The sequence below is a fragment of the Pipra filicauda genome, unplaced genomic scaffold (assembly GCF_003945595.2).
Source record: "Pipra filicauda isolate LSUMZ 115617 unplaced genomic scaffold, ASM394559v2 scaffold8_size5757611_pilon, whole genome shotgun sequence".
Lineage (NCBI taxonomy): Eukaryota > Metazoa > Chordata > Aves > Passeriformes > Pipridae > Pipra > Pipra filicauda.
In genome coordinates, this window is record NW_024105087.1 from 491,376 (window position 1) to 563,464 (window position 72,089).

The window sequence follows — 72,089 nt, forward strand, 5'->3', positions numbered from 1 at the left end:
AGGAAGGAACCTTCCCCCAGGAAACTTGCTGAAGTATCATTGCTAAGACCTGGAGGAAAAAAAGATGGTGACAATTTTTGACACTTTCAAGAGCCATCGGGAGACAGAAGTCACTAAAAGGCTCAGCTGAAGGATATGCTATGCACCTCTAAGGTACTTTTGTGCTAGAAGACTTATGTGGAGGCCACTTTCAGAGTCTTTTCCTTCTCCTGATATAAAAGACCAGAGAAAGCTGCTTTTCTCACCCATACCTCAGACCCTTGCAGAGTAAGGCCTTGAGTTTTTTCCTAAGTATGGAGCTGTGCAAGGGCTGAATGGACTGGTTCGTGCAGTCCTCCGTCCCCAGACAGGTTGCATGCCAAATACCTGCAAAACATTGCCAATTGTGTGCTCTCTTTGCACACAAATACAACAATATAACTGTGTTATTCTGCAATTTTGAGAGAGACACTCTCAGGGCTCTGTTAGTTTTCAGGTTCGTTTCCTTTCATTTGGCAGATGAAGAACATTTTCCAAAACCAAGGGGTTTTGTAACAGAAGTAGGATTTAGTTGAACAGTTTTGATTGGTGGTGCCTTGTGCCTTGTTCTGTTTCTCAGTAACTTTATGTTTGTACAAAAATATTTCATCTGGCAAGCGTTTTAAATGCAAAACTTTGAGGCTCTGCTTCAAAACTGCAACAGCTTCTGTCCCCATCTTAGCAGTTCATGACACTTGCTGGTTGAAATGCTGTGATGACATGGTAGCTGCTTGGCTTTCTGAGACAAGTCACTTTGCCTTTGAAAATTTACCCTTTGAGCACTTGACATGGAGGCCATCTCCTTTCAAAATGAAAATGATTGTGTTAATACTTGAAAAGGAGCACACTACTTCTGTATATTTCCTACTGGCAGAAATGAAAGGAAACATTTCTTCACACCCTAAATGCTAGAGCATTTTTCCTCCTGTGAAGCATGAAGTCATCTCTACTGTTACTGTGCAGTGAGATACTCTGAAGAGAAGAAAGCAGGATGTTATAGCGTGATTGAAAAATTAAAAAGATGTTGTATTCATAAGATGCAAAACAGCATTGTGGATGAAATTTATTTCATTAAAAACTTTGGCTCCTAGAGAGAAGATTTGTACTTTGTCCTATACCCTTGCTTTTACCAAGGCAAATATCCAGTTAAGGGCAAGGAGATATTTTGTGTTTTCTAGCTTGCTGAACAAGACATATTTATTTAGGGTCAGCAGGAACAGCCCTCTTTCTTAGTCACCTCAGATATCCCGAAGAAAGCTCCCTCCAGGACTGATGTCACATTTGTTTCTATGGAGCTTGACTAGATTTGGCATTTCAGAATTAAATGTTTATTTTCCCCTTCATCCCACCTTATAAACAGTCAATTCTCTTAAAACATGGGAATTTGAAAAGCTCAATTGCTAACTATTAGATATAAGGATATATTATATGAAAAAGTAGAAAACTTTTCTTAGCCACTTACGTGTTCTCCAATTTTCTTCTCCAGAATGTCTGAATAATTAATAGACTTCAGTAATAAATTGGAAAATCGTATCATATATATTTGGAGAGAGCACGGTGGGGGGGACATGACTGAGAAGTTTTTGCAATAAAAGCAGAAAGAAGCAGAGCAAAGGAGAAGGAGCTGCAGTCAGAAAGCTCAGAAGCCAAACAAAAATTTATGTTGGAAATCAGCTGTGCCTCGTCTTGATTTGCCACTCTTTGAAATTGAACACAGTGTTCAAAAGTTTCAGTTTATTCTATTTAGAGCAGGGCAGGAGAAAGGAGAAAGGAAAAGGAAATTGGGTTTGGATTCACCTTGGCAAATGCAAAACAGCAGACTTTTCTGTGAATAGGTTCCTCTCAGTGTCCAGTCTGAACCTCCTCTGGTATAGCTTGAGGCTATGACCTCTTATCCTGTCACTAGTTGCCTAGTAGAAGAGGCTGACCCCTACCTTGCTGCAACCTCCTTTCAGGTAGTTGTAGAGAGCAGTAGGGTCCCCCCTGAGTATCCTTTTTTCCAGGCTAAACAACCCCAGCTCTTTCAACTGTTCCTCATAGGACTTTCCCTCCAAACCCTTCACCAGCTTTGCTGTCCTTCTCTGGACTCACTCCAGCATCTTAATGTCCTTCCTGAATTGAGGGGCCCAGAACTGGACATAGTATTTGAGGTATGGCCTCACCACTACAGGGGTACAATCACTTCCCCAGTCCTGCTGGCCACACTATTCCTGATAAAAGCCATTGGCCTCCAGAAAAGTAAAAGTTGTTGGGGGAGAGTTATTCATTGCCTGTGGAAGCTGTTTATTTATAGTATTTTCACAAACCTGACCTCAGCATCCATTCTTTAGGAGACCAAGTAGCTTCAGCTGTTGACAGAGTAGACAGAATACACAATAAAGTTTTAAAGCCGAACAATTTCTTCGGGAAACTGTGGAGTCATATGACCTTGTCTCTTGCCCCTGGGGTGGGAGTAACAGACAGTGGGTTCTGCTGTATGTAGGCAATGCTTTCTATTTCAGTCTTTCTCCTGGCAGAGATTAGTTAAAATATTCAGATTAACTACAGCTACCAAAATGGAATAATGGTTAAATATAGTCTTTTTTTTCTAGAGTTTCCAAACGAGAGCAGAAGAGGTCAGGTTCAGGCTGATGATCTTTAATGTTTTCACAGTCCTTTCTTTGTTGATAAAGGGCTGTTATGGAGTGTTGGGGTTTTTCAGTTTTATGTGCACTGTAGTGAGGAGAGAAACATGGAAAAGCAAAATAAGCTTCTTAATCTAGGCTAGAATCATTTTATCAAGGAATCATAGAGTGATTTCGGTTCAAAGGGACCTTAAAGATCATGGGCCACTGGAGTGGTCCATTAATAGAGGTTGGAACTTTAGATATACTCAGGTCCCTACAAATTCAAGTAAAAATCCAATAATATTTTCCAGAAATTCGGTTTTTTAATGGCATTTTGGCTCAGAGCCATTTGTGGCATGAACAGCACACTGCACACTGCCTTCACACCTACTTGGAGGAAATGGTATGATACATTTCTAGAGTATGTTGCTGGCTACATGAAAATGTCAGGAAGTCAGCTGACATTCCTTACATGGTGATCCTGTTCATGAATGGATGAGGGAGAGACAGTGTGACATTCCTTATCTGAAAGTCTTGAACAAAGCGGAATGTTGCAGAAAGAGGACGAGAAAGTCATTCTTATGCACCCTACCAACACATGGCTTTAACTTTGAGTAGCACTGTAATTCAGTGCCTCTGGAAGCCTCCTCTAAGGGTGCATAGTGACATGTGGATGTTCCAGGACGAGTGGTGGGAACAGAAGTGGTGTTGAAAGTGAAATTGCAGGCTGAAATATGGCCTTGTGATGATTTGCTTGCTTACCTGTTCTTTGAAGTTTGGGGTTTTTTCTTATCAGTGTCCTCAACTCTGGACACAGATATATATCTTTGCTAAAAAGTGCACTTTTTCCTTCAGAGAGGATGATCCTTTTAATTAATGCTGAGAGTATTTTTTAGAAGAATGTTCTTTTCCTTAATTTCTTCTTGCTCCTATGGCTTCAAAAAAAAAAAAAAAAAAAAAAGTACATTCCAAGTCTTATCCATACTCAAGTAATTCTACAAAGGCCTTATTATTTACCAAAACAAAAATCTACAATATTTTCATCTCCTGCTGCTTTAGAGAAAGTGGGTCAGCTATTATCTCCAGGCATATCTCAGTCTACCTCATTAATAGCAGTTTTGCTTCAGTTTATATCTGATCATCTAGACTCTCCCTAATGTCAATGATAATATTTCTTGCTTAATAAAACTGAAGACTTTTATCCAAGTCTAAAACCTACAGTACATTTTATGAATCTCTAACAGGATCTATTCTACTGCCTGTCTCTAGAAGTGATCTTGACCCAAATCTCTTGTTTTATTCCCATTGTTTTCCTTCTCACCTCCCTTTGCCATTTCTTTATTCACTGTTGTCCTTCAGCTACTTACATTTTCTCTAGATGTATTTTAATATCAGACATGGAGAGTCTCTACTTAAAATCTCCTGAATATATGTTTAAAGATTTTCTTGCTCCTTTCAGCCTTTGTATTAAGAGACTGGCATCTGAGGTCAAGATAATCTGTTGAGAAGAGTGCATGCAAGATGACTTCTATATGTAAAAGAAATTAGTAGTTATGTGCTAGTCCTCCTGATTAGCTTGTGAGATGTATTATAGAAGAAAGAGGGTCAGAAATTTCTTTCCTATATATCCACAAGTCCCATGAGCTTCCACAAGTAAAAAATTTAGGTGGAAGTGTTTCATTGTATGTTAGGAATATTATTGTGCTTTAATTCCTCTTTATTACATTAGTACTCATAAACTATTTGGGAAACTAGACCCCTACAGTTCTCCCCTTGGAGAACTTATACTCTGTCAAAGATGCCATCCAGACTGACAGACTCTTTTGTAAAAAGAAATCGTAACAATCTGTAGACATCTTTGTTTCCAGTGGAACAACATTTGTCACTTAACTGGCTGGCAGAAATGAGGTGGTAAATCCATTTGTAGCAAACTTTTTCCTTCCTAAAACTGACAGAGAAAATTTGAATCTATGTGGTATGTAAGGAGTGCAAAGGCTGGCTAATACTGTGGCACATGGCATTGTCTCTGCACTGCCAGTTTGTGTGAGAATAGGACATGTACAAAGGAAGGCAAAGCAAGGATACTGTCTCTGCTGAAGCTGCCCTGCCTGTCAAGATCAGCAGCTGAAATTTCCACCTAAGCTGTATGAACCCAACAGAATCCATCTGCTGAACCATCTGTGTGATGAATCACTAAAACTACAGTCCATCTGTTATTTCACTGCCACAAAGTTTGCCAGCCTCACCCTCACTCCATTATTTGAATATTTTCTTTCCCTGTGGGCCTCCTTCAGTGCTCTTGTCTCTCTCCTTGTCTGTATCTTTTGGGTTGTTTTGTTTTGTTTTGTTAATACATTGCCTTTACAATCTCTGAACTGTAAAGAAGAAGGAGGTTATATTCCTACTACCCTTCAGTTAGCCAGGAACAGCTTTGCTCAAGGCAAAATATAGATCTGTTATGTGTATATCATCATTGCCTGTCTCCAGCTGCTCTGTATCAGCACAGCTCATTTCAGGCAAGAGATCAGGGATGTTTCACACTTCTGAAGATTCTTCCCCACATTTGGGCTGTCACATTGAACTATTAGAAGTTTAGATTGTGGCTTGACTTTTCTTCACTCTTGAGGGAAGTATTTTACACATATTATTTACCTCTCAGCTTGAAAATTCAAATGCCCAGTTGTATTTTTCCTCACATCTATCTTATATTTGGGGAAGGCTTAGCTGAAGATTTTTCACCAGAGCTTTGGTTGGCATCAGCCATGGCACAGTGCTGAGAGAGCAGGGATGGGCAGGAAAGGTGGCTGTATGCAGAATAGCAGGCTGATTTCTGTACAGCAGAAAAAAGGAAGACATACTCTCTCTTATAGTCCTCACAGTCCAACTGAGCAGATTTTCACTATTTTCCCTCAGCTTAGATGTTTAACAAGGAACAAGAGTAAAATTTGGTCCTGTGTGGAACCATAGAAAAAAGAGGAGAAGGAAACCTCCATCATGTGTCAGAGATTCAGAAAGCAAATCTGGTGTTCAAGCAGACATAAGGACAACAGCATTAAAGAGCTTGGCTGTAGTCAGCAGGTTTCTGTGGTGTCAGCATTGACATTGACTCAGCCCGGGTTGGGAACACAGTGTTGGATGCCCTGGATACCACTCAAGGAAAACATGGTTTGCAGCAGGCACACATTTGTCCCATCTTTCTGCAGTACCTGCTCCATCTATCTCCCTGCACTCTAAACTGTGCATAGTAGTCTCACAGAGCCATTCTGATCAGCGTGGTGTGGGGGTGGTATGCACGCATTACTGAACCTCCTCTGCAGTGCATGTAGGATGATTAAAGGGTGGGGGGAGCACATTTTTACAAAGACCTGATCAAATTGGAATACCTCATCATAGTATCTGTCCCAATTAAGTGTGGACAAGCTGCCTAATGCTAATCCACAAAAGAGCAAGCCTGCCTCGAGAGGTGGTCGATGCTCCAAATCTATTAGTGTCTGAGAGACATTTGGACAATACCCTTAACACTATGATTTAGTTTTTGGTCAGCCCTACAGTGGTCAAAAACACTGGATTAGATGGTCATTTTAGATGTTCTGTTCTGTTCTGTTCTATTCCTCTCTTTATAGCCTGCATTCACTGAGCAGAGATGTTTAGAGCAGAGATGTTAGGCTTCGGTTCTGCATCCCCCTTGTCCTGAATTTCCCTTTTTCTCCAGACTTTAGAGGGCCTAGATACACTGATCTCTTAATTTAGGCATGACTTTAAAAAAAGTTGGCTGAATCACTCCCCCATACATATCCTTGCTTTGCCTTGCTCTGGTTTTGAAGTGATGAGAAATTCACTATCCACCACCTGCTGGAGATGTCCAAATGATTAGCTGTTCTGTTAAAATAAAGAAAAAGGCAACAACCTGTGCCTTTAATTTCAGATTTGCTACTATTTAGCTTCAAACTCCAGCCAGTGGATCTTGTTACACTTTTATCTGCTAGATTAAAGAACTTCCTCCTGACACTTATCCTTTTGTATAGGAATTTATGTTCCTACACTTGGGAACATCAGAGATTAAAATCAGAACATAAAGAGCACTGAACACCACTGTACTTTGTTTAGGAGAGGATGGACTTATAAAATACCCAGGCTAATGTGACCACCTTTCACAAAGAAAGAGCCAATAAGAGTGATCTCCTCTCTTAGCAAACAAATTGGAGAAATAGCAGCAGCAGAGTGAGCCTGGGAAATAGTGATTTCTTGGCATTTTTTAAAGAACTGTGTCCCTACCCTATCACACACCATTCACTTTCAGACAGTACTTGCGCAGTAGTTTATCCAAGATAAGAACAAGTGCCTTCAAGAGAGTAGTTAATGGAATTATATAGTACAAAAGGGATGTTAAATGTAAACAATGACTAGAGAAGCCCAGAAATAGGATCTACTTACTGCATGGATGAAGAAAGTGAATAAAAAAGCAGAAAGATTGTGATATGTTTGGGCCCATAGATCTAGTCCAATTTGCAAAGGTATTGTTCTGGAAGGGTTAAAGGGATTCTTGTTGGGCATATATAGAACAGACTTCAGGTTCAAGGGATATCTATTTTCCTTAGAATGCATATATCTGCTTAAAAATTTAAGGCAGAATAAGCAAATTTCCTGTGTTTTATGTTTTTCTCATTGTCCAGCTGACTGGCACCCAGGTATTCAGTTGTATTGAAAATTCTTGAGTTCAAATGGTTGAACATCTCTGTGTAGCAAGACTAGGTTATAATATTTTCAGCTGGAAGGGACCTACATGGTTGATCTAGTCCAACTGTCTGCTCAGCTCAGGGTTGGCAAAAAATTAAAGTAGGTTATTCGAGGCATTGTCCAAATATCTTGTAAACACCAACAGGCTTGGGGCATCAAACAAAGCCCCAGGAATACTCTTTCAGTATTGCCCACCCTCTCAGTAAAGATATGTTTCCTAATGTCAAGACTAAACCTTTCCTGGTGCAGCTTTGAACCATTCCAGTGTGTCTTGTCACTGGATCCCAGAAAGAAGAGCTCAACATCTCCCTCTCCACTTCCCCTCCTTGGGAATCTGTAAAGAGAGATGAGGTCACCCCTCAGCCTCCTTTACTCCAAACTAAGCAAACCAAACATCCTCAGACACTCCTCACAGGACGTTTCTTCCAGCCCTTTCGACTGCTGTGTTATCCTGCTCTGAGCGCATTTGGGTACTTTACATTCTTTGTTTTAATTGTGGGACCCAAATTTGCACAGTACTCAATGTGGAGGTTGCACTAATGCTTAGTACAGTGGGATAATCACCTTTTTTTGGTGGGCTGGTTTGGTGCACCCCAGGATGTGGCTTGTCCTCTGGGCTGCCAGGACACACACACTGCTGATTCATATTGAGTTTGCTGTTAACCAACACTCCAAAATTACTTTTTGCAGGACACCTCTCCAAACTCTCCTCTTCCAGTTTATTCTTGTGCCTGATGCTACTCCACCCCATGTGGAGAATCCAGCATTTGGTCCTATTAAATTTCATCTCATTGATGATTGTCCAATGCTCCCTCTGCAAGGTCTCTTATTCACTCCTCATGAAAACCAAGACCACTTCCAGTTTAATATTGTCATCAAACTTGCTAATGGTGTATTTGACTTCTGCATCCAGACCATTGACAAAAATATGGAAAAGAAATAGCCCTAAAATTGAGCCCTGAGGAACAACACTGGTGACCCATCCCTTTGAACCTGCTTATCCCATAGTTGGACAGCTTGTCCAGGAGGATACTGTGAGAGACAGTATTAAAAGCCTTACTAAAATCCAGAAAAAGTGCCCTTTGTGAATTCGCTTTGACTGCATCTGACAAGTACATTATTCTTTAAAAGACTTTCAAGGGAGTGAAGTGCTCACTCATTGGGCAGTGAAGCATCCCTGGCTGTGCCAGGTGCTCTTGCATGATATAGGTGGGAATAACATTATCGATAATGGGAACTTAAACTGCCCAACCAATGTGGGGCACCAAGGATAATCCATCATCCCCTGACAGCCTTGGAATGTTCCCTACCTGACTCCTAGCCCAATGGAACAGCACCATTTTTGCTGGAGTTTTGGAAACAATCTACCAATGTTAATACCAGGATGGAAACTTACTGATGACTAAAGCCAATTATCCTGCAATCCTATAAACAGCAGTCCTAAATGAGGCCCTCTGATCTCCCCTGGACTGAAATGGGCTGCACTGGACTCTCCATGTGAGTGGGACGCCTCTCAGAGCTTGTGAACACTCAAGTTTGTGACATTCAGAGGACCACAAAGAGGCCTAGATTGATACTACACATGCACATGCACACACATGGTTCAAGGGGTACTTGAGTGCAACCCCAGGTTGCACTCCTCAAGGTGCAACCCATGCCTGTAGAGGAGTGCTAAGGGACTTGACATGAATATCTCATTGAATCCTAGGTAATTTCTGATAGGCACCTTTACACAGATATAGATGTATGCATCCCTTCTCCTGTGTGCATGCATGTGAATGACCTTCTATATACATTTTTAGAGCCAGAGAGGGTTCTTTTGCTCATCCATTCTGAGCTGTCTGTAATTGTTGTATAGGAAAGAAGAATCAGGTAAAAGAGGTTATGTGAATGGAGTCAGCACTACAGGGGTTGAGCTGATTCAAAATACACCTTAAGGACATGGAAGAGCACTTGTCTATGTTATGTAAAATATAATTTTTAAAAATATATAAAAGAGGTATTTGGGCAACTTTGGTTGTGGCTGCTGCAAGAGAAATGGGAGATAGAGATGTCCCTAGCCAGAGGACTGTTGACTTGGCGAGCAGAAGAGTAGAGCAAAGAGCAGGGGGGTTGTTGCTCATGCAACAAGAATAATTCAGTGAGGGATGAGGGAGAAGCAAGCATTGACCTGTTGAAAGGTGGGACACCAATCAAGAAATGTTAGAAGATGCAGCTAATGGCTCTTACTCTCTCAGATACAAAGGGATGGTAGATAAGCAATGGTGTCATGCAAAATGATGTGGTGCAATGATTGTGGAGCAAGTGCTGAAATCATCAGCTCTGGAAGCAGAAGCAGTGGTGACAGACCTTGCTGAGATCTGGCTTGCTGGTCACACATGCCTATTATGCTACCTCCTGGAACTGGCATTTCTGCATGGCACTGCACTGCATAGAAACACTATTGTGCTTAGAGCTAGCTCAGGTATCTCTGACATAACACTGTACAGACAAGCTGTATATTTAACACCCCTTCGCTTTTTTGGTTGGGTAATTTATAGCTGAGGATGCAGAACTGTCTCAGCAAATGAATCCATGTACTAACTGCAACAATCCAGGAAGATCTTCTGGTAGCTGTTTGTTCTTGGTTTCTAGGTTTGCTCCAGGCAATTCCTTTGACATGCCTGCAATGTGTCAGACCTGTCTGCATCTGTGTAGTTTTTGATATTTCTGATTTGGGAAACATAGATTGGAATGCAAATGATACCTGTAATGAAATAATCTTTCTCTCCTAACAGTAAAACCAACCAACCAATCAAAACAAAACAAAAGAAATCAACCAATCAAACAAACCCCAAACCCCCATTCAATTAAAATTTGTGACTTTATAGCCCATGGACTCACCTGGGACGATAGATACCCGTACACTGGTCTGGTTTTTTTTTCAATTTCTGCCTGTGATAGGTATCAGATGAAAATTTCATCAACATGTCTGAATTCCTGAGAGAATAACATTGATTTGGAAAGCATAAACATTGCAGGGAATTTCTGAGAAGCTCTGCTTTGAACTGATGATTTTTTAAAAGTTACTTAAAGAACAGAAGTGAATAGCCTCATACAATATGCCAGTTAATTTTTTTGACAAAGGAGGAAGGACAAATAGGGAGAGAGAATGTGGAAAAAAAATTATTCCTCAAAGAATATTTGATTTCTGTAGAAGCAGTCAAATAATGATAGATCCCAGTCAGAAATAATGTAGTCATAAAAAAGATGAATTGAATAATTTACTTGAAACAAATAATGTGACTAACTCTATTCCACAACCACAGAAAACAAACTTATCTAATAGCATTTGACATCACTTTCTTGGGAAAAAATATAGCTATACAGTCAGTATGTACATTTTCTAAGGAATTGGCATTGAGCACACTTCGAGTACTTAATAAGGGCGATTTTTCTTTATGACTTTAATTTAAAATACATTATGAAAATCACTTGATTCTACTTGGCTGCTGCCAGATTTTGAATAACTGACTTCCAAAGCCACCACAGAGCTGGAACTAATTTAATAAATTAAGAGGAAACATTGTCGGAGCAGCATTTGGCATCAGTCACACTGGTCTGGAAGTTTACCACCACGTAAAAACTGTATCATAGGACACAGTTTAGGGTCATGGCATGAGACATGGAGACTGACAGGGGCTCATTGCCACAAAAAGGGAAGTCTTTGCCATTCTTACCAAATCTGCAACAAAAAGGTTCAGAGAAAGGCCCTTGTTTTATGACTACCATTTGTGAGAAGCACTTACCACAGAGCTCCCCAAAATTTAGGTCACCATTTGGATCCAGCTGAGTTCTGACCTGAAGTAGAGACTGCCCTTCCAAATGGTCCATCATGTTTGTCAGTGGAAATCTGCCCTTCTCTTTAGTGGAGTCATTTTCTTACAAATTCTGGTTAGTTATCTGTATCATGTCTGGAGGGGATCCTCACAGCAAAATATTGAACTTGTCTGAAGCTTCTCGAAGAGAGGAAAAAAATACCGCCTATGAACTGTGTCTGAGGATTCTGTAATATTTAGACACTACTTACTGCCATCCAAATGTTCCTAGTAAGAACTGGAGCTGGTCAAAAGAAAAACACGTAAATTCTCACAAACCAGGCCAGAGTAAATTTGTCCTAACTTTTCATCTAAATATTTCAGGTCACAAAATTCCTTCATCATCGGTGATGCCATTAACAAAGTAAACAGACTGCCAGAAGAAATGTTAACAGGGAGACATGCCCTCTTACACTTTGGAAATAAACTAGAAGAGGAAGTTTCTAAAGTTTTAGGGAAAATGTTTTGCAAATGGCAAAGCAGATTTAACTGGAGGGTCTTCTGACTTCCTGATGTCTTCATGTACCGTCTCAGGAGAACAGTCGAAGGTGACAGCTTGCACAAGCTGCCTGAGAGTGTGAGCCGGTTTGGGAGGACTGGAACCTGCAAGGCACATTTCAATTATTTATATATACAGGGGTTCAGGTGTTGATTTGCAGGTCTACATAAAGGACACTGGGAAATGTTGTCAGTTCCAAGGGACTGTTTGCCATCTATTATGCTTGCTGTAAAGCACACAAGCACCCCAGGTTGCATGAAGACAATTCCTTGATATAATTTTGCTCTCTTACCTGCTTCTCCAGTCTTACATTAATCTAACATTAAAAAAAAAAAAAAGGCATTTTTTTATCAGGTTGTACTAGGTAACAGGAAAATTTTCTGTCTTTGAACTCCATGGGCTGATGGGTTCACCTACCCTGAGCCAATTTCCATTGGTGATATAGTATCCCACTAGTCATTGGCAAGTGGATTGGTACTTCACACAGTGATATCCAATCTTCAGATTTCTATCAAAAAATGCAGCATGCAATGTTATGCCTGCAAAGTAATGATCAAGGTGGTTTTTCCATTGTAAACAAAGTAAGATTTATACAAGACACTAACTGCCAGGCAGCTGGAGCTGAGTAAAACCCATCTCTTTCAGGGTTTGTTCCTGGTTCTGCTTCCAAACAGCACAAACGTGCTGCTTCAGCCATTGCCCCAATAATTGTGTTTCTACATCAATGGATACAATCTCTGGTTTATCTGCACAGTGGTCTCTCTAAGGAAATTAAAATGAAGTACAGTTTCTGATTCACCCCACCCCACAAAGTTAGAAATATTTTTATCTTCTAACACATTCTACTATAAAGCTATAAAGGCAGAAGTGTCATGATTAAATGGAAAGGTTTCTAGGCAAAGGTATTTACTCCCTGAAAAACGTATCCTGAGGCTTTGTAAAATTAAATGACATGAAGGAAACATACATGGCACACAGACTCTGTTAAGTATCATAGTTTATTCCAAAATCACTGATCACTTTGCCCACTGAGGATGCTACTCTGCTGCCCTCTCCTGTGGTTCTTAGTGCCAGAGTGAGAGCAGGGCCAATGACGTTGGCTGATGATTGGGTGGTGGCCGTTCTGCTGAGACCATAAGTCTGGTCAATAAGCTTTAGTGCAGGAAAGCTGGAGCTAGCATTTTCCAAGACCAGAGTTTGAAGTGAAGATTCACAGTGTGTGTTTAACCTGAAGTATAAGAGCTATTGAGTGCTCAGGCCTTCACAATCACGGCACTTATTTATTGTATTCATTTATTTATTAAATCATGTGGGAGATATTCAGAAACAGTTCCTAGAAGTCATCCCATTTCATCCTTGAAAGTATGGCTGTAGTGTTTCTTCACAAAAATCTTGTTGTGGTACATGGCACAAAGAATATACTAATACTGCCCTACATTCTTTACAATTTGGAACAATTGCAGTTAGGAGCAAAACAATCCATTTGTTTCCAGATGCAATATTTCTCACAATTCTATGAAAAGTTTTTATCAAATTTAACAGGAAAAGCAAAATAAATGGAGCTGTAGGATGTTAATAGAGATCTATCACCATTGTTACCAAATAAAGTAAGAGCCTCAAAGATTGAAATAGACTATGTAATATTTTTTGTGAAGTTGCCAGGGTTTTTTTTTCCAGTGATGATGTATAATTATGCTCTTGGGTTAGAGATAAAATCCTACAGGATGGTGAGAAGAAAAAAAAATACTTCGAAACAGTCGCTTGCTAACATAGTAAAAATTATTTTTTTCTCTCACTGAGTAGAAAGAAACATTTACCTCAGAGCTCAATGCTATTACTCAAGGTAACACCACGTCTCTGAGTCCCCCTCTGAGTGCCCATGCACTGCTTCAGTTTCAGCTGAAATGCCCAGACTACCTTCTTTTGTCTCTGTGTCACCAGAGGGTTTATGAAGTGATGTTGGTGACTAGTTGGGAGCTGTAAGCCAACCTTATCAGCTCTGCTCTGCTCATCTCAACCATGACTGCAACCCTCAGTTCCTGCAGAAGTGTATTATCGAAACTTGCCAGGAAAACAAAGTAAAAAATCACACTGAAAAATTTTCTCTACCTCTGTGATTTTCTGAATTTGTTTGTCATTTTATCCTTCAGCGCATTCCTTAGTAACTCTGTTTCTATGGCAAATGTCAGCTTGATAGCTTAATCCCTCTTCTCTCCAAGGTTGTTTGGGAGAAAAAAAAAATAAAAGAAAGTAAAAAGGGAAAAAAATAAATGTTTAAGTGTGGGTGGAGGGGAGGGGCAGGTGGAATGCAGTTTTCCTTCCTTTCTGAATTAAAATGTTCCTTCTCATTCTCTGTTCTCTGAATCACTTGAGAAAAGGTAAGTTACTTATGAAACTTTATCCATTTCATGAGAACCATATTAAATTTCTGTAGGGTATGTAATGCAAAATATAGTTTAATATGAAAGAAAGCCAAAGTGTTGTTTAATAAGAAATAGACAAAATTGTTTAAAACAAAACCAAAGAATGAAAAAGGTAAGGAATTAGCCAGAATGGTTTCTGAGGAGGCATTTGCTCTTCTCTGGTTATTAGAGAAAGGAGGATAGCAGACAGAGTAAGGAAGTGTGACTGAGGGCACTTAAAAGCCTGCTGGTACCCCCAGTCTTGAATTCCTGTGTGATGTATCCAACCAGTTTACCTGCTGTGTGTTATTTTTCCTCCAATTTATTTGGACTTCTATCCTACTTAAACTGTAAGCTCTTTAGGCCAGGAACTATGTTTTGCTGTATATATTGTCTGGACAGATTTTATGGTTGGTTTGTAGGGTTTTTTTCATTTGTTTGTTTCTTTGTAAAACAATGGTGTATTCTTCTTTTCTGATTTGGTTTGGTGGGGGTTTTTTGTATGGAAGAATTAAAAATAAATGTGTTTACTGTCACTTATCAAAATAGGAAACTGGTGACACCAAGCTAATATGGAGGGGAGAAATCTGCATAGAAAAGTTATAAGAAAGTATTTTGAGTCAAAATACATAGTCTTAGCTAATTCGAGCTGCTAGTATATGCATGGTCTGTAATTACTTGGCACTGCTGCAAGCATAGGTCAAATTCTTTCTACCATAATCATTTTGACCTTTTGAATTTCATTCACACTGAAGTGGTTACAATTACATCTAACTCTTCTTCTTAAGACTTTTTTGAGTACTGAGGCAAATGGTAGGAATCAAACAACACTTTTTTCTCTCTTTTTTTTATTACTAAATTATGTATCTGAGTCACAAGAGAAGAATTCAAATTTGTTTTCACATTTCATAACAAATAACAAAAGTACAATGAGATGTTAAGCCCCAAACTAGCTAAAAATAATTCTTCAGCTTTAGGAGATTTCAAAATGTCATGCTGGTCTTGTTCTGATAAGAGATACCTTAAATTCTCTTTTTGCTTATGACGTGCACTCTTTGCAGAAAGCTCTTCACTGATGCCTCTTGTAGGTCAATAGTAAAAAAACAAATACTTTGTCTTCTTTGTTAATCCTGTCAGATACCCATTTATCCCTTTCTTTCCTGAAAACATCTTTTTTCATCTGATCTTTTCCTCCTAATTTTCTTCAAAAGTTTTAAGGGTGAATATCCTTTTTCCATGATCTCCTATGGGAGATATATTATGGGACATTACATTTCCCTCATTATACTCTGTTTCCCACAGGCAGGAGAGAATATGAGAGTGAATGGTAACAACATTGTTACTCTTGGGAAGCTGATTTTAAAATTCTTACTGGACTGTATGAAATTGTAAATATTATAGGAAAAACTATCCAATAAGCAAGGCTCAGAGACCATGTGCTATAAATCAATACATAGATTCTCACAGCTTCAGCCATGAACCATTCCTAGAATAATTCAGCAGATGAATCAGCCTAGGAAAATTGCCATAGACTCTGACCTGCAGTCTCACCTGGGTATTCAACTCCTGAATAAGAGTGTAGTTTGAATCCATGCCAACATTTACTCAGCCACTTTTGACCCTCACAGCACAGCTTTAGTTTGTAGCTGAATTACTTATAGCAAGGCCTTCTTACCTTCCTCTGCATTGGAGTTACAGAAAATTTTCTAAATCACTGAAAGGTCAATATTTCATGCTGTATATGGAGATTCTTAGCTTTGTCAATAGAAGGAGGGAAATAATTTGTCTTAGCAGCACATTGCTCCCTTTCAGCACTTTAGAGCAAATCGCTGAACAGGATGCCAGACACCACCACTGAAATTCTGACCGCCCCCTAAAATTTTAGAGACAGCACAGCTATTGGCTGCAAGAGAGATGGGACCGTCAGGGGAGCTCTGCGTCCCATGAGTAACATCCCCCTTGTGTCCACGCTGAGCCGAAGAAGAATCAGGGGGACAGAGAGAGTTTTCTCTCTCAAGACCATGGCCATTTAGCTCTTGCCCAGCTGAGCCAGGCAGAACCGAGCCGGACGGAGCCAAGGGAGCTGGGGCCGGGGACTCTGGATCTGCCACTCAGGGCATCCCTCCTGCATCCCTCCTCCATTGTCATCTTTCTCTCACCTCTGGTGGGTTTTCAGGATCTTGCGGGAAGATTTTGGGTCTGGTTCGGTGGAGGGATTGAGGGGAATCCTGAGAAGCTCAAAACCAATGTAATTTTAAGAGATTTAAAGAGCAAACTAAATTTTTCTCACCTCTCCTTCTGCGGCGTCTCTTAAATCCTCTTGAAAAAGTTTTGAAATTAAATGCATCACGTTAAAAAAAAATAATCCCAAGTGTAAGTGGAGTCTGTCCTGGTTTTAGTAGCTTGAAAATACTCAGCAAACTCTTCAAGGTATGACAAATTCTCTCTAAAACTGTGAGATTTAGGCTTGAGTGTTTAGCAAACTCGGGTAACTAAATGTGGGATTTTATTTTGGTCTCTGTGGAAGTTTAGGTTGAATGTTAGGAAAAGGTTCTTCATCTAGAGGATAGTAGGGCACTGGAACACTCTCTCCAGTGGCCATGGCCCCAAGCCTGACAGAGCTTAAGGCACATTTTGACAATGCTCTCAGACACATGGTGTGACTCTTGGGGATGATCCTGTCCATGGTCGGGAGTTAGACTCAATACTTGTGGGTCCCTTCCTACTCAGAATATTCTATTATTCTATGATTTAAAAGGGACATATTGTTCCACCACACAGGAGAAATGCAAATTTAAAGCCAAGACTGCCAGAACTGAAGAATTTTATTTCGTACACATCAGCATAGGTTTCTAAGACTAGCTCCAGGCCTTTGCTGGTTTAGCTGGGTGCTGAACTCTGTTTTTGTGCAGTGGAGGGGCTGGGAATATATGCTTAGCCTTCAGAGAAGTGAATATTTTATTCGAAACCCTCGGTGAAAATTTGTCAAATAATTAAATCAATTCTATGGATTGTTAGGTTAATTCTATTAGTTGGGTTTCTAATAGGAAGAGCATGTTTTATTCCAAAAATAACACTTAATAAATAATTCATCAAATAACATTTGGCTAGCTCTTGCAGCAACTGAGAGGAACCTGTAGTAAAGCAAGTGAAATTAAACTAACCCTCAAATGAACCTGATTATTGCAGACCATTCCAGCAGTAAAAATTCTTTCCATTATTCTCTTTTTCTAGTGTACACATAAATTGAGAGAGGCACTTAGAGATAATACCTTCCTCTGAAGCTTTTGTGGAATCACAATAGTACATTGTAACTACTGACTATGAAAGGGAGAAAACTTTGCTGAAGGTAAAACATATGCAGTATGGTTTGTAACCATATCTATCCAGTCCTTTTGGGGTTTTTTTCCAGCTCAGAGCAAAAAAAAATCCACAAAGCATAAGACCGTGAATCCTTTGAGAGTTATTTTCCCAAATAACTTCACCTTCTCAAGGACTGGTCCTGCCTCAGCTTATTCAGCAAACCCACTTGAACTCTTAGCTACTTAGGAGATCTTTAACACTGGCTGCTATTCCAAAGAGGTTGTGTTTAACTCACACTTGGTAGCAGATTGTTGTCACCTCCAACAAATTTAGGGAGGAATGGAACTTTACCAACAAGCTTCTTCATTGAGCCTTTCTCCCTTCTCCCCACAGCCAGGTAAGCATGGCATCTCTGCACTTTATTTCTCTAGTCTCCTAGCACACCTTCATTCTTCCAGCTAGATCCTGTATAAGGAACAGGTGAGGGCAGTTAGCCCTTGCCCATTTCTCCTGGCATCTAGATGGCACTACAGCCAAGTTTTCTGCCTCCAGATACAGGCAAGGACCTCCAACTTGCTCCCTTCCAAATCTGCAGGAGAGTAGATTTTGAGGTCTGCAGATCGATATGACAATAATCTTGGTGAAGTTCCCAGTCAGCATGGGTAAACATTTGTGTCATCTACCTTCATATTGAGATATCTCATCTGGACCCACACAAATTTTGTCCCACCCAATTCTTTTGGAAATGCCCTCACAGGTAGACCAGAATAAGAAGTCACTGAAATATGGTGCTACAAAGCAAGTGCTACTCTGCAGTGACCAGCTGGTAAAAGCACTAGACTTGTTTACCTGTATGTTACAGTGACTCAAACCATGCCTCACACTTAAGTTGGCTTAATATGGACCTGATAGCCCATTTTCTCACTCCTATAATAATGTGAAACTATGCTGGTGCTTGTGCAGTGGAATTTGAGTAGTGAATACCTTTTCTACATGATAAAAAACCAGCAACTTGCTTTTCAGGCTAGTTACAGAAATAGGTTTCAGATTTGTAAGCTGACCTGAGACATTTACTTCATCCTTAAATTGGCAGTCATTAATGAAGTGAAACAAGTTTACCCCTATAATAGATGCATATCTTTTCTTAGGTGTTTTTTCTTCTGAATAAGTAAGTATGTGGCAGTATTTCTCAGGGGAGAGGCAAAATATCCTCTCCACATACAAAATAAAAAAAAAGGGGGGGGGCAGAATTAACTAAAAATAATCTCTTCTGGCAGAGCTTTTTACTATTTGGAAACTGAGGTGAAGAGGGCCATAATTTATTATGCCCAATAACAATATCATAGAAATGAGTAAAATAATAATCTGTCTATATTCTTCAAGGAAAAATACTACTGATTTTTAGCCCAGAGAATTGTTATTCCATGTGAGTGAAAGCAACACAATTCACATTCATATACTAGACAAAATATTATTTAGAAATTGGAATGGTTTATAGTATCTGTGGTGCATGAATTTTAGAGCTGTTGAGTTTGTCATTATTTCAGTTTCTTTCAGAACAACAATCAATATCCAGAAACAGAAAATGATGTAAATATTTTTTCAGTGAGTGAAACTTTTTTTTATGGGCTTGAAAAATGTTATTGAGGTTTAGAAATAAAAAGATAGCACTCAGCTTTTCGTTTGTTTGGGATTTTTTTTCAGAGTTATTTCAGAATCTCAGTTATTCAACTTCACCATTGGAATTAAGCCATCCTCCCCCTCCTGAATTTCTAAGAAAAATAGGTGGAACACGTCCTTGAAAATGTTCAGGCGGAACCATTTTTACTGACTACAGAGCTAGGCAGGTAATTGCTTAATTTAAAACATTAATTAAAAAAATAAAAGTGAATTTGGGGCTAGTGTTAGGTTTTGTGTGTGTGTGAATGTCATCCTAAATTTCAGTAAGTTCTTACAGCAAAAAAATCGTAAGATACTTGCAAGTATCAAAATATTGCAGCAAGGAGAGCTGCTCTAAGTGATCCTTTAATCTGGGACTGGGAAAAGTGTTTAATTGCCTGGTGTAGTGTGATTAAAAAGTGTTTAATTGCCTCCATATAGCCAAGGAATAGATCATCGTTGGAGAGCATTACCTTGTTACATACTTCTTCGCTGTATGGTTGTGCTGGTTTTGAGTGGGTAGATTAATTTTTTTCATAGTAGTTGGTTTGGGGCTACGTTTTGGATTTGTGCTGAAAATAGTATTGATAACACAGAGATGTCATTGCTGAGCAGCACTTTCACAGCATCAATGTCTTACCTGCTCCTCACCTCACACCACCACTGAGAAGAGTGAGGGTGCACAAAAATTTGGGACAGGACACAGCCAGGATGGCTGCCCCCTACTGACCAGTGGGATATTCTGTATGTATATGCTGGCATCATGCTCAGCACATTCAGCTGGGGGAAGAAGAAGGGAGAGGGGTACATTCAGAGTGATGGCATTTGCCTTCCAAAATAACCACTATGTATGATGGAGTTCTGCTTTCCTGGAGATGGGAAATGGTGACTGAATTCCTTGTTTTGTGCTGCTTACTTTTATGGCTTTTATTTTACCCATTAAACTCTCTTTATCTCAGTCCATGAGTTTTCTTACTTTTACTCTTCCAAATCTCTCCCCAATCCCAGTAGGTGGGGGAGGGACAGGCTGTTGCGACTAAGAAATTATTTGGCGCTTAGTTGTCAGCTGAGGTTAAACCTTGACACTGGTGCATAACATGAAACAGTGCTCTGTTGTTTTTTTATTCCTGATAGTGAAGAAATTGTTTCTAATATCCAACCTGAGCCTCCCCTGGTACAACTTGAGGCCATTTCCCCTTGTCCTATCGCTGTTTGCCTGTGAGAAGAGACCAACCCCCACCTCACCAAAACCTCCTTTCCGGTAGTTATACTGAGGTTCTACCCTCAGTCTCCTTTTCAAAATATTCTCACTTACTTCACAAAACCAACCTAGAGCACCTCTCCAGAAACCAGTCTGATGTGGGAACTATAAGCATGCACACAATGCATGCATGAATCAGGACTAAAGCCTGAATGTTCAGGGTATCAGTTTATACTTGTGCCTAATTACATATTTTCTGTTTTAGGCTAAGAAAAGCAGTAGAAATATAGGCCTGTTTTGATGGCATTTCTGACCCATTGCAATGTAGATTTCTGCAACTGGCAGCACTATAAAGCCTTTCTTCTGATGAGTAATGAGGTCTTTATCTTTTCCAAGGGAAAAAAAAGAAAAAATAGTTGTACTACTTGTCAATTATATAGTGCCAAATTGGTCATAAAACAAATCATTACAAATTAATTAGAAGAAAAGAGAATTGCACTGCAAATTTTGGAGGTAAAATAGGCTTTCTTCTGCCCAACGGTATTCATAAATCAATCTACTATAACTAATTATAAACACAACTTGTCACTGCAAATGGTAGAGCCAAGTCACAACATATTTATTAGTAGAATAGAAAAGAATATTTTCAGTTGAAAAGGGACCTACAAGGATGATCCAGTCCAACTGCCTGACCAACTCAGGGCTGACAAAAAGTTAAAGTAGGTTATTTGACTCATTGTCCAAATGCCTCTTAAACACCAACAGCCTTGGGGGATCAAACACAGCCCCAGGAATACTCTTTCAATATTGCCCACATCTCAGTAAAGAAATGCTTCCTAATGTCAAGACTAAACCTGCCCTGGCACAGCTTTGAACCATTCCTATGTGTCCTATTACTGGATCACAGGGAGAAGAGTTCAACACCTCCCTCTCCACTTCCCCTCCTCAGGAATCTCTAAAGAGGAATGAGGTCACCCCTCAGCCTCCTTTTCTCCAAATTAGACAAACCAAACATCCTCAGAGTCTCCTCATAGTATATTCCTTCCAGCCCTTTCAATGGATCTGTTACCTTCCTCTGAGCACATCTGGGTCCTTTAACATCCTATTTTCAATTGTGGGGTCCAGACCCGGCCCCACAATTAAAATACCGTGGGGCACAGTACTCGAGGTGGGGCTGCACCAACGCAACAGGAGAGCTTCAAGGGCTGTGTGGAGCCAGCAGCTTGCCCTAGAGCAGCTGGCTCAGTGTAGGTGGAGTCAGCAGTGATGGTGGCTGTTCCCACTGTCTCCTAAGGGGCCCATAAGGAGTGCAAGCAACTAGGAGCGCTGCCACCAGGGCATGGCAGCAGTTTGCACAGCAGTTTGAGCAAGAAGAGCGTGCAAGCAGGGTGCGGTCACTCTACCAGCTCCAGAGCTCAATTGATGTCATTGCCCTCTTGGGAGAAGGTCAGGTATGGTATCAGCTTGGGGGGGAACCAAGTCATCTACATTCATCAGAAAGGATGTAGTGTCCCAGACAGAGCTCCCAAAGAAACCTGTGGCCTTCCAGGTTTCAGGCTGTAGGGAGTGCCTAAGCCTTTGACTGGACTGTAGCAGAAATGGCAGTTAGGTCAGATGTGACCACGTTGGATGACCTGCTCAGTCTCCTAGCACAGCTGTGGGATGAAGTAGAAAGGTTAAGGACTATTAGAGAATCAGAAAGGAAGATAGACTGGTGGAACTAAGCTCTGGCCTCCCTAAGACAGGAGCAGCCACCAGAGAAAATTCTAGATCAAGGAGATCCTCTAACCACTTCCACAGCAAAGAAAAGGTAGCAGTTGTAAAGAAAGGAGAAAATGGAGTGGAAATACCCCTTCAGTGAGGACTGCCTTTCAGCAGTAAACACATACAATCAATACTTAGTCAGCTGTACCATACGATTTTTTTTATGACTCAGGAATTTAAGTTAGTGTTCAGCTCACCCTTTTGCTGTTTACCTCACAAGTAATCTCCCTGCAAATTGTCTTTTCTGCTCCATTAACACTTTTGACAGCAGATAAACTTCAAAGACCTTGGCATATCTTAACACCTAGGGATATTATTCCGAACTGCAGCACTGCTGCCTTCTTGGCACTTCCCAGTATTGCTCTGACAGACTTTACTTTGGCTTGTTATAGTGGAACAAGACTCAGTGTGGCAGTGTTCTATCAGTAGGAAGTGGCTTCTTATAGTTGCAGCGAGCCTTTGGCACTGGTGACAGAAATATATCACAGCTCGGTACCTGATGTTCAAAACTGTGTTTTGCCATCAGAAGCTGCAATTCTGAAACTCAGCACAAAGTACAGGTGATATGAGTGGTTTGCTACCACTCCTAGCAAACATGGCCATTCTGCCATGAACACAAGCTGACAATGCCAACATTATTGCAGCCAGGGTAATTCTAACAGGGAAATCTGGGGTCAAACATTCTGTCTCTTTGAGTTGCCAAGCCTCTCTCCAGGATATTTAGAAGTCATGGCAGTCAGGTGAATTCCCAGGTGACTGGACAAAGAGAAACACTGTACTCATTTTTTAAAAGGGAAGAAAGAAGGAGCCCTGGAACCACTTACCTGTCAGCCTCACCTCTGTGCCTGGGAAGATCATGGAACAGCTCCTCCTAGAAGCTTTGCTAAGGCACATGGAGAACAAGGAGGTGATTTGTGACAGCCAGCACAGCTTCACCAAGGACAAGTCCTGCCTGACCAACTGGGTGGCCTTCTATGATAGAATGACTACATCAGTGGACAAGGGAAGAGTTACATATGTCATTGATCTGGACTTTTGTAAAGCCTTTGACACAGTCCCCCACAATATCCTTCTCTCTGAATTGGAGAGAAATGGATTTGATGAGTGGATGGTCTCATCCAGAGTGCAGTGATCAATGTCTCAGAGTCCCGATGGATATCAGTGACAAGAGGTTTCTCTTAGAGGTCCAGAGTTTTGGAACTAGTACTATTAATATCATTATGAATGACAGACAGACAGATTGAGTGCACCCTCAGCAAATTTGCAGGTTTATGAGGTTTAATAAGACCAAGTGCAAGGTGCTGCATCTGGGTCGGGGCAACCCCGGTATCAACATAGACGGAGGAATGAGCAGATCGAGAGCAGCCCTGTCAAGGGGACATGGGAGTGCTGGTGGATGAGAGGCTGGACATGACCTGGCAATGGGCACTTGTAGCCCAGAAAGCCAATTGTATCCTGAACTGCATCCAAAGCAGCATGGTCAGCAGATGGAGGGAGGTGATTCTGCCTCTCTACACTTCTCTGATGAGACCCCATCTGCAGTGCTGCATCCAGCTCTGGGATCCTCAGCACAGGAAGGACATCGACCTGTTGGTGCAAGTACAGAGAAGGGACACCAAGTTGATAGAGAGATGGAGCATCCCTCCTATGAGGAAAGGTTGAGAGAATTGGACTGTTCAGCCTCTAGAAGTGAACACTTCAGGGTAACATAATTGTGGCCTTCCAGTACCTGCAGGTAGCCTACAAGAAAGATGGGGAGAGACTTTTTACAGGACAGGGGGCAATGGCTCTAAACTAAAAGAGTAGGTTTAAATTAGATATTAGGAAGAAATTATTTACAATGAGGGTGGTGAGGCGCTGGTGAGGTTGCCCAGAGAAGTTATGGTTGCCCCATCCCTGAAGTGCTCAAGGCCAGGTTAGACAGGGCTTTGAGCAACCTGTCTAATGTAAAGTGTCTCTGTCCTTGTCAGGGAGGTTGGAACAAGATGATATTTATGGTCCTTTCCAACCCAAGCCATTCTATGATGCTATGATATTCACTGATTTTACTGTTACAGAGGGTAGAATCCAATCTTCCATCTCCTGATAGAGCAAGCTGCTCTCTATCTTTCATTACCTCCTCTTTTCTTTTTTCTTTCTTTGTGTGCCGGCTGGTGAGTTACCTGTTGTTAACAGCACAAATTATCAAAAATATGTCCTTGCTAAAGTCAGCCAACAAGCTCTCTATGACTCAGAAAAGAAGCCTTCTGGTTATTTGGCTCAGGTGGAGCCATATGGACAATCTACCTCCCAAATGGCAACGAATCAGATAAAAAGACTCCCTCCCCCAACACCAAGTGGAAAGTGTTGACCTAATTGACAGACAGGTTAAATGGAAAAGAGACTGGTACATCCATTGCTTAAAATGCTTTTTACCTCTTGATTTAAGCAAACAATAGGAGGTTCCAATAAAAAATGGAATTATTTTAGTCTATTTCATGAAAATGACAGAAACGTTGCAATTACCTACCTTGTGCCAGCTGTTGTGCATAGGTACACGTGTGCCAAAATACTTTCCTGTTGAATAGTACAAACTATTACGAGGAAAAAACCCAAATCAAACTGAACCAAAACAATAAACCCAACACAAGTAAGCCTCGGGAGTTACAGTAGATTGAGCTGGAACCAACAAACCTATAGCCATTGCAGAAGAACTTTGCTTTACATAAAATGAAGCCATTTATCCAGGGACTTGTACTCTAACACACGCTATCACGGTTATCAAGGTCAGCCATGTATGAATTGCATGAGAACCTATACATTAGAGGTACAGCTGCTTTGGGACTTCTCTTAATAGTAACCCAACTGCTCAGCCATGATTTGAGTCAAAACTTCCTTCCTGACACTGGCTTACAGATTTGAAGCATTCATACTTCAGATACTTGCGTTGACTTTTATTTCTCAGGCCAAAAAGCTTTTCCTTTCCCTCTCTAAGTCATTTTGTCAAAGTCTTATAGACAGTGTAACATTTATGCTTTAGCTACTGCAGATGCTGTGGAAACAAACTGATATTTACAACTCCAATCTTCTTTTCTTGATGTTTCCTTATGCTCTTCATTTGTTTCAGATAACATTGTCGTGGCAGATGCCTGGAGAAGAGGAGGGTGAGGGGAGACCTCATAGCAATCTACAAATTCCTCACAGGGAAAGCAGAGGGGCAGGCACCAATCTCTGCTCTCTGGTGACCAGTGACAGGACCAGAGGGAATGGCATGAAGCAGAGTCATGGGAGGTTTATGTTGGATATTAGGAAACAGTTCTTCACCCAGAGGGTGGTTTGGCACTGGAAGAAATTTCCCAGGGAAGTGGTCACAGCACCAAGCCTGACAGAGTTCAAGAAGTGTTTGGACAATATTCTCAGGCACATGGTTTGATTCTCAGAACTGTCCTGTACTGGGCCAGGAGCTGGACTTTGATAAATCTTGTGGGTCCCTTCCAAATCTATGATTCTATAAGAAGTTCCTATTGCAGCTTGTTTCCTTTCTGACTCAGCATTAGTTTTTTTCTTTTTCAGCACTTTGAAAAACTCCTCTCACAAATTATGACATGCATATTTTATAAAGCAAATTGATATGCTAAAATATGCACACATTGGTCTGATTTTGCCTGAAGGCATCTGTCCAAGTGGGAAAAAAACCCTTCAGAAGTTCATTATTTGCAGTCTTACAAATGCTGTTCTTTACATAGATATGGATGCAGAATCATGGCACAAAGAGGCAGAAAAAGGTTTAAGAGCTTTTTTGTTTTGGTTTGGCTTTTTTAACCAAAAACTGAATCGGGAAGCTATAAAATCCAAACATGTTTTGGAACAAGGATAACTTCATGTCCAAACTTGGACTTTGAGTTCGTTTAGGCAGGGACTGATCCTCAAAGAATTGCAGTGTTCAAGAAGTTATTCCCATGAAAAAGATTGGGATCCTGTTAGGTACAGAGTCCATATTTGAACGTATAACTCTCATGTATTCATTTTTGAGTTGAACTGAGTGTTCTGCTCTCAATAAGACAACCACAGAGAGAAGTGTGGAGCTGCAGTGGATATGTGAACTACTAAGGGGAACATAAACATGTAAATGGGTGTTGAGTGAAGGGAAAAAGCAATTATCTCTGACTGCTTTCCTTTTTGTTGTACTGAGCGTCAAGAAGAGAGTGTTCTGTTCAGTACATGTTTCCTGACTCCCAGCTGGGCTGGAGTCCATTGAAAGAGCATTGCCACAAGGATAGTTTCCTCTCAGCAACACTCCTTACAATAGTCTTACAGTATAAGGTACAAGAAAATTGTTCTTCTTACTTATTTGCAATTTGATCAGTAAAAGAACAGCCCTGGATACAAAATCTACACAAGTTAGTGAGCATTTTGCTGTTAACCAGGCTTTGATTTCTCCTTGCTATCATCTAGACAAACAGCTTACTGAAAAAATGCCTAGAGGTGATGCATAAAGCAAGGAGGCACAGGCTTGATCCATCTGTTTAAGGGTAGCAAAGTACAGGTGGTAAATAACAGTACCATCAACAATGCTCAAGGTCAGTGAAATAAACGTCCCTGGATTGTTCTGTGAAAAATTTTGGCTGCATTATTTTAATATGCAAAACTCCTTCCCTTTTTCTTTTCTATGTCTTCTCTCTTTCCTTTGAAAAGGGAGGGGAACTGTACAGGAAAAGCACAGACATGAAAATTACAAATCAAAATCAGAAAGTTATTGAAAAATAGACAGGGGATAGTGGTAGAATTATACTTGAAAAATACTAATATGTTGTTCCACATCATTGTTTGAAGTAGTGCTCAAGAAAGGTTCTTCCCCAAAATATCTTCTATGGTGCTTGCACTGATGATTTCTTGTCAAAATAAGCTGGAGAGAAAATCATATAGTGGAAAGGGAGAATATTAGAGGATAAGAATAAAATTGTGATGGCCAGGCACTCCCTAAACTTGCCATCAGTGCCATTCAATGTGCTTTTCTTCCTGAAAAGCTGTTGAATTCCAACACTCTCATTCTTTACAACACATGGGAAAACAGCCTCCCTCACAAATTTGCCAGCTGGTCGGAGGACTGATCCACTTGACCTCATGGTTTCCATACGCTTTGATGAGGGCAAGGAACATCATGAGGAGGCAGCAACTTGTAAAAGGTAGAGTCTATAAGACTTGTAAGTCTATAAGAGTCTGTAAGACTTGTAAAAGGTTGGAGTCTATAACCCTCACAGCTGAGTGTCTCCTAGTACTTCATTGGGAACCATATTTTCCCATCTCTAATGGTAGACAGCTTTCTTGTTCAAATTTTGAAATATTCATGTTGAGTTCTGTGCTGTACCACAGGCTCATTCTAGGACAGTAACCATGTCACTTAGTCTTTTGATCTGCATGTGGCAAGGGAGATTATTAAACATTTTTTTGCTTTGCACAACATGACATTATACAGTTTCACTTTTTGAAGCTGTCCTTATGCATTGTAAGATGGTTGTACTGGATGACCTTTATACTTACCTTCCAATCCACAGTGTTTTATGATTATGGCAGGGCATAGATAGGAAGTGGGGGCCATATGTGCATCTGGAAAAGGCCATGCAAGATGATTGCAATGTGCCTTGCTGGATTTCTGCTGTTATACCGCAATCTGTGAGGAGATGTAGAATTGTCACGTCAGCCTGCTGAATCCTGACAGCGTTAATGGCAACATTGTGGATGTCTCCATCTACACTGAAGGACATTCATGGTTAAACACTTGGCATTCTTTTGTGGCTCATGTCATAAGCCAAGCTGTTGAAGATCCAGGATTGGGTTGCTGCCTGAAGTTGTAGGATGATATTGGTGGCTTAACTCTGTGCAGAGTATTAAGTGAAATGAGGGGGTGAAAATAAGCCATTTATCCTTCAGCATTTTTGTTCTGTGCAGGGTGATGTGCCAGTTCCAGCCACTGTACACTTTGGGCTGGATTCATTTTTAGTTCTTGAAATACAAAGTTCTGCTTCTATTTTGGCAGATGAACATTACAGCAGATGTCAAAACAGATGTGTATTATTTTTGAGTTCAGAATCCAGGGGTGGTGGAACATTATCACTAAATGAAAACTGGCTATTCCACAAAAAGCTGTTGCACTGGATTGTTGTATTCAAATACTTCTCTTTGGTCCACATTTTTAGCTAGTGAGAGCAGCCTGACAAAAATCTGCTAAATTAAGGACAGGATCCAAAGTGTGTACTCTTTAATATTTGCCTCGCAGAAGTGTCTTTCATTATAGACTGGCCCTTAGAATCCCTTAGACTGTTTCAGAGATCTCTTCATCCTCATGTACTGTTACTGGTTAGGGAAGTTCATCTGTAATATTTGATTACACCTTCTGACAACATGCCCCAGTCCAGAACTTAGTGACTGGGACTGTAACCACTTTGAGTTTGTACATCTCTTTGTGTATTGCATGTTTAGATTCCTATGCACGACCACTTTGCTTCTGCTTCACCTTTCTTTGACGAAGAAAGCTGTTCAATATTTCTTTGGCAATATTTACAGTACTGTCAGGTCTTAGTGCAATCCTCTAGTGCTAAGAGGATTCCAATTACCAGGATGCTGATGTCACTGCTGGCACAGTATTGAAAGCAAATTGTTGTAGACTGTATTCACTGGAGAATACCAAACACCTTTTTTTGATTGCTAAAGCCAGACAGCAGTAGACTTGAGAATAGAAGAAGGCAAATGCACGATGTGAGGCCTCCCAGTTCAAAATATAATATATAGAGCTGATGGAGATTGTAAAGTGCTGGAAACAATTGCCTGTGGAAGCAGTGGATTCAGGATTTTTATGAACAAGAAATATAAATATCTGTTGGATTTGAATTAAGTCAAGTTGTTCTTGCCTTTGGACAATAGGGTGGATCAAAAACATTTTGTACACCCTTTCACTCTCATTTTTTAAAGACTGGATTATTTCTTTCATTTAAAGAATAATACAAATCATTTCATGCTCTGTGTGCTAACTTCTTCCCTCTCTTTGAGAATAAAAATTTTCCCCATATGTTAAGTAAGCACATCAGCAGTGCTCCCTTGGTAGAGAACTGGTCAGATGTTAGATATCTACTTAGAAACATAGATAAGATTAATTTCACTGAGCTTTAGACATCTCACTTATAGTTATCTAACCATATGATAATTGTGCAGACTCCCTATAGGGAGGCGCAAGCATCTCCAGGCTCATCAGATTGCAAAACAAGTATCTAAAATGGTTGAGACACCTCACCCACGAGGTTCCTGTATCTCCAATTGAATATAAAGGGAGAATATACAGCTAGCATAGACCTATAAAACTCATTTTTACACTTTTGAAGTTTGATGGAGTGGAAATACCCCTTCAGTGAGGACTGCCTTTCAGCAGTAAACACACACAGCTGATACTTACTTTGTCAGCTGCATGATACTTCCTTTTTTTTATGACTCAGGAATTTAAGTTAGTGTTCAGCTCACCCTTTTACCTCACAAGTAATCTCCCTGCAAATTGTCTTTTCTGCTCCATTAACATTTTTTGACAGCAGATAAACTTCAAAGACCTTGGCATATCTTAACACCTAGGGATATTATTCCGAACTGCAGCACTGCTGCTTTCTTGGCACTTCCCAGTATTGCTCTGACAGACTTTACTTTGGCTTGTTATAGTGGAACAAGACTCAGTGTGGCAGTGTTCTATTAGTAGGAAGTGGCTTCTTATAGTTGCAGCGAGCCTTTGGTACTGGTGACAGAAATATATCACAGCTCGGTACCTGATGTTCAAAACTGTGTTTTGCCATCAGAAGCTGGGATTCTGAAACTCAGCACAAAGTACAGGTGATATGAGTGGTTTGCTACCACTCCTAGCAAACATGGCCATTCTGCCATGAACACAAGCTGACAATGCCAACATTATTGCAGCCAGGGTAATTCTAACAGGGAAATCTGGGGTCAAACATTCTGTCTCTTTGAGTTGCCAAGCCTCTCTCCAGGATATTTAGAAGTCATGGCAGTCAGGTGAATTCCCAGGTGACTGGACAAAGAGAAACACTGTACTCATTTTTTAAAAGGGAAGAAAGAAGGAGCCCTGGAACCACTTACCTGTCAGCCTCACCTCTGTGCCTGGGAAGATCATGGAACAGCTCCTCCTAAAAGCTGTGCTAAGGCACGTGAAGGACAGGGAGGGAATTTGTGACAGTCAGCACAGCTTCACCAAGGACAAATCCTGCCTGACCAACTGGGTGGCCTCCTATGATGGAGTGACTACACCAGTGAGCAAGGAAAGAATTACAGATGTCATTGATCTGGACTTTTGTAAAGTCTTTGACACGATCCCCCACAACATCTCTCTGAATTGGAGAGAGATGGATTTGATGGGTGGACTTTTAGATGGATAAGAAAGAGGTTGGATGACCCCATACAGGGGGTAGTGGTGGTCGATGTCTCAGAGTCCTGACAGACATCAGTGACAAGTGGTGTCCCTCAGGGGTCTGTATTGGGACCAGTGTTATTTAATATCTTCATTAATGATGTAGACAAAGGGATCAAGTGCGCCCTCAGGAAATTTGCAGATGACACCAAGCTGAGTGTTGCTGTTGACACATCTGAAGGATGGGATGCAATCCAGAGGGACCTGGACTAGATCAAGAGATGGGCCCATGGGAATATCATGAGGTTTAACAACATCACCTCCAAGATCACGTGGATCAGGGCAATCCCTGATATCAGTCCAGGCTGGATGATGAACAGATTTAGAGCAGCCCTGACTTGGGAATTGGGAATTTGGGGAATTTGGGGGCACTGGTGGATGAGAGGCTGGCAATGACCTGGCAATGGGCACTTGTAGCCCAGAAAAACAGTTGTATCCCAAACTGCATCCAAAGCAGCATGGCCAGCAGACCGAGAAATGGAATTCTGCCCCTCTATTCCTCTCTACCAAGACCCTACCTGTAGTGCTGCATCCAGCTCTAGGATCTTCAGCACAGGAAGGACATCAATGTGTTGGAGTGAGTCCAGAGAAGGGACACCAAGTCACTTACTGGGATGGACCACCACTTCTATGTGGAAAGGCCAAGAGACTTGGAATTGTACAGCCTGGAGAAGAAAAGGCTTTACAATGACCTAATTGCAGCCTTCCAGTATCTGATAGGAGCCTACAAGAAAGATGGAGAAAGACTATTTACAAGAGCACATAATGACAGGACAAGGAGGAATGTCTTCAAACTGATAGAGGGCAGGTTTACCTGAGATATTAGGAAGAAATTCTTTACTGTGAGGGTGGTGAGATACTGGAACAGGTTGCCCAGAGAAGTTGTGGTTGCCACATCCCTGGAAGTGTTTGAGGCCAGGTTGGATGAAGCTCTGAACAACCTGGTCTAGTGGAAGGTGTCCCTGCCTGTTGCATTGGGTTGGAATGAGATGATCTTTAAGGCTCCTTCCAACTCAAGCCATTTAATGATTCCCCCAAAGAAACCCTAAAGTCAATGCACACATCACATGCTAGGGACAGAGAACAGCTAACCCTTCCCCTTATTCAAATTCTTCAATTCTGTGTGTCCAAGACTGGGTTACAAGGTAACAGGGGAACTCACCACTGTCAATTTTAGTCTTCTGTAACTTATGCACAAGGTCTAAAATGGTTGTCTAAACTGCCTCTATGTTAAGCAGAGAAATCCAGAGAATGGTAAATTCTATGTTGCTGTCTGGTTTTAATTATTAGTTGAGGTCTTGATCTGTACAATCTGTATTTCTGAGAAACCCTCAAATTTAGTGACTTAAATCCTGCCCTAAACGTGTAAAGATATAAATGGTCTGTTAATTTTAAATTCTTGTACTTAATGCTTAAGCGTCTTCAAACATTGCAGAAGTTTTAGATTAATGAAGGAAGTGTGATATTTAGTTTTATAACCTATCTCCTTCACTACCTACCCCCATTTGACATGTCCCAATCCATGCTTTTTGGGTTTTGATCTTTGCCAAAAAAGAGAGAAAGAGTGATAGAAAAGAAAATTGCAGTGGCATTTCATTGATGGGCTAATTCTTCGCTGTCTGTGACATGTCCTTTGTCAGATGGCAATCATGACAGCATACCTTCTGCTTGTATCAAATTCCTAACAGCGAGAGAAGAACTAGTGATGTAGTCCCATTACTCAATTCAGCTGAAGATTTGTAATACCTCAAACTTCAGCATGCCTTATGTCCAGGGGCAGGGCTGATCTGGTTTCAAGACATAGATTTTTTTCATATAGATGATTTTGGAGATAAAGCCAACATCTGTCTTTGTCATGTTACTATTCGGCATTCAAATTTGGTTCCAGTTGTCTATAAAAGCTCCAGATAGAATTTGTAATAACTGTTGTAGACACAACTGCACCTGTTTGTAAATACAGTTCCATGTAAAAGCCAGGGAAATATTTTGTGGCAATCAATCCTTTCATCTTCCTATAAAAGTGCAATGAATGAATTTACAATTCCTCATGCATGAAAATCTCTTTACCTAGGACCTCCCTTTATAGTGATTTTGTAAGAAAATAATCCATGCTCTCAACAGGCCTGTTCATCACTAAAAATATGGCAGTAAAATATCAGATGATCATAAGAGACACACAAAAGGATTCTTCCCAGCCTTATTAAAAAATATTGGAACAGTTCCTTGACTGCTTGGAAAAACAGAAAAAACTGTGAATGCAGACAGAAGATCAAACAGGTCCCAGGCAGCTCCTTCCCCTAAAAGATTTAATCTGTCTTCTTTGTTAAAAAAGTTAAAAGCAAAAGGTCTGATTCTTATCTACAGAGATTCAGCAGTGCTGGGGGAAAAGCAATAGCAAGAAGTGCGACAGGAAGATATTGGCCCTCTCTGCAAGCTCTGTGTTCTATGCTGACAGAGCAGGGGGAGGAACTATCTCTACTGAAGGTCAGGTATGGGCCTAGGAGAAGATGTAACCTCACTGGTTAGACCTGAGCACTGCTACTCTGGGTTCAAAGTGTCCACAGCAAATGCAGAAGTGTTAAGCCATTAGAGTGGAAGGCTGTGTTGGCTGCACTCAAGGCACAACAGTGGGCAAGAGTTTTCTTTTCTTTCCAAATCCAGTGCTAGCACTTGCACATAATAGCATGACCAGGGTTGAACATGGGTTCAGGCCCTTGCTTGGCCAGTTTTGGCACCCATTATGAAAGGAACAACCCACGCTCTTCTTAAATAGGGAAGCAGAAGCTGCTGCTCATCTTAATATCACAGAATCACAGAATTGCAGAATCAACCAGGTTGGAAAAGACCTCTGAGATCATCAAGTCCAACCCATGGCCCAACACCACCTTTTCAATTAGACAATGGCACTAAGTACCACATCTAGTCTCTTCTTAAACACCTCAGGGGGATGATGACTCCTCCATCTCCCTGGGCAGCCCATTCCAATGGCTGATCACTCTCTCTGTAGAGAATTTCGTTCTTATCTCTAACCTTAACCTCCCCTGGCACAGTTTAAGATTATCCTTGTTTACCACCTTCAGTATCTCTGTGACCAGAGTCAGGAATTTTGGGTGTTTATCCAATTTCACAACAGTCTAGCACTATCTTCCCCAGAAATCTCTTGCCTCTAGACATGTCAAATTTAAGTATGTGAGAGCGTAAGAAAACACCAGCTGCAGACCCCCTTATTAAAGATCCACAACTATCAGATTTTACTATTTTGGCTTGGGAGTAGGCACTTACTGGAAATGTAGGCTATAACTCAGTGGAGAAAATTAGAACAATCCTCTTCTCTCCCCACCCCTCTCCCTTCACTGCCCACCCCCCCTCTCCCCCCCAAAAAAGGTCTGTTGAAATATTGCCAAGGTTCTGCTTAAAAGGTCTCCATGGTTCTATGAATTTGAATATCAGCAGATACTTAGTATATTTAATTACATACAGAGAGTAAATATATCCCAGTGGCATACAAGCAGAATGAGATTCTTTGTGTTCCCAATATGCAAAACTACCTTTGTGCGTCATATTAGAAAGGGGATACTGAGGCAGGAAGGCTTGCAATAGAAGGATGAGGACAGTGGAGAAAGAAGGGCATTGAAATACTACCCAGAGAGGAAGCGGAAATGAGTTTAGTTTTCACTGACAAAATAACCAAAATGCTAGAAAAGTCAGATTCTAAAAGGAGGAAGAGGAAACTATGCCTCTTGAGGAGTCCTAAATGGCTGAAATTTTTAGGGAGTGTAAGGAATGATGGGATCTATCAGGGCAGAAAAACAGATAGGGCTAGGAGAGGAATGCCCAGAACTCTCCCTTTATACTGCCCTTTTTTTTTGCCTACAACTACAGACTCTGTGGTGGGAAGGATGAGTGGTGGACATTTCTGCCTGTGCAAGTGGGCCACAGGCCTGGGGAGCTTCTCTGTTGAAAGCAATGTATGTCTTGGCAATCAGCACAATCGCCTGTGGGAAGCAGTCAGCCTCAGGATTCAGATACTGCTGATCCAAAAGGTCTTGTCTGGACAGCCAGGACTCTTCATCAAGTAGTAGAGTGATGCACATTGCATCATACTGGAAATGAATAGTACACATTTCATCATACTGCAAATGAACTGAAAGCAGATGTCTGATTTGCCATAAGATCTAGCAGCTGGAACACAGAGTTCTCCTGTTTCCTTCCTATTCATACTGTCAAAATTTCTCAGTATCCTACTGTGGGGTTTAGGCAAGCAAAGCAGATGACTACCTATGGCAATAAAACAGTAGTAGCTGTCAGGAGCATGGACTTTACTACCTTCTTTGGCTGTTTCAGGATCCAGTGCAGCCATTTCCAACATGTGTGAGTCGTTGGGTACTGCTGGGCCTCTCTTTTCCATGCCTCCTTCACTGGGACAACGTGCTTCCGTCAATGGCTGGGAAGACTTTGATAAGTAGAAATTAGGGGGGAGAACCGAAGGGTGGCCTAAGGCCACATTAATGGAGTATGTTGGGGAGGTAAATGAATCAGTGTATAGTCCTACAATTCAGGAAAGATGGAAACACACAGTTGTGAGAAGCTTGGCTCAGTGTGTTATATTAGCTTGGCAGATCTAATTGGGCACAAGATACCAGAAGGCATAAGGCTGTTTATTTCCTCCACAGCAGTAGCAGAAGTCCTTTGCTGTTATGATACTCAGAGATCATTGGCAGCATACAGAGCACTTTTAAATGAAATAATATATCCCATAGTCATTAAATCCTATGCAAAATAGCTTCTGACTAGGGATGTGAATAAGGTGTATATTGTAATTAACCTTATGACCATATAAAAGATACAAGGAAAAAATACATCAAATTACAGAAGTTGGAGGGAGAATAGTGACGTACAGGTTGCAGAACATTTTTCTTTTCCATTGTTGACAGTATAAGAAGTTAAAAAAAAGCTTTTAGTTAAGATAAAAGCTGTTTTTTCCCTGGACTTTCACAGGCTGAATTTTATGGAAAATTACTTACACAGAGAAGATAAGTGAACAGCACCTACAGTCTATGGTAAATAAACATTTGTCAGTGATATTAGAGCACATTAGATTTACTTTTTTCAAAGTAAATCCGTGGAAGACACTTTAGTTGTTAAGCTAGAGGATCAAAAATTTAAGAAGTTTAAGGTCCTGAGAAAAACAGCTGTTAAACTCTTTAAAGCAGAATTTGTAGGCTAGATATAATTAATTTTTGTGTGAGTGTATGTATGGGGGAATACCTTAAACAATTACCCTGCTATAACCAATGGATATTAATACTCCAAATAAGCAATTTTGCCTTCAATTCAGCTTGTGATATGGTGTCTTGACAGCATGGGCACTGAGGCTTTTCAAGAGTTATCATTCCCAAACTCCTGAATGTCTTCCACCAGAAATCTTTAAGTCAGTGACATTTCAGCAGTCAGACATCATTATACATTATCAAAATCCATTCCCAAATTTTAAGGAGATTTATAGTAATGAAGTCCAAGAATAGGTCATTACGATCCATTTGCTTTTCAGGTTTTGCTAAATTTTTTTTTCTCTGTCTTGTCAAGTATTGGTCCTTCAGATTTCAGTTTGGAAACACACATTTTCTTTTACCTTAAAAACTTATGAAGGTGTGTGTATACTTGTGGTTTTGCCTGTTAAAAACATTTTTAAAAATCTCAAGATTGACTTACATATATACACATATATATACATAAATGTGTATATATATGTATACATGTATATGTGTGTATATACACCTTTATACACATATATATGTGCAAATACATTTAGAATTGAGTTTGAGGATATTTCTGATTTTTTGGATGAAGAGGCCACCTTTTTAATCTAAATACCCATTCTCCAGTTAAAATGTAACTTCTGAGACAATAGGTTAGAAACGGATTTCTCTTAAGAGAAATGTCACATAATGACAGTACTCAAACATCCTAGTCGTTGAGAAAACATCAGGTGTTGTCTATTCTGATAAAAGGCCTGAGTAGACAAAATTCAGGCATGTCAAATGAAAAATAACATCCCACATTAGTGTAAAATTAAAACTAAGGGGAAAAAATAAAATCAACATGAAGAGAAGAGAGAGATTTTATAATTTGCATGCCCTTTTGTCGTGGATTTAATGTAAAGAACATATCAACTTGGAAAATAGATTTTTCACAAGCAGTATAAATTCTCAATCAATTAAATTAATAGGGAGAATTCTAAGTAGAGGACGAAATTGTCTATCTTTGGAGGACATTTTATGTGTCACTACCTATCACAATGAATATAGTGCATGAAAAGAACACAAGGCCAGAACAATAGCTTAGTATTTCATTTCACACAAAATTTAGTACTACCCTGAAAGAAGAAATGAGCCCCTCTACATATGTGAAAAATGACCGTACAGATGCACTAAGTGTATCTTAAATGGTCACACACTATTTGAACTGTAATATAGAAAAGGAAAACTGTCCTGAAAAAAAAAAAAAGAAAAAAAGAAATCTTATTTTAAGCAACTGTATTCTGGTTATTTTGAATAAAATCCTCACTCAGCCTAAGATAACAAGAATCATGGATTAAAGCCAGTCAAATTAGACCATTTTATAGACACTTTTGAGATTCTGCCACTGGAAATCAGTGCAGTGAGGTGCTTAGTTGTTTCACCGCTGTTATAAAGGCTCCTCTGAAATACTTTGTCTGACAGTAAGTTGGGATCTTTCCTCTTTTTAGTAATGTTGAATGGTGAGTCCCAACAGAAACTAGTGTCCAGAAACTAGCTCTTATTGCTAAATGACAGCAGGTTTCACAGCCCTGGCTGTAACTCGAATCTGCTGAAACTTGGGTGACAGCTGTTTTGTTAGCTGGGAAGAGTACTGACACCTCCTATGCATTAACAAATTATTTACTGTGCTAAAACATTGTGTGTTCATTTCTACTATCACAGCCCTCCTAATTAGAGAGCAGATGTTGCAAAGGAAGCTTTGGTAACAGTAGCAAATAACACATATTTTGCTGGCATTAAACAGTAATGCTTCCAAAAGCAGTTTGAAGAAGAAGGTGTAAGAAGATGCAATACATGACAGCTCACAGAGTGTGTGATGGAGCCAAAAAAATCTTCCTGAGCTTTAGGAAAAGAGATAATTTGGGGGTTTGTTGTCAAAATATGAAACAGTTGTACTGCGTCTCACTTGGACCAACAGTGATGTGTTGTGGTACAACATAGCCTTTACAGAGGAAGATTTCACCAGAAGTCTGTGGAAATTTGGGTGAGATGTAGAGAGGGCTTGATTTAGCAGGGACAGTAAACACCGGTGTGCGTTTCTGAACTGTGAAGCTGTCAGGCTGGCATTTGTATTTTGCCTAGAGGCTTTGTGCAAGCTCATTATTTGAACAGAAGAAGCCATTTAGTCTCCTTAGATGTTTGAGATCCTGGTCTGGGATAAACATCTGTTGCTCCATTCCTCTCTTGTTATGCTGATATTGTTTCAGTGACAAATAGGTTGTTGTCAGTTCTAGAGGTAATAAATCAGCTTTAGATCAGGCAGGAGTGGGAAATGCAGGTTCAGCAAAGAGCAGCAGAGCAACAGGGCTTTATTTCTGTCTGCATCTAGATCAAGTGTCCTATGTGGTAAAAGAGGAGCAGCAATCTGGACTTAGTAATGTGGGTTGATTGGGAGTGCAGGAGTCCAAGGTTGAAGTTTGTGAGATCAGAGCCTGTTAAATCACGCTGCACATAATTCTTAGCTTTGTCATTGGAAACACAGCCTAAAAACAGGTGGGTTTTTTGTTTCACACACTACAAGCTGTTTCTGTCAATCCACTGCATTGAACTAGAAGGCGTTTTGCCTTTTCCATAAGTTTATTTTCCAGAGGTTTCTCCTGATCTCTACACACATTCCTGGGGCTATGCCCTATCTCTCACCAGTAACGATGCACTATGTGTAGTGATAGACATGCTCATAAGGTGCAAGGAGTTTTCAGCTCAGAATTCAAAGGAAAGAAAGTAGATCTGCTGTTCCCCTCCCTAGCAATGTTTAATTCAAGCAGCTCAGCAAAGAATGCAACATCAATGACTTCAATGGTGTTATAGGTCTCTGGTGCAAAGCCCCTGTCTCAGCTCTAGCAGTTTCATACCCATATGTCTAGATTTATTCTGAAGCTAAGGTTTTGGAGATTGGTGATAATAGTAAAATAACTTCAGTAGAATCTCATAAAATATTAGTCTTTGTTGGTTTTCATGAAATATTTTAACACAATTTTTCATTGTAGATAAAATGAAAATTTAAAAAAAGCTATTTAGCCACAGTCACTGTCCTTACAAAAAAAAAAAACAAAACAAAACAAAAACAAAAAACCAAAACAAAAAAAAAAAAACAACCAAAAACCACAACAAAACAAAACAAAGCCAACCAAACAAACAAACCCAAAAAAACCACAAGCAATCTGTTGGCTGCAATCTATCAATGACTTGGGAAAATCTTCCAATGGAGAACGTAATTTATCTTAAAAACAATCAAGCCACATGAATATGAAAGTTTCATTAGCAATTTCAGCCAGAAATACAAAGCACATAATTTCAGATTTCATGTAACCTTCTGCTAATGCTAAAACATTTTCTTTGAACTATTTCATGCAGATGATTATGAAAGGATAATTAGACAAAGAGTTTGACATTCTCAAAAACATTTTGGTCATCTTAATCCAAGGTTAAACATTTTAACTTTGAGGAAAAAAATGTCATTTTGGCTTCTTTCTCTGGCTTGGGATAACAATATCATTTGGAGGCTGAAATTCCCTGCAGAGTGAAAATGTGACTTCCTAATCAGTTCTGCTTCTCAAAGTCAAAATAAATAGCAATTAACTTAATTTAGAGCACATGAGATGACACTAAATATTTGGAAAAATCTTCATCCTGATCACGGTGGCTGATAGGCAGAGATGTGGTGGAGTATCTGGTGACAGGACTCTCTAAAATGGATTTTTAAGAAACATTTTAGTGAATCCAGATACAGTTAATTGTGTAGTGGATTCAAGAGGACAGTCTATGTGACCTCCTGAAGTCCTTGCTTTTCTACATTTCTGTGACTAACTCTTGTCACTGCCACGATGCTGCATGACAAAATTGTGTTAGAAGGGAAGAGTATTTGCATGTGAAGCCAGAAGAAATTTCAAAGATTCAGGGAAGTGTTTTCTAATTACTTCTTTGGGCATATTTTTCCACTATACTAATCAAATATATTGTCTTGGGTTTGTTGAGTGGGGGGTTTTTGGGTTATTTTGGGTTTGGGTGGGGTGTTTTTGGTTGTTTTGTTGGGGTTTTTCCCTTGCCATCAGTTAAAGAGCAAGGAAAACAATCAGACTTACAGAGCTGCTTTCCTGATTAGACATGTGTGTTCCAACCTCTTTTACATCCAGGATATTTATATGAGTAAAATTGATAATGAATTATGCACCTCAAGGCTGTGGCTAATTAAATTGGCTACCCTTTGTCATTAGCATAGAAGTTGGGGATTTCAACTGCATAAATTGTTGAGTCCTTCCTTGAGAAAATTCTGCTGTCAGACAGTCATGCAACTCATATCACAAAGATCCTGCATTGTTTCTAGCTGTTCACCATCCTTCAGAAGAAGCAGTTGTGGGGAAAAAAAAGCTTTTAAAGCATTTTTTAAAATACAATCTCTCTGTGGGATTCGGAAAGTCACAAAAGCAATTCAGGAGGTCTTTTCCAATCTGTATTTCTGGTGAAATAGTGCTAAAAAGGAGACATTATCTCCTCTTATCTTGCAGCCAGGAAGTTCTTGGATCTTTAGGTGCTATTGCAAAGCAGTCAGGAAAGCATTAAGCGTATTCATGTTCTCACCTTTCGTGTGGATTAATATGGAAATTCCAGAGGAGTGTGGTGAAAGGCTGCCGTGACTGGAGCACATTCAGAACTAAGGCTGTCTGAAGGTCATCCTTGTTAAAAGATTTTTCCTTCCCCTATCCTGTGAGTGTCACGGCACCACTCTGAAGAAAAAAGTGCTCCTAAACACATAAAAGAATAAATAGCAATTGGTGCACCTCTATGTCCACTGCCTTTCAAAAAGTAACTGAATAACCACTACATAAAACCAAGGCAAGCATAGCTAAGTTGCAGAAGAGCTGTAGAAAATTTTGTAGGAGCTATACTGTCTGAAGTTCATTGTACTTCTTTTTTCAAGAATTACCTGGTTACCAGTGGTCTGACATAAGAATCCTGCACAGGACAGCAGTCAGCCCAAAAGATTATCACCAATGTGATAATTTTCCAGGGTTGATGAACGCTGCTGACAGTGGAGAGACAGGCTCATTTGCAGGGTTACATACCTAGGAACAAGAATATCTCTGGTTCAACTGTCCTGGTTGTGATTTTAAAAGTTTTACTTTAGCACAGTTTCACATGAGTAAGCAGTCAGTGTGGTCCTGATGTCACTGAGCTGCTGAATGCCACCAAATTTTGTGTCATGGATATGGAACGCAGTTATGGCCATAACTCCTACTTGTCAGTCCTGCTTTTGCTTACTTTGAGTAACATTGATGCCAAAGTCTAACACTGACTTCACAGTGGTGACCCCCACATGTCACCTCCCTGCACTGTCAGAGCCGCATTATGGGCAGATCAGTAGTTTCAAACTGGAGAGTCATCAGTCAAAGCAGACAGGATCACAACATCCTGCTGTTCAAGAGGGACTTTCCTTGTCATAGAAATGAGACCCATGTGAAACAAGTCACTGAAAACAAGGTGGCTGCTCACTGCCCAGAGGCACAGAGCTGACCTTCTTGGCCCACACCTCTTTGTACAACTGTTTAAATTCATTTTCTCTCTATTCACATTGTATTCAGAATAGTACATCAAATACTATGTTATGCCTTGCTATGGAGCAGCACAAGATCTGACAGCCTCTGATTTCTCAAAGCAATGCCTTATTTTCCATTTTTCAGTGGATGGTAAGGCTGTTTCACTGAAGGGGGTCTAGTCCCAAATCCTCTGATAGCTCAACTTTGAGTCTCCCATTTGTCACTACAATTTAGTGGTCATGTTGAACTGTTTCCAGGAGGTTGTGTGTTAAAACAGAGAATTATATAGTGAAGTTAATCATATAATTAATTAACCATCTGGTGTACAGAAGTAATTTTTGTTTGGGTTGGGTTGACGTGAAATTACTTTTTTTTTTCGTTTGCTTTTCCTCAAGGAAAATTGAGAAGTTTGTTGAAACTCTGATATCCTTTGTGGAGAATTTGGATTTGTTGGAACATTTTTCTTAGCATAAATTTTCTTCCTTGTGTAGAACATCTAGACGTTTTTGAAAAAAGCATAGGAGCAACATCACTGTCAGTGTATCTGGATTTCCTATAATCTCCAGCAGAACTGCTGTGCTGAAAATGAAGAATATATATATGTGGTGTTTAGAGTTCAGCCTTATTTTCTTTAAAGGTAATTAAAAGGTCCTCTTATTTTCAGAAAACTTACCACTGGTTACCCCTTACCACTCTGTCTGACAAAGTCCACTGTTAACCTCTTTGACAAGTCACAAGGCTGAAATGGCAAAGAACAAATTGCCAATAGTAGCTCCTGTTTCCATTGTGGAAGTGAATTTGACCGTATGAGGCACTGACTCAGCTGAATGGACAGGTGAAGAATTGGAACAATAGTGCCTTCTTCTGTTGGAGCATGTCGAGCTATATTGTAGTGCCTCCTTTGGGATGGGATAGCTTCACCTGTACTCACCACCTGTGGCTTAAAAGTCTCTTTTATTTTGTTTTGCGGAGTGAGATATACCAAGAATTATTTTAATATGAAACAGAGAACCCAGGTATTTAAGTTCTGGCAATAAGGCCACAGGAACTTTCATGTGAGACATTTTTCTGGCTTTTATTTTACCCATGGTTATCCAAAACCTTTCCCAAAAAAATAGGACTTTTATTTTAAAAAAATAAACAGAGAACAAGCTTGAAGAAGTGTAACTATAGGTTTTCTTTCTTATCATCACTTAATAAAACAGAGCTATTAAGTGAAAAGTCACTTTCACAGGTCACCCTAATTAATCTTCATCAATTGCAATAATATCAAGCAACATATAGGGGTTCTTCTCAATAACTATAATAGAACAAACAGGAAAAAAAAGAAAAAAATGCAAACCCTCCCTCTGGAGTTCACAGTCAAGGTAATAAAATGCAGAAAGACAGCACAGGAGAGCAGTGAGACAGCATTGTTTGCTGGAATCAAACCACACCATTAAACTAACACTTTTTTTTGTTGTTTTGCAGTGGTTACACACCAGCAAGGCCTTTACTGCTCCTCCCACTGCCCCACCAGCGAGCAGGATGGAGGTGAACAAGGAGTTGGGAGGCGACACAGCTGTGACAGTGGACCCTGACTGACCAAAGGGATAATTCCACACCATATGATGTCATGCTCAGTAATAAAAGCTGAGAAGATGAAGTGATGAAGAAGATGAAGTGACAGCATTTGTCTTCCCAAGTAACTGTTATGCATGATGGAACCCAGCTTTCCTGGAGATGGCTGAGCACCTGCCTGCTCATGGGAAGCGGAGAATGAATTCCTTGTTTTATTTTATTTGTGCCCACGGCTTTTACTTTACTTTTTAAACTGTCTATCTCAACACAGGAGTTTTTTGCACTTTTACCCTTCTGATTCTCTTCTCCATTCCACTGGGGTGAGTGCACAAACAGCTGTGTAGATTTAAATCAGCATCATCCTAAAAGTGCTTGGGGATTTGAGTTTTTTTAAAGAAATGGCAGTTAAGCTCTTCAAAACTCAATAAGCATTTCACACTTTTCAGTGACATTCAAGTCAGAACTAATTACTATACATCTAGAAAGCAATCCTTACAAAGTAGAATAAAGTATGAAGGCCAATGTTTATACTGGTTTATTTTAGAGTTGCTGCTTGTAGAATAGCAATTTCATTTCTGGACCTTTGAGCATTGGTCAGATGAGGAATAGGAAAGTTTTCTTTCATCAGGTCAGTAAAATTCAATTAAAATAACATTTTCCAAACCAAGTCTTATTTTATACTTAGCAAACTTATCTTTGCCCAAAATGAATTTACTACAAAACAAGGCAGTACATTTTTTCCACCAGAACATAAGTTACTCTACTGAAAGCAAAATTACAACACTGTTGACTTTAAAAGTAAGCTTATGTAATAATTAGGGATGTAATATTCTGTGATGGTATTTCAGTTTCCGTAGGGATTTTTATTTGAAAGGAAAGACTTAGATCTATTTTGTTGTTGATGCATATTTGCTCCTGACATAATTAAATTGTAAGATAATATGCTTTGAAAAATTGGAAATTTTTACAGTTCCACTTGTCTTGGATTAAGTATATATGTTTTGTAAAAGTTTGTCCCAGTTCATCTCCAGTTGACAATGTTTCTAGGGCAGCTGGCTAAGAGTGGAATTAGGGTGGGATTTTGCCATCCCTGTGGTCAGGACCTCTAAGAGTAAATAGAAACCCAAGTGACTGATTTGTTTTCTCCTCATGGAGAGAACACATGTTCAATTTATAAACTGTAAGTTTAGCTTACATAGAGAGTATGGGTGGAAAGTCGAACAGAATTTCAGTATTGAATCATGGCTACTCAACAAAAACTCAGGGAGAGTGCACACCAAAGTTCATCTTAAAATGTGTGTTCATTATGTTGTCCGTAGAGGAAGGGGGTATCAAATATGAATCATTTTCAGGGAGAAGCTTCAGGGTTGTTTGCTAAATTTGATCTTGACTTGACTTAATGTTGATTGAGGATTCCAAGCTAACCATTTGCTGCTTGAAGTCCTTAATATTTTTTAATTCATCTGTGATTTGTACCAGTACGTTGTTTTGCCTTTGCTTTTGAATGTATAGACTTCTTTCCAGCAAGGTTTTGGGACATGGTAATGGCCACACAGGGTCATCTCTACCTCCCACAGCATGTTGTGTCCAACTGTTGCTAAAAGCAGATACCTGAGGAAGCACAAGAGCAAAATGGTGATATAGTGGTATTTCCTGTGAAATTCTCCTTGCCGGGAGACTTCTGAGCACTACAGTTCTCCCTTCAAATGTGCACGTGTTGGGGTGCACTCTGAAATGCAGGAGGAACACAAGATTTCCCTCTGCATGTGTCACCTGCCCTAAGCCTGCACCAAAGTGTTCTCCTGACTGTAAAGAACATGAATAATTAATCACTTCTCAAAACACTACAGCCAGAGCACAATACTTTACATGGACCTTCATGTGCAAATGAGGAGTTGAAGCTTCCTGCTGCCAAAAAATTAAAACCCAAACACCTGTGAGTGTATATTTTGAGTAATTTTATGGAGAAGAAAGTGCAGGGAAGTTTTATTTTTGAGTGACAGAAAACCTCCTTTTATTTATTCATTGTAAAGCCTCCCTGAACTCTTTCTTTATCACTGTTAGCTCCTAGAACCTTTAAGCTTATTTCTGCATGGCTCTGCATATGCAACAGACGTTAATGAAAAACGGAAATCTTTAAAAAACCATCCCCCAAAATGTGCTCCAACTTTCTTAGCTCGTTTCTTGAATCTGATTGATAACTTCTTTGTTTCAGCAGTTTTCAAATATATTTTTGCAAATTTCAAATAAGAGAAATTGAAAGGCTTCCTCTCATGCACACTACTGGTCCTTAATGCTCCCTTATGGATTAACATTATTTTCATATGTCTAAAAAGCTTATTGACTGGGCAGAAACAAACTGTTCATTGCCTTATAGCATCAATTTTTCATTGGGAAGGAAACATATTTATGCACTTCAAAACTCATTAAATAATTAATGTGTTTCAACTGCTGTAAAAAACCAGATCTAACTGCCAATACCTGCCCAGTGAACCTTGTATAGCTGGGTTTATTCTGCAAGGACTAACGACTATTTTACAGAAGCCTAGCACCTACCTTCAAATAAGAAGCTAAGATGCAGTTGTGAATAGCTTGAAAGCTTAGCTCTTATGGTCAGCCAGTGACAGCTCCTACAGTCTCAGGACTCTCCTGCATCCAGCAATAGGAGTATGAGTTTTATAAATGCCTTGCACTGTCACCCACCCTTTTGGTCTTTTTGGTCTCCGGAAAAAAGAAAATCAGATCCAATGTTCTCAAAACAGAGTAACTGTTCTCATTCTGACACAATAGCAGGTGAAAGTGACCACCACAACCTAGCATACATCCATTTGTGCAGAATAAGAGCATTTGCAAGTAAAGTCTACGAGTAATTAGAAAGTGTGGAGAAAATTCTTCAGGAGAGCAGAGAAATTTTCATTATCCATAAAAAGTGTTTCTTATTGCTAGCACTGAGCAAGGACATATTGAGCTTTTCGTACCAGTCCTATATTTATTGCAAATATCAGAGTCCCTATTTATAAGGCCCAGGGAAGATGAACAGGGAATTCTCACTGAAAAGAGACATGACAGAATAGTTTTGAGTTTTGAAATCCAGAAGTGAATGTTGAGATGCATGCAATAGGTGATTTATTATAGCTGTGTCTGTAAATAAATCCTGCATAATGACAAGTGCTTCAGGCACCTGATGTAACTTTCTCCTTGGTTTGTGGATTTTTGTGGGTTTTTTTCTCTACAGATCTTGTTGTCCACATAAATTGTGGGAAAATTAAAGAGACACTTTATTTCATGTGTAGAAAAAGATTGGTTTAAAGATGGTGCTTAATACAGTTCAGTTTGCAAACTTTTCAGTCTAGAAATTAGGACAAGAGTTCAACACAGACAGCCTAGACCTATCTGATCAACCTTGCACCCCAAGACAGGTTATGGCATATTTCATAAGCTGGTGCTAAAAGGTTTAATGCTTCCTCCCGAGACCTCCCCACTGGTGTGAAATGAAGGGTTGGTAGAAGGAGAAGAAAGACCCTTGAGTGCAGATATCAGTGGAAACAAGTAAGTCATGGTAGAAGTGTTTCAGGCAAACACAAGAGCAAGGCAGGCATGTCCACAGCTCATTGGTCCATCAGCTTTTCCCTTCCAGGAGACATATCTGTGGCAGAATTGTAGGCTACACTGCTTACTATAGGGGAGCATTATCATTGTACGTTTGAAGCCATATGATAGGGCATTTTTTGGAAGAGGATGTCAGGTTTGCCTAGCACTGTTTGCGTTACAGGACCAAATGACTTGCTCTTTTTCTTTCAGAGTATCCAAACTACCTTGATCTTTCCTGGAAAGATGTCAAACCTGATTCAAGCCCCAGTTTAATTAAGATACCTTAATTAATGTCTTATCTAGAAGTGTACTAATGGGCTGGAAGATTTTCTGTGGGAACAATACATTGCTAGGTAAAGGACAACACAAATAAGTATTGCTTGTGCTAGAGTCTAGACAGCTTGGGACAGCAGAATGGGAAATACATATATCCAGACAAAACCAAAAAAAGAAACTTTTTTTCTTATTGAAGCACATAAGAACTCTGGTTATGGATAGGGTTTCTGTTCTGCTAGTTAATGTAAAGTTGTGTAGCAAAAAGGCAACGCTTTTGAAATAGACTGATCACAGTGTGCCCAACTGCCTTTATGGAAGTCATTAAACCAAGTCATAGTTTTGTTTTAGTGATGGTGGTAACCAGTTATTGTGACTTCCAAGCTACATTGGGACAGATAAAAATCATCTACATTGCAAAGCAAGCAATTAGAGAAATGTTTATAGTTGTGTGAGATAGGGAACTTTTGCACCAGTCAACCTTGCCACAATCAATAAAAGCTGAGTCATAACTAACCTGCTGCATTAGAGTTCCTTGGTCTTGGGTTTTCTGTTTGTGAAAAAGGGATGAGAACACTCTACCTACCGGTCTATAAGAGCATGAATGTTTGAAGCCATGGACACCTGACTTTCCACTTTCTCCTTACCCTGAACAGTCATTTATATTAGCATAGTGTCCATGGAGATTAACGTTTCAGATACAATTTCCAATGGGGTGATTACTATGAGTTAACTGACAATTCAATCTCTTATTATAAAAAAATCTGTTATGTGACAGGGCAGATACACAAGCAATGTTTGGACAGGATGCTACAACCTTTGACCACCTCGAAGCAATTAAAAGTCAGGGGACCATTAGGAAAATATTGTCTAAAATGCCATCAGGAAAAAGCTGTTGGGTTTCTGTTTCTTCCTCAAAGTAAATTTTCTTTTTCTTTTGCTGGTCCAGATAAGCAAGAGACCAGCAGTGACAAGCACTGAAATTTCCATTGCAGTGACACTCATGACACAAGGCTGCAAGCTCCTCCAGAGAATCTCTGCACACCACCATAGATGAAATAAATGGCCTTGGTTTGTCTCTCAGAAGAGCAAGGAGGAGACAGAATAGACTTTTCTCAGGAACTGTACCCATCATCATAGTTCCTTTTCAAATAAAGCTGGACTGCAGCAGGATTGATGGTGTCTCTGAGAGCTCAGGGAATCAATACAGCCAGCAGGAAAAGGCAAAGGCAAACTGCTGTATCTTCTTAAATGAGAATTGATTTTTATCCATTGTCCATTCCCATGGCAAAGGAACAAGCTTATCACTTCAAATCAAGAATAGAAGGGAGACTAATTCTCTGTCTTGGGAAAGGACAGGAGCTCAGTAAAGGTCACTAAGACCAACACTGTATTAAAGAAATCTTTTTTTGCTTTAGTTCCTGACAAAGAAAGTAGACTTGGGCTACTCAGCTGTCTGTCTTTCCTCCCACATTGCTGTCTGAGGCTGAAAGGAAACCAGGGTGCTACCGAGGGAAAAAAACCAAACGTTCATGCATTCTTCAGTAATAAAGAAACTCTGCAACATTTGCAGCCAGAGAACTCTGCCTCTCCTGGGAGAAGCCCTGGAAGCACTAAGAACTCTGTGTTTTGCACGAGTCAACACCATGGATGACAGAGCTCTGTTGGGCTCCCAGCTACCCAACCATGAGACTACCTCACCAGCTCCTCTGAAAGATGTTTCCCCAGCCGGCTCCTTCTGGCATTCCAGTTCTCCCATATGATAGATGGTCTAGATGGAGTAGAAAAACAAGGTTTATTTTTTTAGGGCAGACAGACGAAGCACAAGCAGAAAACACACCCTTTCATTTGTGCCTTTGAGTAAGCTTCACACAGCCCTAAAACTCATTGCATATTCCCATAATTACACACCAACTGTTATGATTAAAACAAACACCATCAGTCCAGCTTTGCTTCCCTACAACCAACAATGCTTGGTTTCCTTAATGCCTTCTGCACTAGGAATAATAAATATATTAAAATATACATATATTTACATATAATTTTATTCACAAGGATGCTTTACAAGCATGGAAGGGAGCTAATTTCACTACAGCAGAAGGCAACAGGACTAAAATATCTTGTTTAGCTCCACTTGATCTGCGGTGTGGTGTGTGCAGAGAGGCAGGTGCTCCAAGCACTGCTGATGTAGAACTGAGGCTCGGCAGAATCTCAGTGACATTCATGAGCTTGCTAAGTTTGTGTCACTTCAAAATCCACCAGAGAAGTTCTCCAAAGCTCAGAAGTCAAGTGGCATTCATTTGCAGTCCATGTACTGGTGTCCTTTTCTCCTGCTACAGTGGCATCAATCTTCATGTTGGGTGAAACTGGTGGGTCTCATTCCTTATGTGACGATGAAAGAGAAGGGCACTTGGTCTGTACAGGAACTTTGTAGAGCTGTATGCGTTGTATGTGGCTTTCAGGTTGGTTTCAGAAAAAACCTTGTTTAGAAGAGAGAAGACAGTGTACTACTGAAGGGGATTTCTAAAAATTCTCAGTGATGTTGGTGCGATTTGTAACCAGATCAGAACACGCCCTGAGCCCCACTTTATTTCTTCACGGCCCCCAGATCCTCAATATGCCAGCTCAGAGTAACCATCATGTTGAGTCTAACTCTGAGCACTTTCATATGTTCCTTTGGAGCTCCCAAATCCCTTTTGTTTAGCTTTTCGAGTTTGTTACATTTTGAAGAAAAGAAAAAATACCACTGTAAAGTATTCCTTCTCTTATAACTCTCCTTATTAAAAGAGATGGCTAGGCTTGTATTAAAAATCCGATGTATTTTTTGACCAGTTCACTTTGGCAAAAGAATGTGTAGAGACTACTCTGGATTTTGGTGAGGGGAGTGGGTTTTTGGGAGCAATCCTCGCAGAAAGCATGTTTTATCAGTATCTGTGACCAGGAGAAAGGCATTTTGGGTGGGTGATAAATCTGTCACAAAGCTGTCACAGCTGACAGACTTCTGTTTATGTTATTCTGTCTAATTTGGTCTCTTCTGTTGACAGGAGTGTGTCTCTCATAGCTGTTTACCAAAAGGTTTTCTGAGATATAAAATAATTAGAAGCAATCACAATCTAGCTTTGTGACTTTAAGTAAGGAGGAGGATTCAAGATACGGCTTTCGTGAGACAAAGAAAAGAAGATAATTAAAAGGAACTATAGAATTTCTGGATTAACTCTATAAAGTGATTATTCCTACCTTATCATGGAAATCGTACAGACTCAGAGTGGTTTTAGTCACAAACTTTTCTTTGCATTTGCTCAATGAACTAACACTGTGCCACATAATTGGCAGATTTGATTACACAGTGATGATAATTGATATATTCAGCAAAAACAGTTCATAAACTGCCAGAAAATCAACTAATTCATTAAAAATCAGCATGTCTGCCACAAGAGACCTAGACACTAGGTTCCAGTAACTGAATTAAACACAACTAGTAATTTGATTAGACAACCTATTACATAGAATTAAAAAAAAAAAGTGGCTTCAAATGAAGTATACAGTTTTAAAGCCAGGAGGAAAAATTTTCATCATTTAAGCTTAACTGAAAGACAAATGATAGTTCTTTGAATATGTGATCACAATAAGCCATTTCAACTCATAGGAAAGATTTAAAAGTTTGATGGGCCCAGTACCACACAGTCCCTGACTGAAGATTTCTTTATTAGCAACAAAAAGTAGGTTAATTAATTCCAACATTTTTAGTGGATGATGAAATGTCACCATATTGTTTTGTAACCTTTGTAGAATATGAATGCTCAGGTGCCACCCCTGGTAAACAGCTGAGGCTGGAGGATGAACCAAATATGAGGTTAAGATGCCCTGTCGCTGATCATGGTATTGGGGCTCGTGCCAGTGTATGTAAGGAATCATCTCATGACGCATCTTTGCAGACTCTTGACAGAACTGCTTATGGCAGTAGGATCTTGCCCGATGCATTGCTCATTAAATCTCTTTATGTTTAAGCACAAACGTGTTTAATACTGTCAAAGGGTACAATAAAAGTTCTCTAGAATATAAAATAAAAACCTGAAACTTTGGGGTCAATGAAAATCTACTTGTCTGGGTCCTTTGTATACACAGAAATTTGCAAAGTAATCATCTGCATCACTTAACATACATCTAACTACTGAAAACTATTGCATGAGAGACACATGATGGGTATGGATGGATACCGTGCTTTCTTTTCGTACCTTGACTAAGTTGTTGACCTTAACATATGTCAGCACTCCATGAACAACATTTTTCTTCTGGAGTTGCTCTAGATTACTCTGTAAATGTGGTCTGTACCAAAGGATGTCAGGGCTGAATAGTTTTAATTTGTTCACCCAAAGACTCTTCAGGATTTAAAACATGTTTTGAACACACTTTTATTTTGGGATATATGTCTAGTTACCAGGGTTAAAGGTTTGACACATGACTGTATAGCAGTTTGCCCTGTTCCTCCTTTTGCAATTGGTGTATTCTGAATTAAATTGTTTTATTGCTTGTTTCATGCACGAGCTGAGAACGTTGGTCTAATATGCACTGAAAGCCTTCAACTGTCCTATCATTTTAATTATTCCTGAAGTACTGATGGCAGAGGAGGTACTCCCTGAGACTACAAGGATAATGATCGTTACCTTGAAAAGCCAAAGGTGACAGGAGCAATGTTTGAGAGGGGGATTACTCATTCATTAGGTAAATTCTGTATTTCCTCTGCTGAGAACCAACTGCTTGGACCATCAGGAGTTAATCAAGCAGCTGTGTTCTATCAGCTCTATTTTACACATGCAGAAGCGTATTAACAGTCTTGTGAGGTGACTGAACCGCTACTCCCAAAAATAGTTCTAATGTGCTAGTCTCACATTTACAGTTATCTAATTTTATCTTTCTCAGCCATCATGCCTCACCCTAGAAGCAAGTACATCTCTTTCGCCTGACAAAGGACTGCCACAAACTACACACCCTCATGGTACAGCTGAGGGTCCCTTGTTCATCTTGACTCTCGAGAGCTGTTTCTGGAGGCCAGAATTCACAACAGTTTTAAGCTAAACAACATTCCAAGCTGAAGTAAATTGGGTCTTTTGTTTTCTGTTCCGACGACCCTTTGTATAAGTGAAACAAAACCTCTGCCAGAGAGGTACTGTCAGTAATGACACAGAAGAGTAAACATGAACTCCAAGTCGGCACTGGTTGTCCTCATGCATTTTGAATGTCCTTGTTCTGGTGAGGTTTGCAGGGGAAGTCCATTGAAGACATAATGCTAAAGTTAGGGTTTTTAAGTGCAGGGTTGTATCTGAGGATACAGGAGAAATCATTACAGGCTCTGGTCTGACCTAATCAAATTGAGGAGTAATTGACCTTAGCAACCACTTATTCAGTCAGCATTATTGTAAAAAGAACTTATACAAGACCAAGCAATTGCTGCCCTGTCCTTGAAAATAACTAGCTAACATAAACCCACACATGACAATCACAATTAATAATTCTTTTTTTTTTTTATCAAAGGGGACTTAACACTGCTTCCATGTATGCAATCAAGTTTTGTAACAATCTTAAAACTTGGAAAACTACAACCAATCTTAATTAGCTAGCAATACTTATTATTATCATTGTTCCTATTGTTTAATAGCTGCATTATCACATAAGCAAGAGCCATTGTGTTCAGGATAGTGCACAGATACCCTAAAAGTTGGTATTTACTTTGAAACACAATTGTATCAGGATTAAAGTGGAAAAACCACATGACAGAGAAGTATGCACAGCATTTATAATCTAGCCAGCATGTAGCTCAATTGAACCTACTAAAATGGAAATCATATGAGAACTCTAGCACTATTATACAGAAAAGATTAGAGGTCAGATTTCGAAAACACTAATTCAGAAAGAATAAGAGTCTTGCAGACCACGGGCTTCCAGAGAAGTTGAGGGAAGCTTTTATGGAATATAATCTTCTTCAGTGTTCAGGAGGGCAACTATGTTTAGCAGCCTGGTGGCTGCTTGAGACATCAATCTGTGAGCTTTGGTCTCCCACCCAGATGCAAATTGGTGGGAGGGAAACACAGCTTGTATGTCAAGTCCTTCCAGACAGTTAACTGAGAAAGTGGGAAAATGTTTCCATTTCAAAGAGCAGCACTTCTGACCAACTAATGAGTATGCATTCCCTGCTCCTATTCCTTACTAGAAAGCTTCTAAACTACTACATTCATCTCTGTGTGAAGCATGTCTGTTGTGCTGATGGCTATATGACAAGCTCTACAGCAAACAACTGGGCATAAGAGCATGCGTTCTTATCTACCTGTGCAAAAGCAGTAGATGTGGTAATTGTGGTCAGGAGTGCAGTGATCAAGTGATACTTCTCTTCAGGAGGGGCTGCGTGAACAACAATGTAGGATGTATTTCTGCAAAAGGAGCAGGAGTGTATATTGATATGGTATGGACTATGGTAAATATGGCATCTTATAAGAAAGTAATTAAAAAAATAAAAATATGTACATGCTTCTTGAATGTGGTTATACCTTTCTAATGGCAAGATTTTATTTGTGCTTTCTGGTGTATGTTGATTTGAGTGGCATAAATATAGAAAAACACAAGTATGAATGAAACTTGTAAAGTCCTACAATATCAGCATCCCTGAAGTTTCCTTCTACACATTTAATGTGGAAGGATCTTACTGTTACTTTTAAGCATTCCTTGTACTTAGATTCACACATACATCTCTCTGCAGTACTTCACTTTCCAGTAGAAAAGGAAAAAAAAAAGGTTAACAATTCTCATTTGGTTTGTGTTGTTATAATAGATAATAACAAACTTGACCCCAGCAACTTGTAGCACAGGAAATGCAAAGGAACTTAACCTGAAAGTTTGAATCATTCCCTGCAGTTTAGCAGAGATAACCTTGGGTTCTGAGTTCAGCTGCTTTTCTGCTTCTCCTTCAGTACTCCCATGTGGGATACTGAAGGACCTTGGTGACAGATTTGTAAATGTAGCATTGACAACATGATTTGAATCATAATAGGGATATAAATAAATGTTTAAAAGTTCCTGGTACCACCAAGCCTATTAGTGCTAAGGGAAGTTTTTTAGGCGGGGGAGGGGAAGAATGATGCTACTGAGATTTTATAAAGTCAGCAGACACACAGATCCCATTTGTCCCACCCGTAGCTATTATGATCCTGCTTGGCAGGAGAGAGGAAGAATCATTCAACTGGGAAGAGTAAAGAGGCTGCCTTCCACATCCATCTCCAGCGCTGAAGAAGAGAAGCTGTGCAGCTGACAGTCATCGTGCTCTTGGGCTGATGACGGAGGGGAAGGGAATGGAACAGAAAGAGGGAACTCTAGGCAGACTTTGACAGAACATGAGACAATTATTGTAAGCTTTTGAAACTGTTGATTCTTAGTAATTTTGTTACTGTGCAGTTAAAATCAAAACACGGATGTCAAATATGTGTAGTGACAATTACCGTTGCAAAGATTTTCAAGTGTTTTTTCCCCACTGACTTTTCATTCAGGTCTCAAAGAATTCCAAACTGTATAAAAAGCAAGCCCTCTGCCTGCTCACAACACTGTACATCACACACCAAATCAATGCTAAGGGAGATTCTGTGCAAAAGGTTTATAGACTTCTCCATTATCTACCAGGAGCCCCATGGCTGATTCAGGGGTTTAAGTATCTTTTTATAGGTACTACAACAGAGAGATTATTCTCATACAAGCAGTTCCACAATAATCTGCTTCTGTTGACTTAAATATGCATCAGTTTTTTTCCTATCTTATTCTCTTTTACTTTCATGAATACCTCCTACCATGATGTACAATCTTGTCCTCCAAATTCAAAGGTAAGTTCTGTAGGTACTACTGCCTCTAAAAAAATGGTAGAGCCCCACAAAATGATAAACATAAAGCTGATGTTGCATACATTAAGCTAAGCTGAAAATTTTCTAAGGTGACCTGTTGAAAAATGCTGATGTTACAGAATGAAAATATCTTGCAGATAAATGTTATTTTCATTGAAGTTCTTACTGTACAATTATTGTTAAGTCTTACTATCAGAAAGTTGAAAGGATTAATTTCAAAAAAGTCCTAACACTTTTACCCATCCTGGTTTTTTAGCTAAATAACAGAATAAGACTACCAGATTACCAGCTCTGAGCTTGTTGAAATGAAATGCTGTGTATGGTGAGAATAAAATATTTCTGCATATTTTGTTTGCAAAATATTCTGAGATTTTCATCCCAATTTAAGACAATGTAGAATTTTGAAATTTCAGTATCTTGGAAGGTAATTCCTTTTTCCAGCCTCATGTAGCCATTGGAGAATAAGAACAAAGCAGCAGAGCCTCCAAAGAAATGTAAGAAAGAGAAAATACAGTGGTTGGTAATTATAAACACAGCTGACTGAGAAAAAACTAGTAGCTTACCTGAAGCATTGTGACCTTTAGCAAATGAGTGATTTTATTAAATTCAGATTTTGATTTAGTACCTGGGTTGGCAGGCATTACTGTGAGATTCTCAATGTTGTTAATGAATTTCTATGTTAATTTACTTTTTATCATTTTAATGCACTGGATATTTCTATTTTAAACCCTACACATTTATATCAAGGAACAGTTTTAACCTGCCACTGACTTTGCTTTCACTGAATTGTCTTTCTCAAGTGCAAGTATCGTCTCGTTGCTGCTCAAGTAGTTGCCTAGGTCAGTCCAGAGCAGAGGAGTCCACAAGCATTCATTCATTTATCTCTGTGCACTGCAGTAATACTTCAGTATGTGTGGGTGACAGGTCTCAGCGTGGAGGTTACATGGATGGGAAGGCCTCCGAGTAGCAACCTGTGTCCTCAGACTGGCCCTGGGTTTTGTGTAAAACATCACTGTGTAGTTGGGCTGCTCTCCTTCTTTCCTCTCTTAAATCCCAGAGATTGGGATAGGTAAGAAGAAGAAAGGGCTTGTTCCTCCTGACTCAAAAAATCTGACAAAGGCATAGATTGGAAATGGGCAAGGAATCTAAGTGTGTCAGATCCTCAGCACATCTGAGTGCTGTCTTGTTTGCATGATAAGCTTTGCATTCTCTTAAATACAGAATTATGGAACTGTATCAGAGACTGTTGCAGATGTGTATCAAAAATCTCACTAACAAACCCCTGCTGACAGGATTTTCCAAACCAGAAAGCTGGGAGTAGTTTATTCCCATATCTGAAGGCAGAGGGTTTGATAAGGACCTTTACTCCTGATAGCCTTCAAGAAGCAAAACATCTTTCTTCCTGGACCTGAGTCTTTAGTTGTTTATCCACATATCCAGCCAGTGAACCATAGAGTTCTGGTAGTTACTCAGTGAAGAATTTCTGATGAATGGAGAAGTACTCTATGCTCTGATGTCTTCTATTTCGTACTTCCATTTCTGGCACAACATCCCCCTTATTGAGGTAAGTATAAGGAACGAGAGAAACTCCTGGGAATGAAGGGCCTAAAACTTAAAAAAAAAAAGAAAAAAGCAGTGGTAGCAGATACAGATTGAGGGCAGAAGCTCTCCTCCAACTTTCTTCTTTTTATTGTCCACAAAATTGTAAATAGAATTCAAAGAGTATATTCCAATTGTACTCCAAACCAGAATATTTAGTGATTAAACTCTGGGACTAATTGGGCTACTTAATCACTGATGCAGAACATCAATTTCCAGTTTCAACTCACAAGGTTGATTAACTATTTTTAGAGAAAATAAAAGAAAGGAAAGACACATAAGTTGTCTTGCTAGACTTCTGTAAAATTATGTTACTGAAAGAAGAGCACATTGAGATTTACTGCTGTATCTTTTTTTGTTCTATTACAGAAGAAAAATTGCCTTTGCGGCACACAGTGCTTTCAGAAAAAAACCATATCTAATTCCTTACTTTTTTTTCCTCTGAATAAAATGTATTGCTGTTTTTTCTATTATGGACATGCCTTAAGGCCCCAGCAGAGATGGTGTCACCATTCTAAAAATCTCTAGCTTGAACAGAGAGTGAGAGACATTTTCTGCCCTGGAAAACTGGTAGAGATAAGGGGGGAAAAAAAGAACTAATAAGGTCACCTTTTACAGGTCAGTTAACTGTAACATTGAGTTTGTGTCTGGCAGTATGCATCAAGCTGGAATTTGAATCCAGGTTTCCTGAAACCAAACCTGACAGTTTTGGGAAACTACTCCCTTACCTGGCCTCTCGAACTTCCTATCATTTCAGACAGTCTGTGCTGGTTTTTGCTGGGGTAGAGTTAATTTTCTTCACGGTAGTTGGAATGGGGTTATGTTTTGGATTTGCACTGCAAACAGCATTGATAATGCAGGGTTACTTTAGTTATTGCTGACCCCACCATTGAGGAGGCTGGGGGTGCACAAGAAGCTGTGAGGGAACACAGCCAGGAGAGCTGACCCCAACTGATGCAAGCAATATTCCATACTGTTATAACATCATGCTCAGTATACAGAGCTGGGGGAAGAAGAAGGAAGCAGGGGATGTTTGGAGATGGCATTTGTTTTCCCAAGTAACCATTACGTGTGATGGAGCTCTGCTTACCTGGAGGTGGTTGTACACCTGCCTGCTGATGGGAAGAGGTGAATTAATTCCTTGTTTGCTTGGCTTGCTTGTGTGGCTTTTACTTTACCTATTAAACTGCCTTTATCTCAACCCCTGAGTTTTTCTAGCCTTTATTCTTTCAATTCTCTCCCTCATCCCACTGTAGAGGATAGTGAGTGGGTGTCTGTGTTGTGCTTAGTTACTGGCTGGTGTTAAATCATCGCACTCATCATTGCTTTTCTGCACATTAATTTAAAACCTTAGACATCAGAATGTCATAGTAATCCAGAGATAAAAAGAAGTGAATTTTAAAACCCAAAGAGTGATCACTCAGTCTTCTCCGACACTTCAGGGCTCTTAAGCCATACTGATATTATCTCTGGATACAGAACAATATGATCATAGAAGCATAAGACTGTTCCAGGGCACTGAGTCACACAGATGCAGTTATACTACCAGGATCCAGGAATGCAGTGAAAAGGACAAAATTGTCCATGAAAAAATGCCTTGGGTGGTAGGTGAGGTCAGCTTTGTCTCAGCTCTGATGTAATCTAGATTGTAACTGCAAATTTGTGACCTGGGCATGAACCCCCTTTTGCAGAGACAGATCTAAATTATGGCCCCTGCCTTTAACTGCTCAGCAATCTATATATTAGAAAAGGGAAGCAAAGGCACGAAGAGTGAGAGGAAGCCCAGAGACTCTGTTGAGGAGCAGTAATTGCAAACATCTCATCATGCAAGCTGCCTGGCATGACCCACCCTTCTCTCCCCATCCTTGCCAATAGAAACCAAGTTGTACCAGTGCTGAATGGGAAGTACACTGTCACAGCTCCCTTCTTTAACAAATAAACACATCTGTGCAATGTCACAACAAATTAGGAACTATTTATTCACTCGAGTTCAATGAGCTTGATGGAATCAATAATCAGTGGGGATTTGGCACTGGATTCCTTAAGGAAGCTCTCTAGGAGTCAGTAATAGGAGTGAGAATTCACCCACCAGCTGCATTTCCCTGTAGACAGGAAATTGGACTAAAATAAATCTTGGCCCAAGTGAAAATAATGGATAACACTCACTTTAGATTGCACTGTTTTGCCATCTAAAACAGCTGAGCTTTTACCTAAATAATACATGAAAGGCTGTTCAATGCCCAATACCTGATAACTGTATTGTGCAGTCTTGTGAAAAGAAGCTGAAATAAGACCAGAGAAACAGTCCTTAGAATTTCATGCTTATTTTTTGCCTGTCTGAAGCACATCAACCCATTCAAGCAAATTTGCTTTTGAATGCAACCTGTGTGTTCCAGTTAGCCAACAACATGCTAGAAATTCAGACCTCTGCAAAACAGGTGTTTGTCCTTTCTCTAGATGGGCAAGTGTGTAAGACTAGAGCTTAATATTTATTAGAAATGTCCAATCAATCTTCTGACTTTGCAGTTCTATGGATATATCACATATTAACAGGGCTGGGAATAAAAGTCAAACACAGTACCAGATGTGAAATATGACAGTGCTGTAAAATAATAAAGAACAGCTAGAACTTCTCACTTTATTACTATTATAACAAACTTTTTTACCGAGAAAGCCACAAACAAGTAGAAGAATCTATTGTGCTAGGCACCATTTAGGTTCTTAACTGGGGAATAAATCTCACCCCAAATATTTTTCAATCCATGGCCTTGTAGGAATGCACACTCTGACCTTATTCTTGGAGCAGCTCCACTGACAGCAGTGCTGTCACAATGATAAAGTTGTGCTTGTATGCACTGCAGAATTGGAGCTTTAAAAGATGAAACAAGAAAAAGGCTCACAGCCTACAGTGATCTGTATTCCCCATCATATTTAATAGCTGAGAAACCAAGGCAGAGATTACTTGGGCCTTCAGGGTCAGAGGTCATCATTAGTCCTGGTAGTAACTGGTAGACATTTTTTGGCATTTTTAGCAGGCAGATCAAAGATCCAAATGGACTCTGTAGACAGAATCCCCCTTTGGTTAACCTATAAATTTTAAAATTATTATAAAATTAATTATATTTTATATTACTATCTCATTAAGTTTTAGTAATAAAAGGAAATTAAGACAGTTTCTCAGCAGAAATGGGAGTACTTTTCTGGAAAGGTAATAATCCAAATGCTGTTCTCAATAACTAACCATCACTTGAAGTTGCTATTCCCATACTGACAGACTTCAGGATAATAAAAAAAGAATCTAAAGATAATAATTTTAACTATTAAGTGTCACCCACTCTCCAAATTGTCCAAGGCATTTTTGAACAGTTTAATCATAAAAGTAGAATTTAAACTACATTAAAGAAGCCCAGCAAACTACAAGTTTAGGTTTAAGTGTGTAAATTACAGATTTGCACACATTAAAACTTCACCAGGGAAGGCAACGCAGACAACTGGATGGAGCATTTGAAGGGGTTAAACAGCTTGAGCTCTGATCCCAGCTCACTGACTTATTTAATCTTCCTATAGCACCTGAGTGAACAGCTCTTGACTTCAGAAGGTATTTCCTGAAGCTTCCACATCCCTGTGGTTTGAATCTGGCAGAAACAAACATCAGTGTCTAGGAAAACCCAGAACCGTGATCAAACATCTGTGCCATCTTTTTTTTTTCTTTCTATAGTGACATCTGATAAGTAAGGACCTAACTACCTGGTCCAGCATGGTTGGTCTCAAAAATAAGAAGATTTAGGTGAGAAATGCAGCAGGACATCACTGAAAGGTCATGGTGAAGGTTATGCCCACAGCAAGAAAGAGCAGGAAACATTGTTTGACTGAGGTACCATGAAAAGCATTATTTAGACATAGGTCTGGTGATTTACATTGCTTGAAACCATCTACCAGACTCTGCAGAAAAGGTTCTCGAAGGGACCCATACTAAAAGAATAGCTGAGACATTTGATAGCCAAAATGTCACATGGCATTATGCAGTTCAGTGGAGGATATCTTCCCTGTTGTCCAGCTCCTTTTAAGGATTCCTATGTCTTGCAGTGGAAAGGTGCTGCCCCCACAAAAATTACTCTTCCTCTTTAGATGCAACCATCATGCCAGAGAGAAAAATATTTCAGAAAGCATGAATATTGAGCCCTTGTAACAGCTTTCACAGCACACCTCCAGAGTAAACTACATTCCCTTGGCAACTTGTGTTTGCATCTTGTGATTCAACTGACCGAAATTATCTCCATTAAAAAACATGCAAATAGCATCAGGTGTAATAGATGGGATGGTGGTGGAATAGAGGACTGTTCATTCCACCTGAAGATGAGTCTGAATGGCAGCGACAGATAACTCCAGGCGTGGGAGGTTTTGAATTAAAAGAAAATGAAAATGAGCAATCCAGTCAGAGCAGTGTCACTAGTGTTACATAATTTCATATGCAAATTTGTTTATCCTAAACCGCCCTTAGATTTCATGGACCCACTTAAGCTAAATCTAAAGGCCTGCCTCTGCACTGTGGAATTACTAGGGACATAAGAAAAATATTAACATCTGAAGAATAAAGATGATCTGGTGGAAAAGGTACATTAGCTGCGAGCAGCTTTAATGTGCCTTCTGCAATGACCTGATGGGAAAGCAAAGCCCCTCTGCTGGAGTATCCAGCACCAGCAACCTTCATTTTTCTACCTTTTCAAGAAATGTCTGATGAAGAGAGGCATTGATGTGGCTGGCCATCAAGGTCCTGTTCTCCTAGGTACTTCAGGCAGGGTGCACATACCGGAAAGTGATTGCTCCTTGGTCTTGCTTGGCCCTTTTACACCTAGGGTTGATTCAAAGAAGAGTCCTTCACACCAACTGCTTTGATTTCCAGAGATCTGGAAGCCATTAAGTGGGAAACAGGAAGAACAGAGTGGCATTCTTCCTTTCACCTGCAAGAACTTTCTCCGTTGTCCCCATTTTTCACTGCTGTCTGCATGGTGTAATGTCTTACCTGTGGAAATACACAAGGTAGCAAGAATTATGGATTAGGTGTCAGTAAATGGGGTAAAAATGGTTTCAAATTGAACATTCCTTTTATAAATGTGATTTCAGACGAAGGTATATTGCAAGCTGCCACACAACACATTCAGCAAGTACTGCCTTGCTATCATAAGACATTATTCTGCCTCCAAATTTGATTTGTGTAAGGAGGGAACCAGGAGAGTCCCTCATAAATTACATTGTTGACTAATTTTGTCATTGAATTCTGGCATACCAAGGCTGCAAACAATGTTTAGTTGCATAACCTTTAAAAGCTTATATAACCATTTGGTCTCATTTCACAGTCTTCAGAAACAGTGAGTCTATTTCTTCTACCAGAGTTTGTTTATTTAATTTCAGTATTTCGGCTTTTAAGAAAAATGTTCACAGTACACTCTTAGTCTCCCTATTTCATGTTTCACATTAAGTTATATCATTTTAAGAATAGTTATGCTGAGCATTTCTATTTCTATGATTTTCTATCAAGTATTTAGTGTTTTATTCCAGTCTGCCTTGGAAAACTAATAAAAACATTTTGTCTTCTTAAATTGATTAGCTGTATTTAAACCCTTTATAACTTGCATTGCACAATACTAGTGTTAAAGCTGTTAAAAACAGAAAAGAGGGATACTGAACTCACCTTTACATATTTTGTGTGTGTGTGTGTTATGTTATTCGTTGTAAGGCATTGCAGTGCATGGTATAGAAACACAGAATGATAACACAGAACCATAGAATGGCTTTGGGTGAGAGGGACCTTAAAAATAATCTAGTTCCAACCACCTTCCATAGGCTGGGACACCTTCCATTAGACCAGGTTGCTCAAAGCCCCATCCCATTCTGACCTTCAATACTTCCAGGAATGGGGCATCCACAACTTCTCTGGGCGACTTGTTCCAGTGCCTCACCACTCTCACAGTAAAGAATTTCATCCTAATATCTAATCTAAACCTACTCTCTTTCAGTTTGAAGCCCTTCCCCCTTGTCCTGTCACTACATGATCTTACAAAAAGTTTCTCTCCATCTTTCTCGTAGGCTCCCTTCAGGTACTGGCAGGCTCCAAATAGGTCAACCTGAAGCCTTCTCTTCTACAGGCTGAACAATCCCAATTCTTTTAGCCTTTCCTTTCCATCCCTCTGATCATCTCCTTGTCCCTCCTTTGGACTTGTTCCAGCAGGTTCATGTCCTTTCTGTGCTGGGGACCCCAGAGCTGGATGCAGAACTCCAGGTGGTGTCTCACCAGAGCAAAATAGAAGGGCAGAGTCACATCCCTCGACCTGCTGGCCACACTGCTTTAAACGCAGCCCAGGATATGATTGGCTTTCTGGGCTACATATATCTTTGTAGACAATTTTTCTGTAATTCTGGAACTATTTTTTATCTAAATATGTTTGTGATGAGATATACATAATTGTAATAAATTAAAACGTGCAGATAGTAGGCTAGTATGGAAAAGGCTTGTAGTCCCTGTCACTGCATCTAAGAGGAAGTAATGTCATCCTATAGGAATCGTAGCATTTATGTAGGGCTGAAGTTGAAATGGATGAAATGAGCTGTGACTTATCATTTTATTTTGTGTTTCCTGATGTTTGTAAAATCTCAGACCCTTTGTGGATATTCTCTTTACTTCTACATCAGATCTATGAGAAGGAAGTAGTATTCTTTCATGTACATTTTATGGTGTATACTTTTCAGGCAAAGGGCATGTGGTAACTTGGACTGAAGCCAGTTAATGTCATACAACTGAAAAATACAGGATACTTGAGATTACTTTAGTCAAAAAAGCATACAGTAATGCCAGCCACTCTTTAAAGCTTTTCAAACAATTTTCAAACAATTCCTTTGGTAATTTGTTCTACTGTGGTTCTTTAATACTTGAGAGGCATTGGCTGTATATACTATGAAAACGTCATCTTTGTTGCCTTCCTGAAGCTTTGCTTTATTGTGACTTCCACAAAAATATTGGAAAGCATCTAAAACGATCTGAACAAAACGAAATCTGAAACAGTCAAGTAGATAGTATTTTGAGCTGACCACTTACACTGCTATTGTTTCCTTGTATTCACACATCAAACTGTATTTGCCTTCAACTGTTTATGAATGGGTGGACGTAACATTTTCTGATATGTTGTCCAATTGGTATCCTCTAGGCATCCTATTCATGACCAGGGATCCAAAGCGTTTCAGCATTATGGATAATGCAATTGAAATCTCTCCGCATATATTTTTTTCAGATCTCTCACAAAATATATATGGTTGTAAGGGACAGCCAAAATGTGATGAGGAAAACTGTTTCTTCAGTACTAGTATCTCACGGCGCTAGCAAGCACTAGGTTGAGATTAGGAGAAAACTCCATAATTTTCTTTTTCGTTTTCATTTTTTATGTTAAAATTGAAACCTGATGGACTGCACAGATCTTTTCTTAGTTTTGTAGCTGGATGCCCAAGTAGGCTATGATACTGTCTCGTAGTGGAGAGGGCTTGCACCTGTGTTCTCTTGTCTCTTACATTATGCATTTTCCCTTTCTGTCCAAACTGTTGTTAATGCTTTAGTCCGGGACTGATTTGGCAAGCATTTTGTGATGGCAATATATTTTGAAGGAAAAGTACCTGCTTGGGACTTCCATTGATGAAACCCTGATCAAGCACCACAAATAGATTTGGCAGATCTATTTAGCAGGGCCAGAAAGCACAATTGTGCCCCCCTCCTGCCGGTTTTTCTGTGAATGTCATCCTGTTTTTTCTCTTGGAAGCTGATCAATGTGACCTGGCCAAGTTGGACACAACTTAGATGCTGTTCTTGAAATCTGGAGTGTCAAAAAATGAATTTCACTGCACACCCCATGCAGCTAAACTGCACATGCTCCATGCCTATTTGTCCTAGACTTCTACCACTCCTAATCCATCTGGGCTACCGGATATCTGTAAATCATCCAGACCAGGGCAATGCACGGATCAGAGGAGGATTATTAGTAAAGCCCTGTAATCTTCCTTAGTAAATTTTTGCTGTACAATATGTTTTGAGTAATGTCTGGAAGTGGCAAAACTCATGCATTGGATGCCTCCCTGTTATACAAATAAATCCTAAGAAGTCTGACACTTTTATTCTCTCAGGGGAAAACTGACAAAGCAGATCAGAAAAGGGGCTGCATGAACTTGTTCTGCTAATGCAGGGATGAGGCATTCAGCTAACACTTGTGTAATGCCTTTCTTTTTGTTTAGAAGTATTTGTGAAAGAAGAGAAAAAACAAGTTTGCATAGTCTGCAAAAGATAAGAGTTTAAGTTAGATACAAGGTCAGACTAAATTCCAATGGTAAAATTTATGTTGACAGAAACAGAGAAGTTGGTCCAAGGAAAGAAATGTTGATTCCCCCTTCCCACCCCTTTATAAGATACAATCTTGTTGAAACTAAGAACGCCTATGACTTTGTAAAAAAAGTAAAGAACCCAGGGTGAGGTTCTCTTAAAAATACTTTCTTGATGTTTTTTATTTTTTCTAAATTCTCTAATTTACAGTCACATTCAATTTGTATGTATTAAGAAATACATATTGTTAAATGTTGCATATTATTAAATGTATTGGGTCTGACCGGGATGTACTTAACTTTCTTCATGGTGCCTTCATAGTGCTGTTCTTTGTACTTGCAGCTAGAAGAGTATGAATAACACTCCAGTGTTTTGGCTACTGCTGAGCTTTTCTCACACATGGCTGTTTTTCCAAACCACTACCACCTGGCCCCAAGCCTCAAAACCTGCAGGTGGGTAAGAGGTTTGGAGGGGACCTACCCAAGACAACTAACTTAAACTGACCAAAGGGATGTTCCATACCATTTAACAATATGACTCATCAATAAGAGTAAGAGAAGGAGGAAGGAGGGGTGAGGGAATTAGTTATTAAAGCATTTGTCTTCTGGACCAACCACTACCAAAGCCCCTACTTCGCAGGTAGTGGCAGGTCATCACCTGCTAATGGGAAGTAGAGAATAAAACCTCTGTGTTTTCCTTTGTTTCACCATGTGGACCTTGCTTTTCTCTACTAAGCTGCTTTTATCTCAATCCATGGGTTTTTCATTTTCTCTCCCGTCATGCTGAGGAGTGACAGAGCTGCTTAGTGGGCACCTGACAGACTTCCTATGGGCTGCAGGTCTTCAAGAACTGCTCCGGCATAGGTTCTATCCATGAGGTGCAATCCTTCAGCAATGGACTTCTCCTGCATCCCTGTTCCCCATAGAGACACAAAAACTATCTCCAGCAATGGACTCCTTTCTCCAGGGCCACAAGTCCTGGCAGGAGCCTGCTCAAGTGTAGGGTCTCAACAGGCTCCATCTTCTTTCAGGGCATATCCATTTGCTGTGGCACAGGGTCCTACACTGGATATAGGGTGGATATCTGCTCCTTCATGTATCTCCATACACTGCAGGGGGACAACCTGCATCACCATGGTCCACATCACAGACTGCAGGTGAATCTCAGCTCTGGCACCTGCAGTACCTCCTAGCCCTTCTCCTTCACTGACCTTGGTGTCTACAGATTTGTTTCTCTTGCACATTCCAGCTTTTCTCTCCCAGCAGTTGTTGTGCCCCTTCTTAAATACATTATCTCAGAGATTCCACCAACATTTCTCACAGACTCAGTTTCAGCCAGTGGCAGTTTTGTCTTGGGTCTGGCTGGAACTGCCTCTGTTGCACATAGGAGCAGCTTCTCATGTCCCTCACAGAAGCCACCCCTTTAACTACCCCACTACCAAAACCCTCCCATGTAAATACAGTACACATACACATCACTCTTTTAGAGCACATCTTATGAAAAGCTTCAAAAACCATGAACTTCTTTTACTTTTTTGATGTGAACATAAATTGCTACCTACAGAACCAAAAGGACTCTTAACATCCAATCATTCCTTCAGGTTTTCTACTATGCCAAAAAAAAATTGAACTCCATCTCAATTATATATTTTTAATAGCTGTTACTGATTCTTAGCCAGCTGTAATAAAGGCAGTTAATAGTTTACTGGCTCACACTCATTATTCCAGCTTTGCTAGAGGCATCATGATTGCTGACTCATACATATTTCTCAATCAGATTTTTTTTCAGATACTATTCACCAAACTGAGACACTGCAGTAAAGTTGAAAGCTTACATGAAACACATTTAAAATTTCAAAAGAAAATTTATGAAAGCTAGCTTTATTTTAAGAAGCTTTCTTTGACTTTCAGGGTTGGAAAAAAACAATAACTGGATCTGCAATTTGTCTGAAAAATGATTGTGTTATTGATAAGTCAACTCCAGTGTGAATAGATATTCACCTTCAAGCCTCCTTAATTTGTCCTCATTTTGGAGATATGATATGCGTTTTCTGGATGCAGAGGGGACACTGGCTTTGTTGCTTCTATTCCCAGACTGAGAGTGAAATAAAATCCATATAACACAAGTTGTGTGTTTTAATTAACACTCCTGTCTTCATTTTTCCATTTTCCTCTACAACCAAGAGGAATCAAAAAGGATTTCTTCCAAGACAAAGGTTGAGATACTCACACAATTATGCGGTATAAAAGGGCTGTGATAACACCTTAAACAAAACAAGACTTGTAGGAATGTCTAAATAACAGACAACATTAGGACTGACAGATTTCACAGAACAAATTATTCCAAAGTTGAGTGCTTAAGGTTAGAATCTGAGCTCCCATCAGCTTCCCTGGGGCCTAAACAGCTTCTGACAATCAGGTCCCCTTCAAAGCTACCTCTGGCTACTGCACGTTGTGATGATACACATCAGAGTGTATGAAAAGACAGAGGCATATGGGCATAAATCTCTGAAAAGAAAGCTTGAATCTAAGAAGGAAATTTTGAGAAAGGGGTCATGAAGAACATCACTGAAGGAAGATAAGGGAGGGGTTTTTAAAAGAGCAGACAGAAAGAACACAAAAGTAGCCCCTGAGGACAGCAGAGGGAAAACTGTTTGTGAAGAGGCACAGGCTGAGGTGCTGGGCATGAGTTCAATACAGCTGTGGACTGTGTGTTTTTGTATGTGCTCCTTATCCAACACAATAAGACCATGTACCTCTTTCCTCGTGCTGCTGCCGGAATTATCTAATTTTTCTGCTGCTGCTGTTTGAGCATGCTGAGCTTTTGTGTACCCAAAATAATCCAAATCCCCAGGATAAAACTAGTGAAAAAAGGAACCTATCAACTATCAAAGAAACAAACTTTTTAGTTTCTTACTTTTGAAAATTCAGCTTGAGTCATCTTCAGCAGCCAAGCTTGGTCCTTGCTTGCTCAGAAGGTTTGCAACAGAACTTTTCATGCAATTCCTTTGTACTCCACACAGTATTCATCTCTGCCTTGGAGATTGTTTTTTAGCATTTTTCCATATTGTCTGAAAACCTGTTATGTTCTCTGAAAGCAGCAGCCTTTAAGTTGCAGAGCTTCTTTATCAAAGAGGACCTTTCTGCAGAAGCTCTATATTAAACACTCTTTTGCCAAAAATTTCATTTGTGCTATGCCCTGTTTTATTCCAGCTGCATAGAAAATAAATACTTATTACTAGCTCCATTTTACTGAAACACAAGTAGGAACTCTCCTTTGTGCCAGAATTTAGTGTTTTAAAAAGCTCATTTATCATGGTTAATCCCACCAGGTGGAAAGTAGTGCTTGTGCTCAGTAAATCTTGCTGTAACTTGAGTTGTGGTGCTAGGTAGGTGAGCAACCTGTCTTTAAAAGGCACTACTTTCAGTAGCCTGTATCAAACGTGGATGGAAAAAGCCACAGTCTTGGTGGACCAGGTGGTTGTTGAGAAAACAGCACTTTTGCAAAACCCTTCTATCAATGTATACTGAAACAGTATTTTCAGTTCTTGGTTCCCAGCATGTTTCTCCATCTCCCTGGATTGTAGCTCCACTTCAAGACAATTTCAATCCAACAGTTGGGCTTTTTGTGTTTGGGGTTTTTTCTGCATTTTCTGCCCCTCTGTGAAATTCCAACAGACTGTTTTCAAAGAAATGCATCTGTTACCTTCAGTGCAGAGCTGTTGAGAAGCAAAGTTACTGCCATTCTGTGCCTTTGGAATAGTTTTTCTTTGGCTTACCTGTGACTTTTATGAGTCAGAATATGGGATTTGCCACTTCCCAGCTGTTCACGAGGTTTCCACTTCTTCTGATGTGAGATAAGCTGAAATAAAATAAAAAACCAAACTCAGCCTGACTGCAGAGGAATATAGACAACAGAATTAGGAGCTGCAGTGACATGCAATGCCTAATTGTTCCCAATATCATTTCTTACTCTGGAAGTAATTAACTAGGAAGATGCTGAAATGTTGGCAGGGCTGGACTAAGTGAGGTCATTAAAACATTTCTATTTTACCAGAGGAAGTTAACGTACCATCATTGGCATACATGTATAATTCTTTTCACTCAGATTAAATTTAAAATATCAATTTTCTTTGCAGTTTTCAATGCAGAAACTGAAATTTATTTTTTCATTTGATTTCTTTTTCTTTTTAATTAGATATAGATAATTGCTGCCTGTGGTCCATGCATCAGCTAGCCACATTGGAGTGTGTCTAGTCCATCTGTTGGGGCTTATGCTTCTTAGTGTAATTTTTCTGAGGCAAATAAATATAATTTGTACAGAATCTTGCATAATAGAGACTGTTCACTATGTCTAGAGTTGTTGAATGTGAGAGTAAAATAAATGTATAAATGTTCACGGTGTTCCTAGGAAATGTTTGCAGTGCAGAATCTTATGAGGAGGATATTCTACCCTGAGTCTGCTCTGTTCTGTCTTTCTTCCACCCTCTGCAGGTGTTAACACTTCCCTTTGAGCTCCTTCATCCATCTTCCTCATTATTCCAGTCACTGAATAAACACTTGTAACCTCACTTGTCACTCAGGGAAAGACTGCAAAGGAAGTCAATGCCTTCATGGGACAGCTGAGAAAAGTAATTTCTTCTTCTGAACACTGTTGTCCTTCACACTGCAAAGGTAGAGAAAAGATTGATCTAGGTGGTGTTCTACCTGTCATAGCTGCTATTCTTTTGCCCACTTCATTGGGCAAATTGAAGACTGAATTGGAAACATTTAGACCTAAAAGAAGGAGCAACATATGGGTGAAAACTTCTTTAGGTCTGGCATGAGTGCTGAAGGAGGTCTGACTGTGGTGTTGCTCTTTGTGCATCGGGTTCCTGGAGAAATAGTGCAAGACATTTTCCAAAGGACCTTTTACACATTTAAATCTCAAAAATACCAACCTATATAGAGTGCACTGAGGTACCTTTATATGTTAATTCAGTCTCACGCAGCTCACAGCTGTTTGATCAAAGCAGTGTCTCAATGCAGTTTAGCAATGTGAGCCTACACCAGAGCAGAGAGGAGCAATCTATATTTCTGAACTCTGTCTTTTGTAGTAAGTGGAGAATGAAGGGCAGGCAACCCAGTAATACCACTCTGTCCCAATATGACCGTGCCTACATTCCCTCCGGTCTTCAATTCACAGCCAGGAAAACATCTCAGCCCTATTCACTGTATTAATTCTGTCCCCCAAAGAGAAATAGAAGGGAAAACTTGCTTATTGAGTTTCCTATTATCCTTTTATATTTCATATCTCAGTTCCTTATCATGGGAAGATCCTAATGTCTGATGCTAGAGGGAGCTCAAAAGCAGTATGAAATCTCATCTGGGCTAGTGACTAAAAATCTAAACAGATTAGCAGAGCAAAATTATCAAATTTTATGTAGGAAAAGAGTTCCTTTCCACTTTGATGTTAAAAGTAGTTCTATATTTTCAGATAAGAAACCAGAAATTTTTCTTCTTTTGTTTTTACTTTTTTTTTCTGCATCTCTTAGAAAAAAAAAGGGGAAAAAATCTAACCCTGATGGAATTAATTTTTTTTTCCAGTTATTAATTTTTCCTCATAATAATGTGACCTACAACAAACTTCTGTTTTCAGGTGAAATGTTTGGACCTAAGGTTCTGGGCTGCTATACAGTGAATAATTTCCAGCTCAAGTTCTAATCTTTTTTCACTAGTACAGGCAGTCTTAAACTTACCATAAAGATATAAATGAGCAAACATTTCATTAAAAATGAAGAGGCTTATGACAATACCTATTCTCCCAAAATGGAACCACCTGAGCTTTTCTAATAGCTGGTGACATCCATTAGCAGTTCTCTCAGAAATTGAAAACATTTTCCATCTGTTCATACACACTCATTACAAAGTAGTTAAGAGCCTATGGGATCACAGGCACATTTTTGCAAATTAAAAAATATCAAAATGAGTTATTGAAGGAGCAGGGATGACTTTGTAATAAGCACCTAAGCTTCAAACTTTCTCTTTTCTCAAACACTGAAGACACTCCATTAGTTGAAATCTGTTTAGTCTGTAACCTTCCAGAACATGACGTTTTGAAAATCTATGCTATACATGCTCTGAGAAGGCAAGCCAGCCCTGCCAGGTTACAGTACTCTAACAAAGAGCAGAAATCAGCCTTTTTCTTTGGCAGACATCACTGAGGATGAGTGATTAAGAGAACTCAAATAAAAATGGAGCACTTGTATAAACAATGAGATCAGCCAGTATTATACTAATATGAAATAAACTTCATGAACAGTGTGCTTGCATGTTGTCATGCCTGAAGTGATCTCTAAGCAATAAGTTTGGATTTATCTTTCCTGTAGGAAAGCCTATTGGGAATGGACATTTCTAATAATTTCCTCCAGTCTGCAAGATTATGGAAGATTAGTGAAAGCCTGCTACAGTCAGGGCTTCTGGAATGACAAAGAAGGCTTGGTCAGAGACAAACGTGTCTAATCAAATAAACACAATATCCTGTTCAACTTAAATGTGTTCAGAGATGGTCCTCAAAAATCAGTCTTGTTGGGAGTGATTCCAGTGCCGTCTTATTCTATGCATGTTTCTTCACATAACTAACCTCTTGGTCAGATCTCCAGCTTGTGCATGTGTCTTGTTGATTACTGAATGCAAATTGAGAGTTACCATGTTTTATGTTGTTGGGTCTTAAGCCTGATTCAGAGCTTCAAAACCCTCTGGGTTTTTTTCGGGAAAAAGACTGCCACATGTCTTGGTCTTGTGTCACTGGTACAGAGAGGTTACTTGTTTTGTTGCCCTGTGATTTCTCATAGCTTGAGAGATCTGCACATCATGTGGTTTTATGCTGGAATCAGACTGCCCTGCAAGGTAAGGGAATTTTTTCTTTGTTTCCTCTAATTAGTTATTTAGTCCAATATTCTTATAGAATTTTAGAATCATAGAATGGTTAGGGTTGAAATGGACCTTAAAGACCATCTAGTTCCAGCTCCCCTGCCATGGGAAGAGATGTTACTTGTTAGATCAGGTTGCTCAGAGCTCCATCCAACCTGGCCTTGATGGGATAGGGCAACCACATCATCTTTGGGCAACCTGTTTCAGTGCTTCATCACCTTCCGAGTAAAGAATTTCTTCCTAACATCTAAACTAAACCTGCCCTCTTTCAGTTTAAAACCATTACCCCTTGTTCTGTCACTGTCTGCTGATATAAATGGTCCCCTTCCCTCCTGTTTATAAACCCACTTAAGGTACCAGAAGGCCTCAATGAGGTCTCCCTGAAACCTTCTCTTCTCCATGCTGAACAACTCCAGCTCTCTCAGTCGCTCTGTCTAGGAGAGATGCTCCATCCCTCTGATCATCTTTGTGGCCCTCCTCTGGACCCACTCGAACAGGTCCACATCTTTCTTGTGTTGAGGACCCCAGATCTGGACACAGTACTACAGGTGGGGACTCATGAGTACAGAGGAGAGGGGCAGAATCACCTCCCTCAC

The 72,089-nt window shown here is 39.8% G+C and overlaps 1 long non-coding RNA gene across 1 annotated transcript; it reads right to left on the reverse strand.

The window, feature by feature from the left end:
- Positions 1 to 26,811: 26,811 nt before the first annotated feature.
- Positions 26,812 to 40,922, reverse strand: LOC120325258. Its single transcript, XR_005567171.1, has 4 exons — positions 40,850 to 40,922; positions 40,365 to 40,528; positions 27,567 to 27,696; positions 26,812 to 26,931 (listed from the first exon to the last, which is right to left on the reverse strand). It is a non-coding gene; the product is annotated as an uncharacterized LOC120325258 (long non-coding RNA).
- Between the last annotated feature and the right edge of the window lie 31,167 nt (positions 40,923 to 72,089).